We start from the raw sequence: 72,089 nt of genomic DNA, 5'->3' as shown, positions 1-72,089 counted from the left end.
GAAGGAAAGGTCCTGTTTTGTGCCGATGTTTTCCTCTACAACTTTTATTTGAAACATTTTGTCATATTAATACCGAGTTATATTTAAAAAAAAGCGTTTTTCCAGCCCTTTTTTTAATTTTTTCATCCTTTTCCCGTTGACTTAAATCACAATGTGTTTCTGAATATTATTATATTATTTTGGCACCAAAACCGGTCACATCATGGTTTATATCAAAATTTTCTTGGACTATAGATTAATTTGAATAGTTCATGTTAGGGATAGCGTATCTTTTGCGTCTAATAGCACATCTTTTAGATTAATTTGATATGTTAACCAAATATCCATTACTTCTTCTTCTTCGTTTCAACGGCAACCAAATACATATATTTAAATATATTTTCCCCAGAACGCCGCGACGACCCTTGCACACTCCATCGCATCCCTTTGGTCCCCCTTTGTGCAGGATGCTAGGCACAAAGGACCGCAGTTACAAGCCTCCCTTGAAGCGGCACCCCACTTTACCAAGTGCTACCTGCAGCGGCCCATCTGGGTTCGTAGTCTGTTGAGCGATTTCCAAATGGGGCATTGCAGGTCGCTACCTGGGGGCAGGCTGGTTCAATAAAGTCCAAATGAGCAGGATGATTTAACTTCCATAAGTCTACTTTGGCTTTATGAGGGTCGTTGGTCAAAGCACTTGTCCTTCTTAAAAAACTCTTCCTGCTTTTTAAGCGGACATCGGGAATAGAGTGGTTATGAAGTGGGTGGCGGGTCGGTCTCTTGTCTCCTTTACTATTATCCATTACTGAAGAAGGTACACACTGATACAAAGTTTTTGGTTACCGGCCAGATTGCAAATCATAAACTGTGGACGATATTTGGAACGAAATAAACGAACGATGATTATGTAAATACCTATACCAATTTCGAGAACCAGAATGATTATTGTTAAAGTGTTGGCCATCGTAAATTACAACGAAATTATATGTTCACAATTAAATGACTATTATTTTTATTAATACTAATCATTATAATGCCATCCGCTTGTTGCAGAATATAATGATATCTAGATAAACATTTGTATTTAATTTTGACTGTTTTGAAATGACTTGCATATCCTATTAGGCACATTGATTTAAATAGAAAAAGTATAATCCATCACATTTAAAATAAGTATTGTTGCTAAGTAACAGTTTGTATGCCACCGGCGCCCTCGGGCGCCCCTCCGATCGATCCCCCGTCCAATTCAAACGGGGATCGAAATTACGACGGCCTGAGCCGAGGTTCGAACCCCTAGTGGTGCCCTCAGACTAAAGTCGTATCCGTCGGGCAGGAGTTGGCCTTCAGCCGCTCCATAAGTCCTTCCGCGGGTTTGGAGTGCCATCTGCACTCGCCCCATAACGTCCGGTGAAGCTGTAAATGCCAGCTACGGCCAACAGCATTAGAGTAGTTCGAAAAAAAATCAAAAGTTTGTATGTAACGTGCAGCTGTGATCGGAACGAGAGTAAATTATATTTACTGCTATATATGTAATCCACTGAATATCTCCATCATAACCATTGTCTTGTATCTTATTTATAAAAACTGCTCATGCATCTATTTTGTAGAATAAAATAGCTTAAACCAAACCTGTTATAGTAGATACCAAGAAAGTATTACGACACATCCTCAATGGCGATCGGATTGGACCACCAAGCATGACGCAAGAAGGTGCGCTACCGAGAAAACCACCTGCGTGGAGTCAAGATTTCAATTCCCGCAGCAATGATACGCATTTCCCTCGTTTTTTACTTTATATAACTTCATTTACGGTTCACACATCGATCTGAAGACACCTTTAATATTGTAATAATTAATTTTAGTGTTAAATTTAGTTTTACTTATAAAATTGTTTTTACTTTCGAGTCTTCCGCCAGTGACTTCAATAACTCAGCCTTAAACAAACCTACACCTACATAAATACAATTTTAATATTAAAAGTGTTTTTATTTTATTGGAATGGTATAGAAAGTGACAAGCCCACTTGTTGGTAATGGTACTATATATACATTATCATCTGATGGCCATGATATCAGTAAAACGCTGCTATTCCAGAGAGCAAAGATGTCAGACTCTTATCTTATGATATAATTCACCCTCCAACTGAAACACAGCATACAAAGAAACAACTTTGTGTCTGGCTGTGTTTGTATTTGGAAATGGATGATATAGGAGAACAAGGGGAAAGGGGATTTCAAGTCAGTATAGTGCAACATGACATGGTATACTGCTAGTAATGGAGTCACCATTACTAGCAGTATACCATGTCATGTTGACCTCCATGAGGGAACCACCTGAACTGAACCATCATGATAAATTTGTGGCATGCTTATACACATATTAATACTTAATAATATAGTATTAAACATACATATATATGTTACACTACATAAAATACTTTTAATAGCAATAATACATTTTATAGCATAGCTCTCTAGCGCATTGCATTGCGCTGGAGTCCCGCCGGCCGAGGCAGATTAATGTAAACAAATCGAATTTCAAATGTAAACAATAGGAGCGCAGCGACTAGTAAGTTAGTCTGTTTCAAAGGTTACGAGAAGCTCACGTCTTTCCATAATAAGCTCCTTGTTCTCTACATCTGCTTACGTGCCTGTGTTTAAATCATTCTGGACTTTTCATTTTTCCATATTGTTCACCTCCATCTGTTAATTAATAAATAAGTGTATTGTGCCTAAACACCAGGCGCACCCCACAAATTCATGCTGAATTTACCACGATGAGCTGACTGACCCGACCTCATGCTCATCTTATCGTCCTTCACTGGTGTTAGCGCAGGCGGGTACACCATTCCATTATCATCTATAAGATATAGGGGTACATACGCAAACAACGTTGTACAAAATATAATAACAAAGTTACTATACTAAAGTACATTCTCTTTTTCTTAATCGTTCCCTCGCTGCTGAGGATCGTGATTCTATACTATCTTGTCGACCAGCTGTCGCCATCTGCTGCTTATTGCGGCGCTGACAGTAATATTCAGTTAACCATCGGCCTCGAGGTCTTTTACCTTCTATCTTCTTTGTTACCATCAGTCTCTCCATATTGTCTACATCCTTCCGCGCATCGTGTCCGAAGTATCGCACAATGTGCTGCAGCCAAGTATAAGACAGGCACTGAGAATCTTCCAATTTGAGCTATATTAGTACAGAGACGTTTGTACGGTGGGCTGTCCACGGTATCCTCAATAGTCGACGCCAGCATCACATTTCAAAGGCATCAACTCTTTGCCTATCAGCGTCCATGTCTCTGCAGCATATAGCGCGATGGAGAAAACCACTAATCGTACCAGGTGTACTTTGGTTTTGTTGGTGATGTTTCTGTTTCTTCATACTTTGCTCAACTGGGTCATTACTGTCTTAGCCATGGCGATTCGCAGGCAGTTTCGCAACTGGCTCAGTTTGTAATAAAGTATCATGGTTTATCACGGTTTTTTTCGGACTATTATAATGCTGCTCACCGCAACTGGCATTAACTGTTTCATCGGATGATAGAGGGTGAGTGCTGATGGCACTCCAAAACCGTGGATGGACTTATGGAGCGTCTGAAGGCCAACTCTTTTGTTGACTGAGAGCAACGATTTGAACCTTGGTTCAAGCCTTCATATTTTGGATCTATTGGACGGGAGACAGATCGATGGAGAAGAAATAAATACCATTTACACATACCTACATAATTCCATTTCTCCTGTTTCACCTTTTAAATATGAGTTTCCCTAAGCTTGCCCTGAAAAGACTCCATTCAAAACCGCCTTATTGTATTTGTACATGTGTTCTTTAACATCGTTTGTGTTTAATTTACTGTATGTTATAAATAAAGTATATTATATCTGCCTATCTATATATCTATCTATATTTCAATTACATCACGTCTCATTTTAGACATAACTAATGTCCAGAAACATTTTTTTAAAAGTCCGATTACATCAAATATTTCATCCGTTTAGGTAACAATTGGATATATGTAATCGATCGGGTTAGTAACATCTGTTTGTATTGTTTGAATTGTTTAAATATGATATGACTTTGTGATATATATTCGGGTGCATAACCAATATATGCACAGTTTACAGCAGTATTTTACTGCGTATAGAGGGTTAGTTATAAATGATCAGGTCAAGATCCAGTTTTTTTTTTAAATAATAATGAGTAATAAATTTCGGTCCAAGTAATGGTAAGTGGTTATATCACTTGCATACATGAATTATTTTATTATTATTTTTTTTTTATATATATTATATTATATAATATAATATGTAAAAATGTTATATTATATTACATATATCACGCTATCATATGACACCGTTAACACTCTTATACTGTTTCACTACCTTATATGAGCGTTCAATTAAAAAAAGTCATACAAAAAAAATTGTTATTACGAGTTAAGGAGGACTACGATATCGTGCCTCTTATCCTGTATTTTCACTGCCTTATTTAATAATACTTAATAGATTATTATTTAATAATAAATTACTTTTTCAGTTGAAGGATTACGTTCAACTGAATAAAGTCGAACAAAACAAATTGACAGCTATAATAAGTTAGAAGAATTTACACATATAAATAATATAAATAATATAATATCGGTATAAAGGTACCTTTATACTGAAAAATACCTACCGAAAAATAAAGTGAAATATAATGAAATTCAAAATTTTGAATGTTAAGTAATACTAAATTTAACAAGACACTGAAATTTGTATGAAAAGTTTATATTTTTTATTCATCATTACATAGTATAAAACAAAATCGCGGTCGCTGTCTGTCCGTCCCTATGTATGCTTAAATCTTTAAAACTACGCAACGGATTTTGAAGCGGTTCTTTTTAATAGACAGAGTGATTCAAGAGGAAGGTTTATATGTATAATACGTGTAGACCCGGGCGACGGCGGGACAAGTAGTTAGTTAATAATAAATTTGATTAATTTCGTGAATACCATTACTGGATTCTGACTTGGCATTTATAACCAAACCTGTATTGTGCAAGTACACAGAGCATCAAAAAAGTCAAGAGTGGATACAAATTTATACTTCAAAAGTGAAGCCGTTTTCTGTACCTAAGTTTTTGTGTTATGAAATTGAAATTCATACTGAAATTATAAATACGAATCTATGTATGTACTTTTTCATAACTAAACTACTGAACGGATCATAATGAATATTAACATGAAGATAGTTCGCGGAATAAGGTTGTGTTTTTTTCTCAATAAATAATCTGAAAGGTACAGAGGTTGACATAATATAAATATATTGTCACACTGAATAAAGTTTAAAAAAAGAATGACATTAATAAAATCGGACCGGAAGACGTAGCGTGGGAAGGCCTCCAGCAAGGTGGACCGACGATCTGGTCAAGATCGCTGGAAGGCATTGGATGCGAGCAGCGCAGGACCGATCGTCGTGGAGATCTTTGGGGGAGGCCTATGTCCAGCAGTGGACGTCTTCCGGGCTGTGATGATGATGATGATGAATAAAATGCGTATTTTCTGTTTTTTTTTTTTAATTAATTACATATATATTTTACAGTATTTACATTAAAATTGATAAATATTTGCATTGCCTATCAAATTATTAAAACGTACGCGATTTTTTTAATACAAATATGATAGAAATAGAAATAGAAATAATCTTTATTCAAATAAACTCATTACAAGCACTTTTGAATAGTCATATTTTGATTCTACCACTCATTCGGAATGCAGATTCATCACAAGAAGAATGAGCAAGAAACTTGTGTGTTGCTCTTTTTAATAGATGTTTTTTTATATAAATAATTACAGTATAACTAGTAAGAGGCATGCGATAATCAACATAGAAATCGCTACGCAATCATTATTAGTGATGTTCGGATACACTTTATTCTCCCTCTTGACTTTTCTATTGGTCTGCGATTAATATTAAATATCTCTATTTATGCTTTATATATGTCTTTTTAGAAAAATGTCGCCCAAATTACTGTTTATATTGTTTGCTGGTTGGCTGTATGTTTTAACAATTCACGTGAGTCCATTACGTTACTTTATATTTTAGATTCTTTATCTTAATGATTTTGACGATAATTTATATGCGAAGTGGTAAGGAGAAGTATATCAGTGAAACGACATTTACCCAGATAATATTATTTCTCTCAGGACAGCTGATGGAAATTTTCTGTTATATGTATAAAAATATATATATTTTTATACCACGGTGGTGGTAAACAATTAAACAGCCTATTTAATGGCAAGCGGTTAATGTAATCTATGGACGCCTGAAACACCAAGGGTGTCATTTACACATTATACCGACCCTTGTACGGATAGTGATAAAAAATTTAAAGTGGCCGAAATTTCCTGCATGAATAAATGATGTTGAGTTCTAGTTTCAGTTTATACTCTTATTGAAAAACCTTATACTGCTATGCACGCATGCATATATTATAAGAAATTTATATTACAACTTTAATAAATAATCACGTTTTGTTCACATAATTTATTTGTAATTAACTATTGTTGTTATCGTATAAAAAATCGCCTTTTCATTATAAATATTACAACTAATTAAATATTCCGTTAATGTAATGTTCACAATTTATTGGTATTTTTTTTTTGGTGCAATAAAATTCGTTATTTTACTTGCTGACGTTATTTTATTCGTTACTAGCTTTTGCCCGCTGCTTCGCTAGCGTTAATTTATAGATGCCTACGTCATGGTAGCTTTATGCGTGCAAAGTCTCAGCCCGATCAGTTTAAAAAGGACGAAGTTTCATAAAACTTTCATCACCTATTTTATCCCCTTAGGGGTGGAATTTATCAAAATTCTTTCTTAGGGGATGCCTACATCATAGTAGCTTTATGCATGCAAAGTCTCAGCCCGATGGGTTTAAAATTGACAGTTTCATACCAACTTTCATCCCCTATTTTAGCGTCTTAGGGGTGAAATTTATCAAAATTCTTTCTTAGGGGATGCCTACGTCATAGTAGCTTTATGCATGCAAAGTCTCAGCCCGATCGGTTTAAAATTGACAAAGTTTCATTCCCTATTTAATCCCCATGGGGGTAAAATTAATCAAAATCGTCATAACATCTACCTGCATGCCAAATTTCAGCCCGATCCGTCCAGCGGTTTGGGCTGTGCGTTGATAGATCACTATGTCAGTCACCTTTGAGTTTTATATATTTAGATTTTATTGTACTTGATGCAGGCATTGCAGATAATACCTGAAAGGGGCCTGGTGGAATACTTTAACCCTGATTACATTGAGCGAGGGTATCTGAAAGTGAGGAGGAAGTACCGAGGAGGGCCATATGTTGTCCATTTATTTGGAGTGACAAAACAGGCATGGGGCAACAACGTTACGGTATACTATAAATTAATAAATCTTTTTCTTTTCAATAACTGAGGACAATTCACACAGCGCCATCTAGTCACAAGTTTAGAGCTTGTGTTAGTGGTACTAGACGATTGACAGAAATACTTAAATATAGATTTAATTTTGTAAATATGTATGTATTATGAATAGAGATGAAAAATGAAAATGGCTAACAGACTTTCTGGTAATGGAAACACCGATACCAGAAAGTCTGTTAGCAATAGATATTTATAGACAAAACATTTGTTGTTATCATACCTCTTGGATGTCCGTCTGTAATATTAGAATAGAAGAAGAAAAGAAGAATTAACAGGCTCTGTGGTCTAGGGGTTTAGGACATTACTTAACTTCGGTCGCGAGTTCAATTTCTCGCAAGGTACAAACATTTGTATTCATGAGATTGTTCGTATCGTTCTGGGTATTTTCTATTCACATTACATACTAGCTGTACACACGACTTCGTCCACGTGGAATTTGACTTTATTTTTCTAAAATAAAAGTAGCCTAAGTTATTCCTTATCAGCATCAGCTACCTGCCAAAAAAAGTCCCGTCAAAATCGACAGCATTTTATATATTAGACGGAACAAACAGACAGACAGACAGACAAAAATTGTAAATAATGTTATTTTAGTGTGTATACCGATTTATATTCATATGCATGTATTAAAAAACGATTACTTCAATATTACAAACAGACACTCCAATTTTATTTAAATGTACAGATGTGTTTACAACAAATATATATTTAATTATTTCTATCAGTTGTTTAGGTACTAAACACAAGCTCTTCTTCTTAGTACTAGATAGTGCTGTGTGAATTGCCTTATACACTTTTTTTTTAGTTAACTCGCGCAACTTTGTCTGCATTACAATTACTTGGCATTTATCATTATATTTCGCCCAATTAACATAATTTCTATAGCGTATATGTTATTTCAATATATAATCTATATTACTGTAAAGTTTCATCAAAATCTGTTTAGTAGTTTTCGCGTGAAAAAGTAATTATCCATACATACTCACAAACTTTGGCATTTATAATTTTACTAGCTACTCGCGGCACGCCCGGGTGTACATGCATTCTATATATATAAGCGTACTTAGGTACAGACAGTAACAGTGACTTTGTTTTATACTATGTAATTGACGACCTCGGTGGTATAGCGGTCTAGCACACCGCTTTACGTCCGATGGTCGCGGGTTCGATTCCTCGCACGGCACAAACATTTGTATTCATGAGTATGATTGTTTGTATCGGTCTGGGTGTTTTCCATGTATAATATGTATGTATTTACGAAAAAAAAAATATCTATGCACTTGTATCAGTTATCTAGTACCCATAACACAAGCTTTAGGTAGCTTAACGTGGGACTAGATGGCGCTGTGTGAATTGTCCTGAGATAAAAAAAAAAAATCTCTTACAAGATGTAAAATGTAATATGTAATGATTACGATTAAGATAGAGTCTCTATTCTATACTTTCTTCTTCCTTCTATATAATTAAATGTCAATATTAATAAAGTAATAATAAAATTATTTAAAAGAGCAACACGCAAGTTTCTTGCTCGTTCTTCTTGTGATGAGACAGCTTTCCGAACGAGCGGTAGATTAAAAAAAAAAATGTAATGACTATTCAAAAGTGCTTCAATGTAAGTTTATTTGAATAAATGATTTTCTATTCTATTCTATTCTATTCTATTGTTTCAGTTCGATATTATACTATTCGAGTATTTGCACAATGAATACAAGCGTACCTTTGTCGAGTTCCATTTCCGAGTTTGCGACTTTATAAATAACGATCCATATATTGGTAAAGTCATTACCGATGCAGGTGTAACATGTCCCATTAAAGCGGTAAGTGTTTTTTTCTTTTTTGGGGTTAAAACTGGGATATCTCAAGTTAATAATAAACGAGAAGCAATGAATCACTGACAGGAAATTATTGGTACATTCAAAAGCCCTAATATCGGGCTACTCGAACAAATACTCCGATAGACTACTGCTATTGAGTAAAAACAACATATGCATGATGACTAGACCCTCACAGGACACTGCAAATTAAACAAACATATGGCAAAACTAGGCTCAACAAAAATCTGCAGATTCTGCCATTTAGTTAAAATTGAGCCTAAATAAATTAGTGCTGGTTGGTAGTTTGTATTCACACGTTTCGACTTGTAAAATGTGAACTTACAAGGATTGTTTAAAAGAGCAACACACAAGTTTCTTGCTTATTCTTCTGAACATAGAATAACGATAAAAGGCATGACATAATAAATTTGTATAATCTATACATCTATACATATAAATAAAATTGTAGTGTATGTTTGCAATATTGAAATAACCTTGTTTTACTATATGCATATGAATATAAATACCAAAATAACATTTTTTACAATTTTTGTCTGTCTGTCTGTTTGTTCCGGCTAATCTCTGAAATGGCTGGACCGATTTTGACGGGACTTTTATTGGCAGGTAGCTGATGTAATAAGGAGTAATTTAGGCTACTTTTATTTTAGAAAAATAATGTTAAATTCCACGTGAACGAAGTCTCGGGAACAGCTAGTGATTAGTAAATCTGCTGTCTTATTTCAGGGACTGTACAATCTTACCAATCTGGGGATTCCAGCTGATGATTTTCCCTACGTATGGCCTTTCGAACGTGCCAGAGCCTTTGGAGAAATAAAACAACATTCAACAGGAAATGTAATAGCCAACGGCAGTATCTATATTCATTTTATACAAAAGCCAATACAAAGGGTGAATAAAAATAAAAATTAAATATCTGGTTACGTATTTGAAAGAGTTGTTTTTTTTATAAGAATATTGAATTTTTTTTTTTTTCAAATTTCAACAACCAAGGCATATATTGAACTCGGCTATCATTTCACATTTATGTTTTTGATGGGATGTTTTATCTCTATATATGTGCGAAATTTTATAGTCCTTCTGCGTAATTTTCATAAAAACAAAGGGTACAAAACATAAGGTAAGGTACAAAAGGTTTTGCTTCACGAATTAATATATAGATATATATTGCCATCTAACCATTTCATGTTGTACAATACAGACATATATTGTCCAAAATTATGGCTATATATGTAAAAAAATGTGTTCTTACTAATGTTTTCTACGTATGTATGTATCTGTATGTATATATGTATGTGTGTGTGTATGCGTACATATATATATGTAAAATGTACCTGTGTCAAATATGTAAATGTATGTTTATATCAATGATGGTTGTTAATAAATGTTTTTATTTATTTCTTTCTTTCAAATCGCCATTTTCACCTAACGCCATCTATCAGTGCAGACATGACTTAAAACTATCAATGAGGGCTGCGATGATGATAATTGTTGTAGTAATAAGAAAAGGGACTAGGTAAACGGAGAAAATATATTAATATAGACTACTGACAATTAGGAATAGAATGAAGGAATTGAAGTATCAAAAACAAGAATGTAATGTAAAAGAACTATAAATTCAAATACAAATTTAGAATATAAAACATTTCTTCATTAGCCAGTTACAACAATAAGGGGCTGTTCAAGTATTACGTAAGCAGATTTATCACAATTATTTACCCCCCAACCCCCTTGTCAGCAAAACTAAGCAAAGCTCTTACCCCCTCCCCCCATGCTTACGTAAACATTTCTAAATTAATGTATTGTTTTTTTAGCAAAGACAATGTGAGGGTTGCCATTCCTGTAAAAAAGTAAATTACGACCGATGACGTAATCATCATACAGACTCCCCCACCCCCATGTCATCCAAAATAAGCAAAGAAAAGAGCCCCCGCCCCCCTATAGTGCTTACGTAATACTTGAACGGCCCCTAATGATGATGAAGGCTAACAGTTCCACATCAGGTTGAATAGAATCGATCGTAGAGACAGCGTAGAGTATGTCTCTTAGATTAATTTGGTATGTTAAACAAATTCCCACTGCTGAAGATGGTGCAAACTGATACAAAGCTTCCGAGTACCGGCCAGTTTCGAAATCATTAACTTTGGACGAAATAAATGAACCATTATGTAAATACCTAAACCAATTTCGAGAACCAAAACGATTTTTAATAAAATTTTGGTCATAGTTGAATTCGTAAATTACAACGAAATTGCACGATCACAATTAAATAACTATTATTTTTATCAATACCAATCATTATAATGTCATCCGATTGTTGCGTAATAATATGATATCTTGATCAAACATTTGTTTTTAATTTTCAAATAACTTGTATACCTATTGTCTCGCATTTTATTTACTCTCGCTCTTCATCTTCGTGCATCTCTTTAGTAGAAGAAAATATCTTAATAGTAAAAGTGAGATACCGTTAACCTGTCAACCAGGGACTTCCTTTTCTAATTACGCAGCATATAACGGGCACTGTCTCTCTCTAACGTGTCAGTACGTCAGCACAATATAATTTAATGTCTCATTGCTAGCAATGTATCATGTCAGGTCGACCTCCACGCGGTTCCCCCTGGAAACCATCGTGATAAATTCCTGGTGAATTTGTCACGTTGGGCTAACTGATCTGACTTCATGTTCATCTTATCATCCTCCACTGGTGCCCCGCCAGCGTAAACCGTTAGCGCAGGCGATTCATTAAAAAAAAATCCATTATCATTCATTAAAAAAAATATATAATTTAATGTATATAATTTTGATATGAAATATTCCACCCTCTCCAGGTTCCAAGGCGCAGCAAAATTTAAAAAATGTAGATATACATATGTCCTACACGTATACAAAAGTTTGACGTTTGACGTATATATACGTCTGCTCGGTTAACAGGTTCAGTAAAACACCACCTAAATTATATGTACTTATTAAAGGTGTTTACAAAATTAAACGTACTGTTTTCTTGTAATGACATACAAACTGACAGCCCACCTGGTGGTACTGGTAATCGTCGCCTATACGCATAAATAACACTAGGAATATCACATTAACATATGACAATATCAAAAGTATACTGTAATTACCTTTAAATGAATTTAAAACATCTGTTAAATCTTACTTAATGAGGAAAGCCTATAACTCACTAAACGATTACTTAATTGACAAACGTGTATGGCAATAGTTGTTCATACACGGGATTTTCGTTTAATGTTACACATAGACATCTATATAAGCAAACAATGCAAATATATTTGACAACCTCGGTGGTCTAGCGGTCTAGCACACCGCTTTACGACAGATGGTAGCGGGTTCGATTCCTCGCATGACACAAACATGTGTATTCATGAGTATGATTGTTTGTGTCGGTCTGGGTGTTTTCTATGTATAATATGTATGTATTTACAAAAAAAATATCTATGTATATGTATCAGTTATCTAGTACCCATAACACAAGCTTTAGCTAGCTTAACTTGGTTCTAGATGGCGCTGTGTGCATTGTCGTGAATTATTATTATTATTGTTCTTTATTTATTTATTATTATTATTAAACTGGGTTTAAAAACAATCTATTGAGTTCTGTTGCTAGTGCTTCTATATTTAAAGTCTATATTGAACTGGACGGTAGAGAAAAATGTGTATGTTTTCCCTTAATACAAAATACTTAATTCAAAATACGTTCATAATCAGCTAAAATGTCCTACGATAAATGTTTTTTGATTTGTTTTGATGTACCTGACACCATTCGTGTGTAGCCATTTCAAGGGATTAAGGTATCAAGAAGGTAAATAACTGCCTTACAGATATGACTTTAGTCTGAGAGCACCGCTAGGGGTTGGAACCTCGGCTCAGGCCGTCGTAATTTAGATCCTTATTTGAATATGACGGGGGATCGATCAGAGGAGAAAGAAAATAAGTACTCATGTTATACCTTTTACATATTTAAAACCGTTACCTTAAGGTTGCCTTAAACAGATTGTTTTTTTTTTATAACACAGGGGACAAACGAGCATGCGGCTCACCTGATGGTAAGTGATTACCGCCGCCCATGAGGGAATGGCAAGTACGTTGTCGACCTTTTAAAAAGGAATAAGCTCTTTTCTTGAAGGTTTCAATATCGTATCGGTTCGGAAATACCATTGCTGGAAGGTGATTCCACAATGTGGTTGTGCGAGGCAAAAAGTTTCTAGAAAACCGCACTGTGAAAGACCGCCATTCATCCAGATGATCAGGATGGTATTTCAGTTTCTGGCGGGTAGTACGGTGGTGAAACTCAGCAGCTGGTATTAATCCGAACAATTCCTCAGAACACTACCCGTGATATATGCGGTAGAAAATGCACAGAGATGCAATATCTCGTCGCAAAGCCAATGGGTCGAGTCTGTCACATAGACGTTGATTACCAATGATTCTGGCTGCTCGGTTCTGAATGCGGTCAAATGGAAGTAGCTGGTATTGTGGTGCTCCCGCCCAGAGATGAGAACAGTATTCCATATGCGGCCGGATCTGCGCCTTATATAATTGCAAGCGATGGGCACTGATACTGAGCACACCGAGCTTTTTTGAGGCTATTTTAGCCTTGTCCTCCAAATGACCGCAAAACTAAACGTCACTGGACATATAACGCCAAGGACCTCGAGATTTGGCTTCACATCAAGGAGAGTTTTCAGTAATAAGGCCGCCTTATTGTATCTGTACATATGATCATTAATGTTGTTTGTGTTTTATTCACTGTATGGTAATATTATGTTATCTGTGCTGTATGTTACAAATAAATTATATTATATCTCTCTATCTATATATGTACAATTTTTTAAACATTATTGATGTCCTGAATTTTTTTTTATAGTCCGATAGATTAAATAAAATGGTTCTACTGTTTATGGTAACAATTATATGTAATCAATCGGGTTAATGTCATCCGTTAGTATATTGCTCCTATTATTTAGTTTCGACATGACTTTGCATATATATTTGAATGCATATACCCAATATATGTACAGTTCACAGTAGTACATTACTGCGTATACAGGGTTAGTTATAAAATATCAAGTCAAAAGCCAGTTTTTTTTTAAATAATAATTACAAACAAATTTCGACTCACCTGGTGGTAAGTGGTTTTTTTTATTAAGGGTGATAATGGAATGGAGCACCCGCCTGCGCTAATGGTTTACGCTGGCGGGGCACCAGTGGAAGATGACAAGATGAGCATGAAGTCAGATCAGTTAGCGCATCGTGACAAATTCACCAGGAATTTATCACGACGGTTTCCAAGGGGAACCGCGTGGAGGTCAACCTGGCATGGTACATTGCTAGCAATATGGTCATAAGTCCCTATTACTAACAATACCCTTCCCTCCGGTGGTAAGTGGTATCGCCTATATACTTGAACAGCACTACGGACATCACGTTTTCATCTGACGCCATTAGACCAGTACGTTCCCATTCCACAGGCTTAAGACAACATGCCTCTTATCCTGTAATTTCACTGCCTTTTTTTTTCTACTACTACTCTAATGCTTGGCCGCAGCTGGCCTACAGCTTCACCGGCCGATAGGGGGCGAGTGCAGATGGCACTCCAAACCCGCGGAAGGACTTATGGAGCGGCTGAAGGCCAACTCCTGCCTGACGGATGCGACTTTAGTCTGCGAGCACCGCTAGGGGTTCGAACCTCGGCTCAGGCCGTCGTAATATCGATCCCCGTTTGAATTGAACGGGGGATAGATTGGAGGGGGTTTCACTGCCTTTTGATTTATTTATTTTCAATACCTCTTATAAAGTAAATTGACGGCTGAAATACCCGAGAATAAGGTACCCAGATAACACAAAGTCTACCTTATTACCTTGTTTTATTAATGAAAAATTTATCACTTTCACCAAAGTATAAATTGAAAATCTAAAATTGAATTTTGTACTTCAACTCGTACAAAATTTTTATTCTTCCATATTCTTTCTTACATATTTTTTATTAATTTCGTGACGACTATTACTGGCTTCTGACTTGATACTTTAGAACTAAACCTGTATGCGTAAATACACAGAGCATGAAAAAAGTCAAGAGTGGATACAAAATTTCTAAGTCAAAAGTGAAGCCGAGGTTCTATATCGAAATGTGTAAATTAACAGTGCGAAATCTATAGTAATATTATAAATATGAAATCATGTGACTGTCTGTTCGCAACTTTTCATGATTAAATGACTGAAAGGATTGTATTTAAACTTAACATGAAGATAAATTTTGAACTAGTTAGTCTAAATGCTGTAATAGTTTATATAAATTAAAATAATTTATTATTCATACACTCCAATTAATTTTCAATGAATCGAAAGAATGAAAAGAATCGCAAAGTCCAGTGTCTTTAAACTAATTACAGAATTATTTTTATAGGTACAAAATTCTTAACGTTTCTATTAAAATTGGTTTGATTTTAATTATCTAATGTTGAAAATGGCATTTGAAATCGTAAATTTGTGTGTACATGCTTTGAAATATGAAAATGGTTCCCATCGGCTTCGCTTTCTTCCCCCTCTTGTCTTTTCTATTGGTCTGTGACTGGTATTAAATATCTTTATTATGTACTGTGCTTTATTAAAAATCTATTTTTAAAGATTATACAAAAATGACTGCTAAATTACTATTGATATTATTTGCTGGTTGGCTGTGTGCTGTAACAATTCAAGTAAGTCCATTACGTTACTTTATATTTTACATAAGATATTTCATATTAACGATTTTAAAGTTAATTTATATGTCGCCGAAGTGGTACCGAGAGGTATACCAGCGAAATCTCTCTACAACCTTCTAAAAGATCTTGTAGAATCGCAGTGAATTCTATACTAGAACGAGTATAGAATTTACTGCGATTCAAAGCTGCATTAACAGGCTGCCATTTGGCTGGAAAGGAAGAGAAATATGAGCGGTGAAGGTAAAAAGAGCCACGTAAAACTACACCAGGGTCACAAGTCCCAGGAACTGCTTGGAGTTTCCCACTCTGCCACACGATGGATCTGGCACTCGCACGGTGAATCTATGGAATGCTAAGTGGTTGGTCTTATTTGTGAAAGTGTATCAAGTCTGAGTTTTAATTATTAAACTATAGTTATATTTATTTCATAATTAATTTAATTTATATTTACAACCGTCTAAGAATGCAAAATAAATAAAATTAATTATTCGTATTGGTTCTAAACATTTTTTAAAGGCCGATAAATATTTAAGTTAGGTTTATCTTAATTAACAATGAAATTTAACTTTATTTATTTATAAATTGTTATAATGCAATGTTTTTAAATTTATTTTCATGTAAATACGGGATACAGAACACAACAATATAAATATTTTTGGGGTATATATGTATATACAATAATATAATTATTTTGAATATTTTTCCTGTTTTTGGGAGATCAAAATCTATAAGAAAATGTAAAAAAGTCCTATGCAGTTTTTTAGTTGTTAGTTTTAGACCTGTGTTATATATGAATTCTCAGGACTGTCAATGGAGAATTTTCTGTTTGACATATATATATTTTTATACAGCAGTGGTGGTAAACAATTACACGCCCCATCTAATGGTATACGGTTACCGTAATCTACGAACACCAAGGGTGTCACCCACGCATTGCTGACCTTTGTAAGGGTAGTGATAAAAAATTTAACATGGCCGAAATTTCCTAAATAAATGTATTCTTTAGGAAATTCCGTAAATAAGTTATTTAGAATTCTAGTTCGAGTTTATATTCTTATTGATAAACCCTATGTATGCACGATGTATAGAATACCTCGGCTGGTAGGACATTCCTGAATATATTTGAACCTTAAATAAATTAATGTTACAACGTTAAAAATCCCGTTTTTGTATTGCACATATACTTATAGCAGTGCTTCGTCAGCTTGTTATGGTAATATTGACCAATTACTTAATTTAATTGAAATATATTCAGTAATCTAACCGAATTAATTCAAAGAAAAAGTTTCATCGTCCTAGCTTATTACATAACAATTTTCCATACAAACTCTCATCCCATATTTTTTTTATCCATTAAACTTTGAATGTTATACTTAGTTACATTTACAATTATAATTAACAACCTACAAGGTTTAACTTTTATTTTAAACTTTCAAGTCCCCTTTCAACCCCTTACAACCCTTTTATCGCATTAAAAAGTATTCTATGTTCTTTCTCAGGTTCTAGACTATCTGTGTCCTGAGTACCGAATTTCATTTAAATCGGTCCAGTAGTTTTGGCGGAAAGAGATACAGACAGAGGCAGAGTTACTTTCTCATTTATAATATTTATTTTATATTTATTTATAGGCTTTGTGTCTCAAGACACAAAGGCCTCCTCCAAAAGACTCCAGGCTCCTCTGTCCAACGCCTTTCTTCTCCATGTTGGTCCCGCCCTCTTATCATCCTCCTACCTTTTTTCCCCTGTTTTCTTTTTTGTTCTCTTGGATAAATTGATAAATTTCAATCCATCCATTTATAATATTAATAAGCATTAAATATTGTTATTTTCATACAAGAAAGTCGCCTAGTCATTATTTTATATGCTTCAGGCGTTGCAATTAGTACCTGAAAGAGGCTCGGTTGAATACTTCAACCCTGATTTTATTGAGCCGGTGTATCTGAAAGTGAGGAGAAAGTACCGAGGAGGGCCATATGTGGTCCATATATTTGGAGTGACAAAGCATCTATGGAACAACAACGTTACGGTATACAAATTTTTCTTTTTAATAACCCTGGACAATTGCGATAAATGTAGCTAAGGAGAAAAAGATAGACTGCGCGCTGTCTGTTCACGTATTTCTGCTTCCTTCAATCATACCTGCTTTAGTGTCTTATTGTAATAATTAAGAATCATCATAAATTAACTTACATCTGACTATGGAGCAATGACATTATTGAGTTTATTGAGTTATTGGTAATTTACAAATCTGATATATGTGTTAGGAAAACAAAATCTGTGAAATTAAAAATATAATTTTAAAAGAAAATGAAATGACATAATACATACGTACAATCACGTGCGATAGAGTGAAATAAAAAAATACTTAAATTAATCATTCACGAATGTACGACCTTGTTTCCAAAAACACACGCTCCTGGTTGCAATTGAAAGAACGTGTAAAGACTGTCTTTACACTTTTTTCTCTATCTACTCTAATACTTTTGGCCACAGCTGGCATTTACAGATTCATCGGACGATAGGAGACGAGAGGAGATGGCACTCCAAACCCGCGGAAGGACTTATGGAGCGGCTAAAGGCCAACTCCCGCCTGACGGATACGACTTTAGTCTGAGGGCACCGCTAGGAGTTCAAACCTCAACTCAGGCCATCGTAATTTCGATTACGATTGATCATCATGGGATCAATTGGAGAACTATGCCTTTATGACCCACACAGACGATTTCAAGCAAAGTCTACCTTATTCTTGACATTAAAAACAGTGTTAATTATAGAAATGTTGTTTCAGTTTGACATTGTATTCTTCGAGTATTTGCACAATGAATACAAGCGTACCTTCGTCGAGTTTCATTTCCGAGTTTGCGACCTTCTAAAGAACGACCCATATGTAGGTAAAGCTGTAGCCAAAGCAGGAGTGTCATGTCCTATGAAACCGGTAATATTTTCATTATATAATATATACATATATATTTGATGGCCTCGGTGGTAAAACTACGCAACGGATTTTGTAGTGATTTTTTTAATAGATAGAGTAATTCTAGAGGAAGGTTTATGTACATTATTGACGACCTCGGTGGTATAGCGGTTTAGCACACCGCTTTACGACCGATGGTCGCGGGTTCGATTCCACTGCACAAGCATTTGTATTCGTGAATATGATTGTTTGTATCGGTCTGGGTGTTTTCTATGTATATTATGGATGTATTTACGAAAAAAAAAAATATCTATGTACTTGTATCAATTATCTAGTACTTGTAACACAAGCTTTAGATAGCTTAACTTGGGTATAGATGGCGCTGTGTGAATTGTCCTGAGATTATTATTAATTTTTTTTTCCCAAAAATTCTCATCTCCCCTCTTAAGGAGATTATTATTATTATTATTATTATTATTTCCACCGTTTCACAATATAAATATCGGTTATTTTATAATGATCACAAGGACATTATTATTTTTATTTAATTTATTTTTTATATAATTAATATAATATATTTAAATTATAAAATAACACAATTATTATTATTATTATATATATTTATATAATTGGAATGAAAAAATCTAAAATATATAATAAATAACAAAGTTTATAAATGATAATAATATTTTTGTAGAAAAAAAAACTAACTTCAAATTCGTAGTGCTGAATATTATCTGATTGCAAAAAGACAGAGTGCGTAACAATTTCTATGTTGAGCTTTACTTTTGTGAAGCTTCCCATTTTCTAGTTTTTTTTATTCCAATCGGTTTACTAATAATTAAATTATAAATTATTATTTTAAGCTTATTCAATATCATTATTTAAATTATCAACCGGGTCTTAACACGAATAATTTTATGGCAAATAAAGGTATTTACCTCTCTCGACGTTTCATTTATTTGCCATAAAATTATTCGTGTTAAGACCCGGTTAATAATTTAAATAATTTAATATTAAACACGAAAGTTTAAAAGTAATTATTTAATATCAGTTCGACTTGATATTTTTACAAATGGGACACGAAATACCTATTACTAACAATCACTTTCCCTCTTTTTAAGCTACTATATACACTAACTAGTTACTACATCATTACATAGTATAAAACAAAGTCACTGTCGCTATCTATCTGTCCCTATGTATGCTTAAATCTTTAAAACTACGCAACGGATTTTGAAGCGGTTTTTTTAACAGATAGAGTGATTCAAGAGGAAGGTTTATATATATATGACACATGTACACCCGTGAAAAGCCGGGCCGAGTAGCTAGTGATAATAAAGCTGCTGTCTTATTTCAGGGACTGTACAATCTTACCAATTGAGTTTGATTTTATCTCTAAATTCGATGCTTCTTTGCATGTTATTTTTGCATACATTTATTTTGCTCACATTTTTTGTTGCGCTACCTCATGTGTAGTAGTCATATGTTAGACAGAGAAGAATACAGGAGTCATATATGTTTTTCTAATATTTTATAGGGATTTTCTTGTTTTTCATTACATCTTTCATGGACCAGTAGTGTAGTGTATGTGGAAACACTAGCAGTTTATTATCTATCGTCTCGAGGCGAGCGTACACGGACCGCCGTGCGCAAGAGGGAAGGGATTCCCTGCGCAAGCGCCGCGGAGTAAAGACGTGGAGCTATGGCTAACGAGCCGATATTATGTCGATAACAACTTACATACAAGAAGACATAAATAACAAATAAGTGAACACTATAAGTAGTTTTTTAACTAGTTGCTACAGGAGGTGTTTTATTTCAGGGACAATACAATCTTACCAATCTAAGTATTCCAGCTGATGATTTTCCCTACGTATGGCCTTTCGAACGTGCAAGAGCCTTTGGAGAACTAAAACAGCATTCAACAGGAATTGTAATAGTCAACGGCAGTATCTACATTCATTTTATACAAAAACCAACACAAAAAGTTAATAAAAATAATAATTAAATGTCTGGTTATGTGTTTGAAAGATTTGTTTTTTTTATACATGTTGATAGAATGATTCACCCGTCTGTGCTAACGGTATACGCTGCCGGGGCACCAGTGGAGGATGATAAGATGAGCATGATGTCAGGTCAGTTAGCCTACAGTGACAAATTCACCAGGAATCAACTGTGGAAACAGTGTGAACTACGTAGATGTTTTACATGTCTGAGTAGCATTTTGTTTTAGATCCCAATAGCCGTGAGTTCAAATTTTTTGAGGTAAAATTCTGGAAATACCAACGTTCATTGATAGTAACAATGTCAATATTATATAGTAACGCCATCTTACCATTTCATGTTGTACAATACAGACATATATTGTAGAATAGGATGGTTAAATGTAAACCGCCATCTATCAGAGCTGACATAACTTAAAAAGTACCGACTCGTACATGAACCTTTGCTGAATCAAACATGGGGTATGTTTGAGTTAAGTTTGTCGACTGCTTTAAATGACATGAAGTTACAATACACCAGTGCTCAAATGTCAATAAATAAATGCAAAGGTTATATTTATAAATAATTTATAAATATTAGATGATATTTATAACTAATTTATAAATATTTATAAATAATTAAACGACAGTCGAAAATAATACTTTATTTACAAAATAGTACTCAGTTAATTAGCAAATAATATTTATAAATATTTTTAATGTAATTGAAACGAGGACCTTCGGAATGCGAAGTCAGTTATGGTACTATACTACTAAGAGCGTTGACTAGTTTAATACATGTTTTATTATCAGGAGCGACCACGTGACACATCAGATGGGCCGTATGCTTAATTACCGCTATTATAATACAATAAACATAATTTAGAGATGAAACGAATAGCAATTTAGCCGGATAACGGTTACCGGATATTCGGCCAACCATGTGACCGAGTAGCCGAACATCCGGCCGCCGGATATCCGGCGGAACTTAGCTAATTAATAAATTCATTTTCTTTCTATAATAGTCGTTTACTATTGAGTGTAACTAATTTTATTCCTTAAGTAATACTAAGACTAACTAAATAAAGCAAATTATTACTTAAAACAATATTTTTTTTTAAATCGACCTCGATACCTATCCGGCCGAATAGTAGTTATCCGGATTTCAGCTGGATAGTATTAAGGCTGCCGGATAGTTACCGGATATCCGTTTCATCTCTAAAATATATATTATAAGTGTATATATAGTATGAAGACGAATTTTTTTAGTTTTAGTTAATATTTTTTTAAATGTACTTATATAAAACATTTTTTATATATTTCGGCAATGTACTTATATAAAACATATACGTACAATTGGGTAAAATTTTAAATACTTGATACCAATATTAATATATGCTATACAGATTTAGAGAATTGCGGTTTAGTGGTTTACTACTACGACTTAAACCCCGAAGGTCATGAATTCAAAACTGTCCGAAAGCAAAAGTCATTTGTTGACAATGTATATTTCTTAATGACTCTCTGATGATAGAAACTTCTAGAAGAAACCACAATGTGGTTCTAAACCCAACTACATGTAAGCATGTCAAGTATAGCAGTTACTATGATGTAGACAATTGACAATATCTCTGTATACCCTATTTGGGTTAACAAGTTCAATAATAATACTCGAGCTGTACATTACATTATATAACTCTTGACCAACAAAAAAAAAATTGTTTGTTCCCTCGATTTTTTCTCCATTTCGAATTAACGCGCATTCTTTGAATATATAATTTTTTACAACAATTTTTCTCTCACAGCTTTTGTTTTTGAGCTACAGTTAACTTCCCTCATTTACTATGTTCAACATAGATTTGCGTTTTTTATTGTACACTGAAATATATTTCAAATTCAAATTCAAAATATCTTTACTCATGTAGTTCTATTACAGACTCTTATGATATTTCAAATCTACCGTCAGTTCGGAATGATTTCTAGATGAGAAGAACTGACAAGAAACTGAGCTCGTATTCTTTTCAAATAAATGATTATATTAAGTTTATTTGAATAAGGATTATTTCAATTTCTATTTCTATAAAAAAAATAAGCTATTAGCAATCTCCCAGTATGTTCTTCATACAGCCATAAAAATACTCAAAAACAGAAGAAAAGTTAAGAAAACAAAACACTGTATTGACCAGTGTAATCACACTCTATAAATTATTACGTATTAGAGACAAAAATAAATTTACAACAATTTATTTACATTTCATACTTATTTTTATAAATAAACATATTTATTATTTATTGTACAAATATACAATAAAAATTATATATTTTTTAATTTACATTAAACAATTAAATTTAATATATTCAATAACAATATGACTTAGACATTCCCTGTATTCAAAAAAGCTGAAAATGACCTCATTTAAATTATACAAAACAATATACTGTATATATGTAATAATATATATTATATTATTAAAATTAAAATTAAATTTACTTTAAAATTAAATAAATTCATTCGCTCGTATAATTTTTTTATCTATAAACTATATATTTATACACACTATAATACACTAACGACCAGTCCCGGCTTCGCACGGCATACATATATTAGAATTTCTCGGTTTGTTCAATACTATAATACGCATGTATTGTACATATAAACCTTCTTGAATCACTATTACTGAGAAATACATTAAAAATCGTTGCGTAAATTTAAATATATATGCCAAAAGACAGCGCCGGCGACTTTTTTTATACTATGTAACTAGTTACTCGCCCCGGCTTCGCACGGGTGTACATGCAAACATTCCTCTTAAATCACTATATCTATTGCTGAAAACTGTATTAAAATTCGTTGTGTAATGTAGAAGATATAGGCGAACAGATAGCGACGGTGACTTTTTTTATACTACATATGTAAAGATTAACTATTATAACTTAGGTCGGATTACACCAATCCTAGTATAAACAGGTTCAAGGAAACGGAGTTCAGCGTGAACTCGAAAAAAAGGACGACGTTGATCTCGTTTTATTTTAAATGGAATTCACCAGCGTTATACAGATCGCGTTTACCAAAATGAAGTTTAGATTTTCATTCGTTCAGTGTTACACGCTCATAAAATTATATTTGATGCAATGGGTAATTTAAATAAAATAATTCTAAGAAATATTTGTAATTCAATCATGTAATAATTAGGATAAGTTTTTTAATTTTTAATTTAATAAGTACAGTCGACTACAAAATATAAAACAACAACCTTCACTTACAAACTAGTAGAACATTATTTTATTGAAGATTTGTTTACACTACTGGTAATTAACTTTTTGATCTTGATATTATATTGTCAAAAATTTGACAGTCATCAATGTTTGACAACTGACAGCTGCTTTAAATACGTTTAAAGAATTAAGTGTAGGAAATCAGACGTTCATAATTTATAAACGTGTTTAGCGAAATTTGTAGTGGTGAAATGCAAAATGAAGCTTTGAACACGTTTAAACGTTTTAATAGCGTTCAGTTCGAACTAAACGCGATCAGTTTCTTTAGTGAAATCCGACCATAGAAATGATGTCATAAAAATTTGATAAAATATTTAAAGTTTTATTACATAATTTAAACATTAAAATTATGTAATAAAACTTTAAATTTATTATTATTCTTAAAATATTAATCATATATTACAATGACTAGATATTTATTTTATTTTTTTCCATATAGCGTTATTTTTACTTTATTTATTTAATGCTAGTATAAATATATGTACAGTAAATACAACAATATTATTTACATACAAAACATATGGAATTATTATTATTATTTATACAAAAGCAATGCACGCGTTATACAGTGAAGATTTAAAAATAAATTATACTAAAGATTCACTTATTTATATTATCAACTAAATAAGGAATTAAAAATTATACTATTTATAATTATTCTAATTGAAAAACAGATTAAATTAAATTCATGTACATGTAATAATGTATTATTTATTTTTATATAAAATACCAGTGCTTGTAATAATATTAATATTTTTTTTAATTTATTTAACTTAATGCACAAAAAAAATGTGTAGGTACATATATCGGACTTAGCACTTTGCGACCATGAGTGGTGCAGAGAATGATTGAATTTAATTAATTTTGTTTAAAGTTTTATAAAAGGTTTTTTTATACTTTATTAAATATAAGTACATATGACGCGCAGACCTGATATCTGTCAGGGTCTAATTATATATAGAATGAATACATTAGAGGAAGTATGAAAGTGGCACCGGTGTCAGAGAGGTTGAAGAGTAATCGTCTACCGTGGTCTGGACATGTAATGCGTAGGAATGAGGATAATATTTTAAGAGAGGTGTTACATATGAATGTGGATGGTTATAAGGACAGAGGAAGGCCGAAAAAGAGATGGATGGACTGTGTGAAAGATGATATGGTAAGAAAGGAAGTAAAAAACACGATGACTGCGAACAGGGATGAATGGAAGCGAAAAACATATTACGCCGATCACAAATAAATGGGATAAGGAAGAAGCAGATGATGATGATGAGGATGATGATAACTATGGTCATTACTAAATAATTTCTAGCATTACAGAAAAATACATAGAGGCTTAAAGTCTTAGTCAATAGATTCACTTGCAGGTACTTATCGAAATAGCCTGTCAATGTTTTCCCAACCTAACACCGTTTTTTCATTTTTTTGTTAGATACATCGCTGAAATAATTTTTGGCCTCATTAGAAGGGCAAAGTGATGGATGGACTGTGTGAAAGATGACATGGTAAGAAAGGGAGTAAATAACGAGATGACTGCGAACAGATATGAATGGAAGAGAAAAAACATATTACGACGACCACGAATAAATGGGATAAGGAAGAAGAAGAAGCAGATGATGACGTGAGGAGGAAGAGTTTTATCCCTAGGATTTATGACTCTTAGGCTATGATTATAATTAGTAAATAACGGGATCCTACCATGTTTTATTTTTATTGAGTTCCTGATATTTCGGCAGTGTTTCAACCACCACGATCATGGCGTTTGAAACACTGAATACTGGAAGACATGAGTTGAAACACTAAATGATCACGTTTGATCATGAATCTGAGTTTATCTGTGATCATGGCGTTTGAAACACTGAATACTGAGTTTATCTGTGATCATGGCGGTTGAAACACTGAAAACTGAGTTTATCTGTGATCATGGCGTTTGAAACACTGAATACTGAGTTTATCTGTGATCATGGCGGTTGAAACACTGAATACTGAGTTTACCTGTGATCATGGCGGATGAAACACTGAAAACTGAGTTTATCTGTGATTATGGCGGTTGAAACACTGTCGAATTATCGGGAACTCAATAAAACGTAGTAAGATCCCGTGATTTACTTACTATACCTATAAATAATGACCGCGTCAAACTTAAAACTCTTAGGCTATGGTCTATGAGCTCCTCCAGCATTTGCCAAAATATATCTTTTACAAGAACTGAGGAGTCATCGTATGCCGATCTTTCCAGCTGTTCTCCCGTACGGAGTTCCTCTGGACTCTGCCGTACTGGATGCTTGGTGCACACGTGGTCCTGCCGAGCTGGTTATTGCTGCTCCTAAACGTCACTGTTGTACACGTCCTCATACTAGACATGTTGGATTTTTGACGTAAACCTTGCATCTGGAAACAAGTTGGCATTAAAAGTGCATTAAAAGATTTACCACCATCAACCGGGAGATATTGTGCAAAGTTATTTCTGTGACCTCTGTTTTTAGTTCCACTGCCAAGCAGCTTGCTTTAAATGTTCAGATTTGAAGAAGGAGATATGACACTAAAATTACAATGCATAAGGTATTGGTCCTTAGGAATATCGATGAATGAGTCAGTCAGAGAGAGAGAGAGAGAGGGAAAGAGTAGAGTAAGAACTCAAAAACCTAAAAAATAATTTAAGGTACTAATAATAATAATTCCGGAAAATTTACACAACGTTACTTACTTTCAAGTTAAGTAGAGCTTGTGTTAGAGGTACTAGATAGCTGATGTTTAAACATATTTTTTAAATATGTACATAATATACATAAAAAACACCCAGACCACTAAAAACAATAATAATTATGGCTATAAATGTTCGCATCGTGCGAGGAATCGAACCTGCTCGTAAGGCGGTATGCTATACCACTAGATCACCGAAGCCGTCACTTACGTGTTAGATACTTAAAAGTTATTGTCGGTATTAGCAAATTCAAATTAAGCAAAATCATATCGTTATCACACAATGTAATAGATTAAAATTGTTAAAATGTATGTTTGAATATAGGTACAGACATGATGACGATGTAACAGTACTTTCTTTTATTACTTTTAAAAACTCTACGAAAATTCACAATATTTACAAATAACTATGTTACAACTAATAAAGAGAGCAATTTTCTTTCCACCAAGCTCAAGGAATTGAATGGAATATAACGTCTGGCAGTTCAGATTTAATATAACAGATTGTATCATTAAGACGAAGGCTGTTATTAAAAAAAAAAAGCATACGAATCTACGGGAACCGTTAGTATAATACAAAATTTCAATAAAGTACAAGTGAGTATATTATACATTATTAATAGCTGAATTTGCATTTCGAACTATATAACCTCATAAAAAAATTACTATTCAAAAGTACTTAAATAAAATATAATATTTGAATAAAGAATACATCTATTCCATTTTTAATTTAAATAAAAAGGAAGTTACATGACTAGAAATACAAACTCATTTCTAAGAATAATTGCCGTCGCTTTAAATTTAAATATCGAACTCTATTATAAATAGGTATCTTTTTAAACGACGTGGGCAAACAAGCTGACATAGTATATATATGATAAAGAAAACATCTATTCCATTTTTAATTTAAACAAAAATAAATTGACTTCAAAAATAAAAACACAGTTGGAAAAAGAATTGCCCATCGCTTTAATAATTCTCCTTAAATTCAAATATCGAATTCTATTATATTTTTTTAAACTACGACGTTGGCAAACAATCCAAAGTCGTATATATAATAAATAATATTCCATTTTTAAATTAAATCAATAAATAGAAAACATATCTACAAAAATACAAACTCAGTCGGAAGAAAATTGCCCACCACTTTAATAATTCTCTTCAAATTTAAATATCGAATTCTATTATATTTTTTTACATGACGACGTTAGCAAAGAAGCCAACGGCATGAATAAAATAAAAAATATTCCATTTTTAAATTAAATAAATATATATAATACATGACTACTGAAATACAAACTCAATCGGAAGAAAAATTGCCCACCACTTTAATAATTCTCTTCAAATTTAAATATCGAATTCTATTATATTTTTTTTTATATGACGACGTTGGCAAACAAGCCACAGAGTATATATATTTTTTAAGAAAAAGTATTGCAACATCGTCGGCTGCGTGTACATGTGTGAACTTACATGGAAGTGAGTACTAGAGTGTATGTTACCGGTGTCGTGGCAGATCAGCTTGCGTAATGACCGCCGGAAGTTGCGTGTCATCAGGCAGTACACTATAGGATTGATCGCTGAGTTCGCGTGCCCTGGAATACAGTAAAACAGACAATATACCCACTTCATTTATCTATACATATAAATAAAATTGGAGTATCTGTTTGGAATATTGAAATAACCGTTTTTTACTGTATGCATATGAATATAAATACGGTACATATACCAAAATAACATTTTTTACTATTTTTGTCTGCTCTGTTTGGTTTGGTTAATCTCTGAAATGGCTGGATAGATTTTGATGGGACATTTTTGGCAGGTAGCTGATGTAATAAGGAGTAACTTAGGCTACTTTTATTTTAGATATATAAAGTTAAATTCCACGCGGACGAATTCGCGGGAACAGCTAGTTTATAATAATAATATTCTCATAATCTCATAATCTCAGGACAATTCACTCAGCGCCATCTAGACCCAAGTTAAGCTAGTTAAAAGTTTGTGTTATGGGTACTAGACAACTGAGACAAATACATAGATATTTTTTTTTTCGTAAATACATACATATTATACATAGAAAACACCCAGACCGACACAAACAATTATACTCATGAATACAAATGTTTGTGCCGTGCGAGGAATCGAACCCGCGACCATCGGACGTAAAGTGGTGTGCTAAACCACTAGACCACCGAGGTCTGACCTTAACCTGACAAACTATACATTAAGTAATATATCTCAGGACAATCAGCGAATGATTTCAGCGTCATCTAGTCCCACTGACTTTGCGGCGAGATATTGTATCTCTGTGTATTTTCTACCGCATATATCACTGTGTTCTGAGATACTGTTATGATTAATACCAGCTATTGGGAGGAAGGGAATTGTGGATTAATGTGGATTGATAACCCCATTGCTAGCAATGTACCATGTCAGGTCGACCTCCACGCAGTTTCCCCTGGAAACCATCGTGATAAATTCCCAGTGAATTCATCACGATAGACTAACTGACCTGACCTCATGCTCATCTCATCATCCTCCACTGGTGCCCCGCCAGCGTAAACCGTTAGCGCAGGCGAGTGCACCATTCCATTATCATCCACAAAAAAAAACTACCAGCTATTGAATTTCACTATCACACCCGCCAGAAACTAAAATACCATCCTGATCAACAGAATGGAAGGCGGTCCTCCGTCATGCGTGTTATAGAAACTTTCTACAATGCATTACCACATTATGGAATCACATTTCAGCAATGGTATTTCTGACCCTATGCGATATTAATACCTTCAAGAAACGTACTTATTTACTTTACTTTTAAAAATCCGTCAATACGCTTGAAATGATGTATTAGAGACAAAATTAGCCTAGTTTAGACACCACTACACTGAACTTTGTGTTAAATAGTTTTTAATACCCACTTGCATTATATATGGAAATAGATACAGAAACTTAGTTAAGTCTATTTTATAACAGTTTTATTACAATAATTTAATTTAATAATTATTAATTACCATGCTGTTGCGAATGTTATTCGAATTAAAATAAAATAATAATAATAATTACAGTCAGAATATTAAATACACAATCAACTAAATTAGATTAAAACTTAGTGATTACAGCAGATCGTTGCTGAGTAGAAATTCTTGTTTAAAAATATACATAAAACCTTTCAATTATAGCCGTGTGAAGCCGAGGCGTTTTCCTAGTATCAATTGTAGAATTTTGTGAGAAAATATCAAAGATTTATAGGTATAGATGTATACTGTAAATTTTACCCGAATTTTCCAATATACCTGTGTTTAAATAGAATAGAAAATATTATGTATACATTTATTTAAATAAAGACTGTAATTTACGCAATAAAAATAAGCTAATTTTACCTAAATGCCGTCTACACAAAGTAGTAATTCATTTTATGGTAATTGCGTAAGATAAACTGCCAGAGTCTACGCTAAATCTTACAGAGAGGCAATTCAAATCTTATCAAATGTTATGTAAAAAAGCCTAATAAGATTTATAGATGATAGCAATATATAGCAAGAATAAGTTTATTTGCGGACAACGTTATAATTTTAATTTTCATACTGCTTTCTTGATATATGATAGCGTAGCGGCTTTTGTATTGATTGCCGCATGCATCCTTATGTAAAGTGCGAATACTGTAACTACCATATAGTAAATCGTCGTGTGGAATGAGTAGTCATGCTCACTAAAATGTCCAGACATGTGGCGGCGTGGTGGGCCGGGTCAATGGGCTCCCTAAAATATGGTCGAGCGCAGTGATGGCTGGCTCATCCGTCATACTCGTGAACGAGTGCTACTTGTAGGGACTGGTCTGTTCTTATCACTACGACTGATTTAATCTTATTGCATATTTATATTTGACCCAAAAATTAGTGCTTGTTGGTAGTTTGTATTCACACGTTTCGACTTGTAAATGTAAACTTACAAGGATTATTTAAAAGAGCAACACACAAGTTTCTTGCTCGTTCTTCTTGTGATGAGACATTGCTTAAATTAAGTTTATTTGAATAAATGATTTTCTATTCTATTCTATTCTATTCTATTCAACATTTTTTTAAATCTACCGCTTATTCGGAAAGCTGTCTCATCACAAGAAGAATAAGCAAGAAACTTGTGTGTTGCTCTTTTAAACAATCCTTGTAAGTTCACATTTTACAAGTCGAAACGTGTGAATACAAACTACCAACCAGCACTAATTTATTTAGGCTCAAATATAAAAACACAATAAGATTAAATCAGTCGTAGTGATAAGAGCAGACCAGTCCCTACAAGCAGCACCGTTCACGAGTATGACGGATGAGCCAGCCATCACTGCGCTCGACCTACATATATTTACCAAAGCTTTCCTATATATAAATTGTTTAATTTTAACAAAATGTAATATAAATGTTAATGGACATCGGTAATCAAATCCAAAATTCAAATCAAAAATCATTTATTCATGTAAAACATTTTAGCCGCTTATGAACGTCAAATTTTTTACATTATAATTTTAATTTTTTCCGTACCGTACAGTTACTGTCAGTTACCGTGAGTTTATCAACAAGTGAGCTGGCTCGTTTGCCTCCTGTGATGTAAAAAAAAAACTCACCAAGGAGTAATGTATATGGCAACACTGAAGACACAGATTCCACCTCCACAGCATTCACATCGATCAGCAGCTGCAGGATGTTGTATGGCAACCAGCACAGCGCGAAGAGGACAGCGAGCAGCAGAAGAATCCACGCTACTCGCTTCCTCTCGCGGACTAGTCGTAATCGCTAGAAAGAGATAACAATAATAATATATCAGTAACCCTATGGTATAGTTATAAATGTTAATAAAAGTCTACGATTCGCTTCTCAATATCAGATATGAAACAGTTCAGTGAGTGCAGTACGTTTTTGTTGTAATTATAACCCAGGACAATTTACAATTCATATCTAGTACCAAGCTAAGCTGTGCTTCTATTAGATTATATATTTATATATATACATATAATATATATATATATATATATATATAATATATATATATATATATATATATATATATATATATATATATTATATATATATATATATATATAATATATATATATATATATATATATATATATATTATGCAGTAATTGTCATATGAAAACAGCCGTTTCAAATTTAAAAACAATTTATTTATGTAGGACATTTTAGCCGCTTCATCATCATCATCATCATCATCATCTGCTTCTTCCTTATCCCATTTATTTGTGGTCGTCGTAATATGTTTTTCGCTTCCATTCATCTCTGTTCGCAGTCATCGCGTTATTTACTCCTTTTCTTACCATATCATCTTTCAGACAGTCCATCCATCTCTTTTTCGGCCTTCCTCTGCCCTTATAACCATCCACATTCATATGTAACACCTTTCTTAAAATATTATCCGTTTATGAACGTAAAATTTTTTAACCGTCAAAATTTCTGAGGATTTTCGTAACAAACACCGCGACATGAGAATCATCATCATCATTACATAGTATAAAACAAAGTCGCTGTCTGTCCTTATGTATGCTTAAATCTTTAAAACTACGCAACGGATCTTGAAGCTGTTTTTTTTAATAGACAGTGATTCAAGAAGAAGGTTTATATATATAATACATGTACACCCGTGCGAAGCCGGGGCGACTAGCTAGTTTACTATATAACAAACATTTATTTGGAGTTTTAAGTTAAGTGATTGATTTTATACTAAAAATATTAAATTATTGGGTATTCAACCATAAAGGTATAATTATGTAGCGACTTAACGCTCTTGAAGTGTAATAAATCAAGATTTCCACACACGAAGCGTTGAAATAAAGTTCGTATAAACAATCAAACTCATGAATATAAATATTTATACAGCAAGGAATCGAACCCCCGACGATCAGTTTTAGGTTAAGCGATTGATTTTATACTAAAAATATTAAATTATTGGGTATTCAACCATAAAGGTATAATTATGTACCGACTTAACACTCTTAAAGTGTAATAAATCAAGATTTCCACACACGAGGCGTTGAAATAAAGTTTGTATAAACAATCAAACTTATGAATATAAATATTTATACAGCAAGGAATCGAACCCACGACCGTCAGTTTTAGGTTAAGCGATTGATTTTATACTAAAAATATTAAATTATTGGGTGTTCAAGCATAAAAGTATAATTATGTACCGACTTAACGCTCTTAAAGTGTTATAAATCAAGATTTCCACACACGAGGCGTGTAAATAATTTCGTATGCTCATTATCAAATTATTAACGTATAGAGAATGTTTATATTTACCGAATTTTATCATGAAATTAAGATCATTATTTTATGTCTCAATATTAAATTAGAACAGACGTATTGCGTTGTTTCAAAGATATTTTCGAAGTATAACCATATATTACAAATCTATACGTATAAATAAAATTGGAGTGTCTGTTTGTAATATTGTAATAACAGTTTTTTACTACACGCATATGAATATAAATACGATATAATTCCAAAGTGATTTTTACGATATTCTGTAATATAGATGTAAAAATAGACGTATAAATAATATATAGATACGAATAAATCTATACATATAAATGAAATTGGAGTATCTGTTTGTAATATTAAAATAACCATTTTTTACTACATGAATATGAGTATAAATACGGTACGTACACCAAAATATTTTTTTTTACAATTTTTGTCTGTCTGTCTGTCTATCTGTTTGTTCCGGCTAATCTCTGGAATGGAATCTCCGATTTTGACGATACTTTTTTTGGCAGATACTTTGTTTTATTACCACCGTCATAAAGGTTTTATCATATTGTCTGTGACTTAAGTGAAGTAACATTCTTTTACATCTCGCTAAGAAATATTATTGTAAAAATGGAAATATACGTTCTATTCAAGATAATATACTTTATTTATATCAATAAATACAAAACCTAACATTTTAATTATTTATGACATTTTCATTAAATTAATATTTGCACATTTTGACCCACTCAACACTTCCTATGCCACGCTCTATTGGGTTGACTGGAAGAGATCTCTTTTAGAGATAAGTCCTCCTTTGTTAACATTAGTTGTAATTAATATACTTACAAATGTATATTAAGTGCAATAAAGAATATTTAATTAAACAAAATAATACAATTTATTAAGTAGAGTAACAAATATCAATTCATCTAAGTTATGGTTTATAACATTAAGAAATTCAAATTCAAAAATCATTTATTCATGTAGGACATTTTAGCCGCTTATGAACGTTAAATTTTTACATTCTAATTTTATTTTTTTCCCTACCGTCCAGTTCGGTATATAGATCCAATTGAGAAGAACTGGCAAGAAACTCAATTGAATTACTTTTTTTTTAAAGCCAGTTTATTTACAATGTATATTTATATAGGTGTCTATGTCTAACATTAAATGAAAATTCAGTGCATGAACAACTATTGCCATGCACACTCGTCATTCAAGTAATCGTTTAGTGAATAATAGGCTTTGCTCAGTAAATATGATTTAGCAGATGTTTTGAATTTATTTAAAGGTAATTCCAACATATCCTTTGGTATCTTATTGTAAAATTTTATACCTATTCCCATAAAAGAACTATTGACTTTTTCTAAACGATACTTGGGGACAGCAAGTTTGTCTTTAAATCTAGTATTAACATTATGAATGTTGCTGTTTTTTGGAAATAAGTCAAGAAGATATTATAGCTTACCTGTTGACTGTTGACACTGCCTTCAGTTTGGTCGAAGGGAGGCAGTACAGAACAAAGCCGTCTGCCCATTAATGAGTACGAAACCACTACTATACAACCTGAAACGAGAAATTATTAAAATAAAAAAATAGAAATATAAAAAAAAAACAGGAAAATTCCAACTGTAAATAAGGAAAAAAACATCGATTTACAAAATTGTGGAGTAAAAAATATAATCCATCACATTTAAGACTAGCTGTACCAGCGACTTCGTCCGGGTGAAATATATGACGAAAAACGAATTTACATACAAAGTTTCATCCCCTATTCTAATTTACCCCTTAAGGGTATTAAAATAAAAAAATAGAAATATAAAAACAAACAGGAAAATTCGAACTGTAATTATTTACATCTTGATTCCTTAAGGAATATAATAAAAAAAAAACATCGATTTACAAAATTGTGGAGTAAAAAATATAATCCATCACATTTAAGACTAGCTGTACCGGCGACTTCGTCCGGGTGAAATATATGACGAAAAACGAATTTACATACAAAGTTTCATCCCCTATTCCAATTTACCCCTTAAGGGTATTAAAATAAAAAAATAGAAATATAAAAACAAACAGGTAAATTCGAACTGTAATTATTTACATCTTGATTCCTTATGGAATCAAGATTGACGAAATATTAAAAAAAAACATCGATTTACAAAATTGTGGAGTAAAAAATATAATCCATCACATTTAAGACTAGCTGTACCAGCGACTTCGGCCGCGTGAACGACGAATGACGAATTTCCACACAAACTTTCATCCCCTATTCCAATTTACCCCTTAAGGGTAAAATTTTTACAAACTTTGAATGTCATATTTATTTAATTTTATCAACAGTCGTAAAAAGTTAGCGCAGGCGGATGTACCAATACATTGTCATATATTAAAATATATAAAATTCTTGTGTGTGACACATTTACCGAAACGGCTTGACCGATTTTGATGAAATTTTATATGTATATGGGCATGTTATGCGGAGGAATGAGGACCATGTCTTATGGAAAGTGTATAATATGAATGTGGATGGATGTAAAGGGAGGCGACGCCCTTAGAAAAGATGGATGGATTGTGTGAAAGATGATATGAATAAAAGAAGGGTATGTTTAGATATGACGACCGATAGAGAGCAGTAGAAGAGAATGACATACTGCGCCGACCCCAAATAATGGGATAAAGGCAAGGCAATGATGATTCAGTAGATCTGAGAATAGGTTTATAACTAATTTTTATACCCCTGAGTGTTAAGGGTAGCTCACCCCAAAGAAAATAATTTTATTTTTTCGACATAATATTTATTTTTATTTTTTTATAATGTGGCATTAAAAAATACATACAGCTTTAAATTTTCACCCTTTGTTTAAGATAGTTCCAAATGTATTATATTAGTTCACCCGTTCTATCACCAAACTATTTTTTACCACAGGTAAATGTAGATGGCGCTATTATATATATATAATTTTTGTTGTTTAATATATGATATTAAACGTATATTTTTTTAATAATCAAAAAGAAAAAAAGAAAACTAAAAACTAATAATCCCATCATCCCTATTGAATGGTAGCCGCAGCGTATTCAATTTTCAGTGGACCCTCAAAAATAGTTGCTTTTTATAATAAATTACGGTACCTATATTTCACCCTTCTAATAAAGTGAAGAGTTTGTTTGTTTGAACGCGCTAATCTCAGAAACTAGTAGAAAAGGTTGCAGAAATGCATTTTTAAAAAATGTACAACTTTAAATATATATATATACTACTACTAGTATATATACTAGTATATATATATATATATATATATATATATATATATATATATACTAGCTGTCCCGGCAACGTTGTTTTGCCTTAAAATAAAATAAAAATTGATGTGGACTACCCCTAACATTTAGGGGGATGAAAAATAAATGCAGGCCGATTCTCAAATGAAACTCAGTCGAAATTGCGCGGGTCATCGAAAACTAGACACTTTTTATATATATATAATACATGTATGTATATATATATATTAAGAACATATTACGAGAGAGATAAATTAGAATTATATATATTTAGTTTCTGGGGACTGTAATAGAATTATTCTTATATGCCCGCCTATAATAAACATAATATATAAATAAAACATTGTAAGAAACATTTTTTATTCTATGCAATTGAAATTAGAAAGAGATAGTTTTTCTTCTATTCTTGGCTACTTCTTTGTATCTTCTTTCATGACTGACCTTAAATTTTACTTGTTACTAGCTGTTCCCGCAACATCGTCCGCGTGGAATTAAACTTTATTTTTCTAAAATAAAAGTAACCTAAGTTACTCCTTAGTACATCAGCTACCTGCCAAAAAGTCCCATCAAAATCGGCCCAGCCATTTCAGAGATTAGCCGGAACAAACAGACAGACAGAAAAATTATAAAAAATGATATTTTGGTTTATGTACCGTATTTACATTTATATGCATGTAGTAGGAAACGGTTATTTCAATATTACAAACAGACACTCCAATTTTATTTATATGTATAGATTTGTAACAAAATTTCGATTACGTTATCAATATACATCGAAATTTAGTCAATATAGGCACAGATAACATAATATTACAGTGAAGGTAATACGAGTATAATACCCTCGTGAGTTATTAATGTACGCCAGGTAAGAGGTAATAATTTTGATTAACTGAATTTGCCATCTCAATACATAAACCTAATCAATATTCAAAGGAAAGGATTAAATTTGATTACCTACTTACATGCTTCAATGAACGCTATAATAAAATCTCTTATTAATCTGAACGTAGCAGTTTTATCAATAAGGAAAATGTTGGCTATTTTCTTACGCAACTGGAATAGTAAGCCAATTATAATCAGAATAAAAATAAGAATAATAAAAGAATAGAATAGAAAATCATTTATTCAAATAAACTTACATTGAAGCACTTTTGAATAGTCATCACATTTTTTTTAATCTACCGCTCATTCGGAAAGCTGTCTCATCACAAGAAGAACGAGCAAGAAACTTGCGTGTTGCTCTTTTAAATAATTTTATTCTTACTTAATAATTTAAGTTTAAGTGTGTGAATACAAACCACCAATTAGCACTAATTTAATTAAATACTCAAATAGAAAAAATATTGCATACATAACCAACTGGTTAAACAATTAATACGAGGAAATCAGACATAGTGATTAGAGCAGACCAGTCCCTACAAGCAGCACCCGTTCACGAGTATGACGTATGAGCCAGCCATCACTGCGCTAGACCATATTTTAGGGAGCCCAATGACCCGGCCCACCACGCCGCCGCCACAAGTCTGGACATTTTAGTGAGCATGACTACTCAAAACACCAGACCACGTAAAAGCTACTTACAATTGTTATCTGATAGTTATAGTATTCACATTTTATATAAGAATGCATGCGGCAATCAATACAAAAACCGCTACGCTTTCATATTTCTAAAATAATTAAATAAAGAAAGCAATGAGAAAATTAAATTATAACGTTGTATGCTAATAAACTAATTATTTACTTGATATGTTGTCATCTATGAATTCGTCTATCCTGTAATACGCTTTCTTACATAAAAAATATTTAATATAAGATTTGAATTGCCTCTCTGTCAGATTTAATGCAGATTCTGGCAGTTTATTATAAAATCTTACGCAATTACCATAGAATAAATTACTGACTTTGTGCAGACGGCATTTAGGTAAAATTAGCTTATTTATATTGCGTAAATTTCTACTTGTACAGTCTTTGAGTTTTTTAAAACTCTCTAAGTTCTTCCGTATATACATGATATTTTCATAAATGTATTGTGAAGTACATATGAATATAAATACGGTATATACACCAAAAAAAAAACACATTTTACAATTTTAATCTGTCTGCCTGTCGGTCTGTTTGTTCTCGCTAATCTCTGAAACGGCTGGACCGATTTTAACGAGACTCTTTTTGGCAGGTAGTTGATGTAATAAGAAGGAACTTAGGCTACGTTTATTTTGAAAAAATCTTTTATTTTAGAAAAATTAAGTTAAATTCCACGCGGACGAAGTCGCGGGAACGGCTAGTTTTACATAAAAAACACCCAGACAGACTCATGTTTGTACACATGAGTATGATTGTATGAACCCACGACCATTGGAAGTGAGGCGGTGTGCTAAACCTCTAGACCACTGTGGCCGTCATTATATAATTCAATTCAAGTAATCGTAGACATTACATGAAACAGTTGGTCGTTTTGAAGGAATGTCGCTTCAAATTGCAGATAAGCAAGGCGAAAATACATAAAATGAAAACATAACGATAAATGGAATGGCGGAAGGGACATTATACCTTGCTACTAAACATTTAGAGTACATTATAGAGATATCAAAAAGTAGTCTAACATGCAATAAATATTGTGCTCATTAACCTAGAAGGCAGAGTGGTATTATATACAGTTTTAAGTTTGACGCGATTTTTATTTATAAATATAATTAGTAAATCACGGGATCTTACAACGTTTTATTTTTGTTGAGTTCCCCATATTTCGGCAGTGTTTCAACCGCCATGATCACGGGTAAACTGAAGAGCAGCGGGTAGATGGTAAACAAATCTTTTATGGGCAGACATATTCGTCTACCATCACACGTCTTCGTTTGTTGCTTTTGGTAGTATTACTATTACATATTTGTATGATTCACTCATCCGTCATACTCGTGAATGAGTGCTTGGTTTTAGTGACTGGTCTGCCCAAATAACTACGATTGATTTAATCTTATTTAGTTACTCAGCTTGATTGTGTAATTAATTTTTGACTCTATTGTATTAGTGCTAGTTGGTAGTTTGTATTCACACATTTCAACATAAAAATGTAAAGTTACAATGATTATTTAAAAGAGCAACACTCAAGTTTCTTACTCGTTCTTTTTGTGATGAGACAGCTTTCCGAATGAGCCATAGATTAAAAATAAAGTATGACTATTCAAAAGTGCTTAAATTTATGTTTATTGAAATAAAGAACTTTCTATTGTATTTAAAAGAGCAACACTCAAGTTTCTATCTTGTTCTTCTTGTGATGTGACATCTTCCGAATGAGCGGTAGATAAAAAAAATGTTATGACTATTCAAAAGTAATAATTTTAATTGAATGAGATACTTTCTATTGTTATCATACTTAACCTTCTTTATTTTATCGTGTGGTAAGAAATAAAAAAAAACGCCCTATCGTCAGAGGGGTGACGAAGAGGTGTGTGGGATTCTTACCTAATATAATAAAAATATAATAATATCTCCGGATAATTCACACAGCGCCATCAAGTGCCAAGCTAAGCAGAGCTTGTGTTATGGGTACTAGACAACTGATATAAATACTTGCATGCATTTTATTTGTAAATAAATACATATTATACATAGAAAATACCCAGACCGATACAAACAATCATACTCATGAATACAAATGTTTGTAACGTGCGAGGAATCGAACCCACGACCATCGGATAGTAAAGCGGTATGCTAACCACTACACCACCGAGGCTGTCAATATAATCCACAAGGTAAGAGCGCCATATGTACACATTGTTTTTGTGCATTAAAGTTAAATAAATAAATTACCAGAGTCGAAAGGTCGCGTTAGTATTCTACAACGACAAGCAATTTCATAATTAATGGTTTAGTGTTTTTTTATCTAACTTATGTCAAGCTGATGATCTATCTGATGGTAGATGTTCATCGTTGCCTATATATCTACATGAACATCACAGACATCAAATCAAATGAAACAATGATTCATTCATGTAAGATATTTTAGTGGCTTGTGCGCGTTAAGTTTTTTATACTAATACTAGCTACTCGCCCCGGCTTCGCACGGGTGTACATGTATTATCCATTCTTGAATCACTGTATTTATAAAAAAAACGCTTCAAATTCCGTTGCGTAGTTGTATAGATTAAAGTATACATAGGGACGGACAGACAGCGACAGCGACTTTGTTTTATACTATGTAGTGATGATATATGATCATTTATATTTATACTGCGTTATACTCGGTCTTCGACAAGGGCTCACCCCTTGAGAAGACCGAGTATAGGACTACTGGCCGAAGGGGGTGGTCTATCGGCGCTACCGTGACAGATTGCCGTCGTCAGTGCCGTGACCATAGAGACAATTTTATTATGTATGTTAGTCTATAAGGTATTTATAATATGGGCCATGTAGCCTGAATTAAATAAATAAATAAATAAAAAGTATCTAACTGTTTATAGTGCACCACCTACCTTTCCAAGGGGGGAGACAGTTCTAAACGTCTGGTGAGGTAATTTGGATTGAGGTTCAGAATACAGATTTAAATGAGAAAAAATTGGCTACAAACTTAACTAAATTTCTTTTATAAAGCCAGTTTGAGTACATTTTTTAATTCATCACATTATCATATCACATCGTGATACTACTTACGCATTGCAGTTCCGGACATTAAGTTACGATTATGTATCTTATAATTTCACTGCCTGATTACACTTCTTATAAAGTACTAACTACTCGCCCCAGCTTCACCCGGGTGTACATGTATTATACATATAAACCTTCCTTTAGAATCTCTGTATCTATTAAAAAAACCTCTTCAAAATCCGTTGCATAGTTTTAAAGATTTAAGCATACATAGGGACGGACAGACAGCGACAGCGACTTTGTTTTATACTATGTTGAAGCTGCTAAGTCTCTAAACTAAGGGAGATAGAGGTACCCACTTAGATGACTTTCTACAAAGTACCTCTGGTTTTTGATCTTCAGGTCATTGAACCTCAATCAAGGATGCCACCAATTGCTCCAGGGTTCTCTTTAACACTCTATTATTAAGATGTGAGTTAATTAATTTGTTGATTAAAGGAAGATACTCGTACAATAGAATTGACTATTAAATACTATTATGAAGTAAAATTTAATTGGTACTCTGCAACTTGAAATTAGAGTGATTACAGAATGCTTTTCAAATAGTTACTATTAATATTATATATAGTAAGAAAAAAGTCAAAATCGAGTTCTGATTTTTTGTACTATTATGGTCGCAAATAAGCATACGGCCATCTGATGGTAAATGGTTACCGTAGCCTATGGACGCCTGAGACACCAGAGGTGTTACGTGCGCGTTGCTAACTTAAGAAACCTTAATGTACCCTTCTTAAAAAACCCCATGCTGTAGTCTCGTGAGAAAACCTCGGCAGGCAGTTCATTCCACAATCTAAGTGTACGCGGGAGGAAGCTCCTCTGAAACTGCACTGTCTGAGGCACTGTGCTACGTAACTCAAGCGACCTCTTTTTTTTTTGAGGGTTTTGGGCAATTGTCAGGTGTTTAGACCTGTGCACTGCGATATATAGATCTATTGTGTTCTCCCATTTTATAATGAAAAGAAATTAAAGCAGATTGTTAGCTTTGGTATGTAATATTTTAGTATCTTAAGCCGAAAAACCGATAAAAAAAACAATAATATAAAAACCTTTTGAGTTCTGCCAGTTCTGAGGTCCGATATATCTTTTCGTCCAAATTTCCGCAGTGTCTCAAGACGAAGGTCATTGGTTTAGGATGTGATGTCAGTGATGACTGGTAACTCACATTGGTCCTAAACCAATGTGTGTTGCCAGTGATGACTTACGGCACAGAGACATGGTCGCTGACTATGGGTCTCATGAACTCAGAGTGAGTGACTGAGAGGGCAATGGAGAGGGCTATGCTCGAATTTCTCTGCGTGATCGAATCAGAAATGAGGAGATCCGTAGAAAAATCAGAGTGATCGACATAGCCCGAAGAATTGCGACACTGAAGTGGCAATGGGCGGGGCACGTAGAACAGATGGCCGTTGGGGCAATAAAGTCCTCGAGTGGCGACCACGGACCGGAAGACGCAACGTGGGAAGGCCTCCTGCAAGGTGGACCGACGATCTGGTCAAGATCGCTGGAAGGCATTAGATGGGAGCAGCGCAGGACCGATCGTCGTGGAGATCTTTGGAGGAGACCTATGTCCAGCAGTTCTGAGTTAGCTAGCCTGGATGGTAGAGATAGTTAAGACTTAAGTAGCCTCAAACATGGGGTGTTTAAGGTTATGTTATTTTTAAGAGTATGTTAAAGTTACTTAAGGGTCGGCAACACGCATATAACATCCCTGGTATTTCAGGCGTCCATAGGCTATGTTAACCGTTTACCATCAGATGGGCTGTATGGTTGATTTCTACCATCATGGTATAAAAAAATCTATTCTATTAGTGATTTAGAAGTAAGCCAAAGAACATATTTACCATCAGATGGGCCGTATGGTTGATTTCTACCATCATGGTATAAAAAAATCTATTCTATTAGTGATTTAGAAGTAAGCCAAAGAACATGTTTACCATCAGATGGGCCGTATGGTTGATTTCTACCATCATGGTATAAAAAAATCTATTATATTAGTGATTTAGAAGTAAGCCAAAGAATATAAATACGACAACAGTGAGCTTGTTATATAACGATACAGATATTTAAAACCAATTATGAACCCTAATGCCACGTAGAGATAATAAAATTTCCTTTGTCAAATTACATTTTAATTATAATCCGACAAAACGCTGACTTGCAGCGTAATGAGCATCACTTATTGAAGATATCTTCAGCTGGATCTAGCTTTACATACCATTTTAATTAGACAGAAACATAAATAAAATGTAAACTGTAGCACCGTTTTACTGCCGATGATTGCAGGTTCGATTATTCGCACGGTAAAAACATTCATGAGTATGATTGTCTGTATCGGTCTGGTGATTTCAATATAGATAGATAGATAATTGATTTATTGCCAACATAACACAAATAATACAATTTACAATAAGACATAAAACAAGAAATAAGTAATAACATAGAAGTTGGCAATAGGACCTGCCTCAGCTGTTGCTGATATAAGCACAACCTTAGTGAGGTGCACCTATACAGCGCTGGTTTTCAGGCAGCCCCCATTACTCATAAAAAAAAACTAAGATGCGGGTTTTTTACTACATACAGATACATATAATTTAAACACAAAAAAATATATTAAATAAGATCTAGGATACACAAATATAAATATATATAGAATGAATTACAATATTCATTGCTCACAAAAACCGAAATCAGTTACAATAACAGTATCAAAAGGAAAAAAAAAATTACAAGATAAAAAGAAAAGAAAAGCCGTGTCACCGTTCATAATCACAGTATGTAATAGTATATACGAGTACAGGCCCATGGCACCCATGAGACTATGATACACGTATATTAAAATATATATAAAATTTGTTTTTCCAGTAAAGCTCTTTTCAATTTACATATGAAACTAAATTGGGACATATATGTATTGAAGGGAAATTGAAGGGGAATTGGGAATATATATCATGTATGTATTGAAGTATTCATTGTCGCATGCCTCTTACTTGTTACACTGTAATTATTTATATAAAAAAAAAACATCTATTAAAAAGAGCAACACACAAGTTTCTTGCTCATTCTTCTTGTGATGAATCTGCATTCCGAATGAGTGGTAGAATCAAAATGTGACTATTCAAAAGTGCTTGTAATGAGTTTATTTGAATAAAGATTATTTCTATTTCTATTTCTATTTCTATTTCTATTTCTATTTCTATTTCTATTTCTATTTCTATTTCTATTTCTATTTCTATTTCTATTTCTATTTCTATTTCTATTTCTATTTCTATTTCTATTTCTATTTCTATTTCTATTTCTAGAGATCTATTTCTATTTCTATTTCTATTTCTATTTCTATTTCTATTTCTATTTCTATTTCTATTTCTATTTCTATTTCTATTTCTATTTCTATTTCTATTTCTATTTCTATTTCTATTTCTATTTCTATTTCTATTTCTATTTCTATTTCTATTTCTATTTCTATTTCTATTTCTATTTCTATTTCTATTTCTATTTCTATTTCTATTTCTATTTCTATTTCTATTTCTATTTCTATTTCTATTTCTATTTCTATTTCTATTTCTATTTCTATTTCTATTTCTATTTCTATTTCTATTTCTATTTCTATTTCTATTTCTATTTCTATTTCTATTTCTATTTCTATTTCTATTTCTATTTCTATTTCTATTTCTATTTCTATTTCTATTTATATTTCTATTTCTATTTCTATTTCTATTTCTATTTCTATTTCTATTTCTATTTCTATTTCTATTTCTATTTCTATTTCTATTTCTATTATATATTTCTATTTCTATTTCTATTTCTATTTCTATTTCTATATATTTCTATTTCTATTTCTATTTCTATTTCTATTTCTATTTCTATTTCTATTTCTATTTCTATTTCTATTTCTATTTCTATTTCTATTTCTATTTCTATTTCTATTTCTATTTCTATTTCTATTTCTATTTCTATTTCTATTTCTATTTCTATTTCTATTTCTATTTATATCAGTTGTTTAATACCAATAACAAAAGCTCTGCTTAGCTTGGGACTAGATGGCGCTGTGTGAATTGTCCTAGAACATATCTAAATATTTATATCAGTTATCTAGTACCCATAACACAAGCTCTGCTTAGTTTAGGATTAGATGGCGGAAGGTGATCCATAATGTCCAAAATTCTTCAATAATGAAGTCTACATTGAAATAATGAAGTCTACAATGAATTAAGTATACATTGAAGTCCACATAGGCCAATGAGAACTGTAATGCTAGTACTTGCTGGTGTAGTCGGTTAGTACACTGCTTTATTTCTAGTGGCCGCAGGTTAGATTCCTCGCACGATACAATCATTTGTCTTCATGTATATGATTGTTTATACCGTTCTGTTTCTATATACAGTATGTATTTACAAACAAAATGTACATAAGTACATATTTCGCTAGGTTATTTAATTAAGATTCTATCAGTTGTCTAGTACCCATAACATAGGCTCTGCTCAGTCTGGGTGACTCTGTTTTGTCCTGAATTATTATTATTACACAAACGGCCCCAGTGGTCTAGCGGTTTACAATATCGCCTTACATCAGATGGTCGCGGGTTCGATTCCAAATTCCGAAGCTGCAAGTAGTGAAGGTGAGTGTTAATGCATTCTAAAAAGGCCTTTTAAACCTACACCCGTGTCACGGGCGCTACTTGGGGTTTCCCTTGCGGTAGCCTGCTTCAAAGCCTAATTCGTCACCATAATTGGTACTTCTCACATGTACGTTTTTATTACGTTATTTAATTAAGATTACATCACTTGACTAGTGCTCATAACACAGGCTCTGCTTAGCTTTGGACTGGATGACGCTATGTAGTTCTGAATTATTATTATTACATAAACACATTATTATTAAATACATTTCGCGGGATCGTACCAGCAACCATTAGAAGATGATATATATTTTTTTATAACATAGGGGACAAACGAGCATGCGGCTCACCAGATGGTAAGTGATTACCGCCGCCCATGAGCACCCGCAACACCAGGGGAATTGCAAGTACGTTGTCGGCCTTTTAAAAAGGAATAAGCTCTTTTCTTGAAGGTTTCAATATCGTATCGGTTCGGAAATACCATTGCTGGAAGGTGATTCCACAATGTGGTTTTGCGGGGCAAAAAATTTCTAGAAAACCGTACTGTGGAAGACCGCCATTCATCCAGATGATCAGGATGGTATTTCAGTTTCTGGCGGGTGGTACGGTGTTGAAACTCAGCAGCTGGTATTAATCCGAACAATTCCTCAGAACACTCCCCGTGATATATGCGGTAGAAAATGCACAGACAGATAGACACAGATAAAGACAGATAGATATAGATAAAGAAGTAAAAAATAAAACCGCAGCCCAATTTTTTTCGGTATTTCGTCGCGTGCCACGCAACACTAAACCTTAACTTGTACCGTTTGATTTCCCCTCGAGGTTCATTAGATAAATCGACATTTTAAAAAATATTCCTATTTTAGACCGAAATATCAATAATTCTCTAATTAGTTAAAAAAAATTACATGTTTAAGATCAGATTAGTTTGGGTTTTATATTGTTACTAGCTTTTGCTCGCGGCTTCGCTCGCGTTAGTTTATCTCCTTGGGGTGGAATTTATCAAAATCCTTTCTTAGGGGATGCCTACGTCATAGTAGCTTTATGCATGCAAAGTCTCAGCCCGATCGATTTAAAATTGACAAAGTTTCAAACAAACACTGATCCCTTATTTTATCCCCTTAGGGATAGAATTAATCAAAATCATTTCTTAGGGGATGCCTACGTCATAGTAGCTTTATGCATGCAAAGTCTCAGCCCGATCGGTTTAAAATTGACAAAGTTTCAGACAAACTTTCATCCCCTATTTTATCCCCTTGGGGGTAGAATTAATCAAAATCCTTTCTTAGCGGATGCCTACATCACAACATCTACCTGCATACCAAATTTCAGCCCGATACATCCAGTGGTTTGGGCTGTGCGATGATAGATCTCTATGTCAGTCACCTTTGAGTTGTATATATATATTAGGTATTATTAATGAAAATGATCTACTTTTTACTGCGGTTAATCACGACCGAAGTCGAGAATAGAAGTAAGGTAGAAACATCTTCAAGAGTGCGTTATCGTTTTAGATTCTACGCATAAATGCTGCTGTAAATGGGATTATCAAAACGAATCCTGAATATTCAGTTCCTTGCGATTGTCTTGCGTCGTTCAGCCCCCGGAGATTTCCTTTAATTGGTTCCCTGCCTACGTATATCACAGTTTACTTTGTACCTCGCACAATAAATACTATAATTAATATGTTTGAATACGCCTAGCCGTATATACAGTTATGCCAAGATTGGATAATTGTATGCAAATACACAAAACTATAATATGATTGAGCAGGAGTTCTATTTATAAAAAGATATCGACGACCTCGGTGGTCTAGTGGTCTAGCACACCGCTTTACGACCGATGGTCGCGGGTTCGATTCCTCGCACGGCACAAACATTTGTATTCATCAGTATGATTGTTTGTATCGGTCTGGGTGTTTTCTATGTATAATATTATGTATGTATTTACAAAAAAAATATCTATGTATCAGTTATCTAGTACCCATAACACAAGCTTTAGCTAGCTTAACTTGAGTCTAGATGACACTGTGTGAATTGTCCTGAGATGATTATTATTATTATTATATTCAAATTCAAATTCAAATTCAAAAATCATTTATTCATGTAGGACATTTTAGCCGCTTATGAACGTCAAATTTTTACATTATAATTTTATTTTATATATAACATAACATATAGGTAGTACAAATATTGGATCTAAACTAATCCAGCGGCTAGGCTAAAACTGATTAAAAAACATCAAGCAAAGTTCGCAAGTAGATTCCAGCAAGACGATACAAGTCCTGTTATCTCGCAGTTTATAAAAGTTGCACGATGTGAAACTAACGAGGGGTGACAACCGTGATACGAACTGATCCAAATTACCTCACCAGACGTTTAGAATAGCCTCCTCTCTTGTCGAAGAACTGCAGTATAACACAGTATAAATATAAATTATCATATATCATCATTACATAGTATAAAACAAAGTCGCTGTCGCTGTCTGTCCGTCCCTATGTATGCTTAAATCTTTAAAACTACGCAACGGATTTTGAAGCGGTCTTTTTTAATAGAAAAGTGATTCTAGAGGAAGGTTTATATGTATAATACATGTACACTAACAATTTTTATTTTCATTATTTTATATACCTTACTATGGACTCGCCCCGGCTTCGTCCTGGTGTACATATTTTATACATATAAACCTTCCTTTTGAATCACTTTATCTATTAAAAAACCCGCTTCAAAATCCTTTGCGTTATAAACGTATTTTTTTTTGTATTAATATTTTTTCCCTACCTTCTTTCCTTCTTTTAAAACATCGATAAATGACTGTGTCATATATTTGACATATCCTAAGAGTCTGATATCTACATGAATAAAAATATTTTGATTTTTGCCATCCAAATGTAAAAGAGCAACACGCAAGTTTCTTGCTCGTTCTTCTTGTGATGAGATAGCTTTCCGAATGAGCGGTAGATTAAAAAATGTAATGAATGGTTCAGGGTCGGCAACGCGTATGTGACACCCCTGGTGTTTCAGGCGTCCATAGGCTACGGTAACCGTTTACCATCAGATGGGCCGTATGCTTGGTTGCCACCTAAGTGGTATAAAAAAAATGACTATTCAAAAGTGCTTCAATGTAAGTTTATTTGAATAAATGATTTTCTATTCTATTCTATTCCAGTAACCCTGAAACGAACTGAATCTCAAGGGTGAGGTTATAAGGTTCAAACTTAAGTAGTACATACTGACATAGGATTGATATGTGGAAAGACAAAAAGCTCCGGAGAGCAAAGACTGAACTTGTACATAAAGTTTACTGTATCTTGTACTTATTTATTGTATACCTGTACCCACAGATTCTCAAGCGCGAAATTTATTTCGGCTTTTCTACACATCCTTACTTCCTTACTAATATTATAAATGCGAAAGTAACTCTGTCTGTCTGTCTGTCTCGCTTTCACGCTAAAACTACTGAACCGATTTAAACGAAATTTAGTACGCAGATAGTCTAGACGCAGATGAAGGACATAGGCTACTTTTTAATGCGTAAAAAGGGTTGTAAGGGGTTCAAAATGGAAATACAAGGTTATCTTTATGCGGTTGAATACTTATTTGTCATCTTTTCATTTCACTAGCTAACAACCAATCAACACATCGCGTGCGTTTGCGCCAATAAGGTATCCATCACAGAGAACAATACCACAGATAACATAATGTAAAACGAAAGATCTTGCCGGAAACATGACGTTGACGTTTAGTGAAAATATTTTTAAATATGAATGCATGCTCGTAATTATAGACTATTAAATATTTAGTACTCATTGTAGAGAATGTACAGGCTCTGTTTAGTTCTAAGTTAGATGTCCCTCTATCAGTTATCCAGCGCTATACATTATTTATATTATTAACCGGGTCTTAACACTTTATTTGCGATAAAATTATTTGTATTGGAGCCCCGGTTATCTATACATATAAATAAAATTGGAGTGTCTGTTTGTAATATTGATATAACCATTTTTACTACATGCTTATGAATAAAAATGCGGAACATACACCAAAAAACCACTTTTTAAAATTTTTGTCTGTACATGCACATGAATATAAATATGGTACGTACACCAAAATAACATTTTTTACATTTTTTGTCTGTCTGTCTGTCGGTCTGTTTGTTCCGGCTAATCTCTGAAATGGCTGGACCGATTTTAACGGGGCTTTTTTTGGCAGGTAGTTGATGTAATAGGGAGTAACTCAGGCTACTTTTATTTTAGAAAAATAAAGTCAAATTCCACGCGGACGAAAACAGCTAGTAATATATATAATGTATATTAAACACGAAAGTTTATAAATATCAAGCGCCTAAAAATCCTATTATTTCTCTCTAATATTGCAGAAGACTTTGTAGCAGTGCCCTAAATCCGTCTTTTAATAAATAATCGGCCCCCAGTGGATGGTAAATCATGAATTATCATGACACTTAAAGTATGTGATTATATAAAAAAACATTAAGATATAACTCATAAAATACACTTCCAACTTATAACTTTTTGTACTCTCATACGTATAAAAAATAAACTTTGATCATTAGTAAGTTTGGTTTTAAATTCTTTGAAAACTTCTTTCTTTCTTACAAAATTTGTGGCCCTTGTGGTTTCTTAGGTATAAATTATTACAGTCATTTATATAGCGCATATCGTTTCGTTAAAAAAATCCAGTATAATTACAATAATATAAAAATTTCAAGACAATTCACACAGCGCCATCTAGACCCAAGTTAAGCTAGCTAAAGCTTGTGTTATGGGTACTAGATAACTGATACATATACATAGATATATATTTTTTATAAATACATACATATTATACATAGAGAACACCCCGACAGATACAAACAATCATACTCATGAATACAAATGTTGTGCCGTGCAAGGAATCAAACCCGCGACTATCGGTCGTAAAGCGGTGTGCTAGACTGCTAGACCATAGAGGTCGTCAAATGGTCGTTTAATTGGGAAACTTTAGGTCACGTTCATAATTTTTCCATAAATTAATGTCGTATTATTAATTTTTTATTTATTAATCCTTGGAAACTAGATTTTTGTCAACGTGCAAAGCATTCCTGTGTTTATCCAGTTTTATATATATTCCAGTTTTATATATATATATTAAAAACATCTATTACAAAGAGCAACACACAAGTTTCTTGCTCATTCTTCTTGTGATGAATCTGCATTCCGAATGAGTGGTAGAATCAAAATATGACTATTCAAAAGTGCTTGTAATGAGTTTATTTGAATAAAGATTATTTCTATTTCTATTTCTATTTCTATTTCTATTTCTATCATCCATTAAAAAAAATATCTACACATAATAACAGCTAACAGCGATTTATTAATATGTAATTTATTATTTGTTTACAATAACTTCAAGTGTTATAAAGTACATTTGAAACTTTCCTGCGTACATATTATTAAGCAATCCACAACCTAATATATTTATGAAGCAGACTAGACCCACGCAAATAACTTGGTACGAAGTTCAAATTTACGAATAACCAAACAGTTTTCTATCAATATCGAAATCTATAGATATCTATATGGTATGGGCATGTAGATCATATCCTAAGGACGGTGTTACATATGAATGTGGATGGTTATAAGGGTAGAGGAAGACTGAAAAAGAGATGGATGGACTGTGTGAAAGATGATATGGTGAGAAAGGAAGTAAATAACGGGATGACTGCGAACAGAGATGAATGGAAGAGAAAAACATATTACGCCGACCACAAATAAATGGGATAAGGAAGACGGAGATGATGACACGGTATCTATATATTACAAATAAAAAAAATTATTTTATACCTGTACGAGGGGGGAAGTGTACTATTAATAATGTGGACTAATGATCCCATTGCTAGCAATGTACCATATCAGATCGACCTCCACGCGGTTCCCCCTGGAAACCATAGTGTTTTTTTTTTTACTGGATTGTTTGGGCTATTGTCAGATGTGTAGCACCTGTTGCACTGCGACCTATATAGATCTATTGTGCTCGCCCTTTTCAGAGTTCGCTACCTAGACCCGTCAGGGACAAGAATTGAAGGATATTCTCAGGAGCGATCGTTTTTATCTCCTCGGGAAAGAGTGTAAACTTTCCAAAGGAGATATTTCGTTGATGCATGAGTGGGTAACCATAGTGATACATTCCTGGTGTATTTGCCACGTTGGGCTAACTGATCAGACTTCATGTTCATCCTATCATCCTTCACTGGTGCCCCGCCAGCGTAAACCGTTAGCGCTGGCCATTACATTATCAATAAAACAAAAAAAATACCTGCACGAAGCCTTGGCAGGTCGCTATAAGGTATAAAACAAATCACTTCCCATTGTCTGTCTGTATCTATGTATGTATGTTTTGATCTTAAAATACTATGCACATTTTGAAGCGTTTTTTTTTAATAAACAGAATAGATAGAGGAATGTTTAAGCTATGTAAGATCCCATTACTACTGAGCACGGATCTTTAATCGGTCGATAACCTATAGTCCACGCGGACGAAGTCGCGGGCGAAAAGCTATTATATTAATACGTGAAGCAGAAACTTTGTATCCCTTTACACGAACATTGAGGATTAAATTTTGCACACTTATATCACACGTTTATTAGCTAGGCTATATGTTATTCTGATATATAAGCTATATTACTGTAAAGTTTCATGAAAATCCGTTCAGTAGTTTTTGCGTGAAAGAGTAACAAACATCCATCTGTACTCACAAACTATAGCGTTTATAATATTAATAAGATATGGAGAAGGCCTGCAGAAAATTAATTAAAAAAAATACATTAAATGGTTAGACAAAAAGTAATGTTTTTCTCTATTTATTTAATGTACTTTTTGTGTACTCACACACTAAAAGCATTACACAAACTACGATGTCTTCGACATACAAACACATACATAATAACAATAATCTCAGGACAATTCACACAGCGCCATCTAGTCCCAAGTTAAGCTAGCTAAAGCTTGTGTTACGGGTACTAGATAAGGTAATAGATTGTGCCGTGCGAGGAATCGAACCCGCGATCATTGTCCGTAAAGCGGTGTGCTAGACCGCTCGACCACCGAGGTCGTCATAGCTAACTAACTAGCTTTTTAACTTACAACAAGTTTGTTGTAAGTATAGAAAAACATAAAATATAAAAACAGAAAACAAGGTAAATTTTCTTACCTGGTACAGCGTACACGAGAATAAAACTAAACGTGCCAAATAGCTCTTTCCTGATGGAATCCGGCCATTTTTCAGTACAAAACTCAATTGTACCCTCTGCCCAGACGCCCTGCAAATAAATTAAATGCCATTATATATAATTCCAAACTAAACTAAATTTATAGTATAACTTTTGTATTTCATATTTTTTTATTATATGATTCATTTACATGTATATGTATATTTACATTACATGTATATCATAAACTGTATAGTAAATATTGTAAAGTAAATATTGTTGACGACCTCAGTGGTATAGCGGTCTAACACCCCGCTTTACGTCCGATGGTCGCGGGTTCGATTCCTCGCACGGCAGAAACATTTGTATTCATGAGTATGATTGTTTGTATCGGTCTGGGTGTTTTCTATATATAATATGTATGTATTTACAAAAAAAAATATCTATGTATATGTATCAGTTATCTACTACCCATAACACAAGCTTTAGCTAGCTTAACTTGGGTCTAGATGGCGCTGTGTGAAATATATATATAGTAAAGATTTAATCTAATTATAATTATGACATAAAATGTGTGGTCCAGAAGAATGATATAATCATGTTTATTATTGAGTACAGAATATAAGTTCTGATTTGACCATAACAATCCCACCGACCTACTGACTTTAAACAGAACCACCATATTGTGTGCACAGACCAGGTCGGTTTAGATGCTCGAAGTAAAAAATATTTATAAGTTAAGGAAGAAATTAATAGTCTTTTATTGTTGCTGCCGCCCCGTAATAATAGATACAGGTGTGGAGAAATGGAAGTACTTTCATCTTGCTATTTAAAAAAGAATAGAATCTAAACTTGGATGTTTACGAGTGTGGATAAATGGATGTTCATAACTCCTAAATGGAAAAACTGAATGGATTTCAATTATACTCTTATTTGACTCTACATGGTAGGGATCAAAACTACTTCCATTTTTCGGAGGTAACGTAACAATCTTATTAATATTCTAAACGTGAAGGTTCGGGTGTATGTATTTTTTTTTATATCACAAGGGACAAACGATCATGCGGCTCACCTGATGGTAAGTGATTACCGCCGCCCATGAGCACCCGCAACACCAGGGGAATTGCAAGTACGTTGTCGGCCTTTTAAAAAGGAATAAGCTCATTTCTTGAAGGTTCCAATATCGTATCGGTTCGGAAATACCATTGCTGGAAAGTGATTTCACAATGCATTTGCAATGTATGGGTGCTTGTTACTCTTTCACGCAAAAACTACTGAACTAATTTTGATGAAACTTTACACTAATATATTATATCTTATCCATCAGAATAACACATGAGCTATAAATTTCAATCTGGTGAACCTCCAGTGTTTTCATATTTTCATTATGCTTCTTGAGAAAAATTATTCAGTTTCATAAACATAGTAAAAGCTTAGGGTTAGATTATCTTACTCGTATATATAAAATTCTCGTGTCACAGTTTTCGTTCCCATACTCCTCCGAAACGGCTTGACCGATTCTCATGAAATTTTGTGAGCGTATTGAGTAAGTCTGAGAATCTGCTAACATCTATTTTTCATCCTCGTAAATGTTAGGGGTAGTCCACCCCTAAATTTTTTTTTTAAGGCAAAACAACGTTTGCAGGGACAGCTAGTTATATACATATTTCTATTTTAAAAGTAAGTACAAATTAATCAGACGAAGATCAGTAATAATCCAGTACAACATATTATAGGTAATGAGCCTTTCTCATACAAGTTTAGAACATTGTTAATAGTTGAGTTATTGACATATTGCCTTCCAATATTAACTTTGAGTTATTGAACTATGCAAACACTGGCGAGAATGATGATACTGTAAAACTATGGTAACACCGAAATAGTAACTTTACAGATAACAATCATAATTCACTGTCATACTCGTGAACGGGTGCAGCTTATGGGGACTGGTCTGTTCAGGTTACGAACACTGATTAGACTTTTTGCTTTTGCAATAGCATATGCGGGTGGTCACTCTATTCTCCCGAATTTGATTTTAAACTGAATCTGTATTATTGAAAACATGTATAACATTTATTTGAAAAGAATACGAGCTGAGTTTCTTGTCAGTTCTTCTCATATCGAAATCATTCCGAACTGACGGTAGATTTGACATATCATAAGAGTCTGTAATAGACCTACATGAATAAAGATGTTTAGAATTTAAATTTGAACTGTTATTAACTCTTCTTCTTTAGGTGCCATCTACCTATCGGAGGCGATCATTATGGCGATCTTTACTTTGTCCGCGGCGGTCCTGAAAAGAGACCTGCTGCTCATCCCAAACCACTGCCTGAGGTTGTTTAACCAGGAAGTACGGCGTCTGCCTGGTCTTCGGTAACCCTGGATTCTTCCTTGTATTATTAATTGCTGAAGACTGTATTTTTCATTCCGCATTATGTGACCCAGGTATAGCTATGTTATTACTAGCTATAGTAGAAATAACATATTATATATTTTTTATTGATTAACTAATAATGAAATAAACAAATTAAAACCTTACTATTCATTACATAGTATAAAACGTAAAATAAAATATGTATGCTTAAATCTTTAAAACTACGCAACGGATTTTGAAGCGGTTTTATTAAACAGATAGAGTGATTTAAGAGGATGTTTTATATATATAAGACATGTACACCCTTGCGAAGCCGGGGCGAGTAGGCAGTTACGTAACATAAAACAAAGTCGCTGTCGCTGTCCGTCCGTTCGTATGTATGTTTAAATCTTTAAAACTACGCAACGGATTTTGAAGCAATTTTTTTTAATAAATAGAATGATTCTACAGGAAGGTTTATATATATAATACATACGGCGAAGCCTGGGCGAGTAGCTAGTCTACTATACAATTCAAATTCAAAATCAAAATATCTCTATTCATGTAGGTCTATTACAGACTCTTATGATATGTCAAATCTACCGTCATTTCGGAGCGATTTCGATATGAGAAGAACTGACAAGAAACTCAGCTCGTATTGTTTTCAAATAAATTTTATAATTTTACAATAATACATGTATATAATACATGTACATAATACATGTATATAATACATGTATATAATAAATTACTTGATATATAAATTACTAGTTGTCATTCACAAATGACAATACACATACAAACTTATATCACCTGATATAGTACTAATTGAATTGTTACTCCATGTTATGCTAATGAGAAATTATTAAACAGCCGGTGGTATATTACTCTACGTTTGCTTTTACGTACTGCGAGACGGGGTTGAAGGAGGGATGAAATATTGGGGAACAAATAACTTATATAACGATAGAGATGCCTTAATTGTGTCTCATAACAGGAATACAACTGAGATTGCTGTCCCAATAAACGTATCACTTTTCCATTTATTATATAAATATCTTTTGCCTGCGTTAATTTATCGCCTTAGGGGTGGAATTTATAAAAATTCTTTCTCAGGGGATGCCTACGTCATAGTAGATTTATGCATGCAAAGTCAGCCCGATCGGTTGAATATTGACAAAGTTACATACAAATTTCATCCCCTATTTTATTCCTTTGGGGGTAGAATTAATCAAAATCCTTTCTTAGCGAATGCCTACGTCATAACATCTATCTGCATGCCAAATTTCATCCCGATCCGTCCAGTGGTTTGGGCTGTGCGTTGATAAATCATTATGTCAGTCGCCTTTGAGTTATATATATATTACTGTTTTAATAAGTTCTAATAATCTCAGGACAATTGACACAGCGCCATCTAGACCCAAGTTAAGCTAGATAAAGCTTGTGTTATGGGTACTAGATAACTAATACATATACGCAGATAATTTTTTTTTCGTTAATACATACATAATATAAATAGAAAATACCCAGACCGATACAAACAATCATACTCATGAATAAAAATGTTTGTGCCGTCCGAGGAATCGAACCCGCGACCATCGGATGTAAAGCGGTGTGTTACACCGCTAGATCACCGAGGTCGTCAAATCTGTAATGAAAGACTTGGACGCTGACATAGTCCTGGTTTACAAAGTAAATGTCGCACAGGGAACGATTGAGAGAGCTACACTCGGAGTTTCTATAAGGGACATTTGTTTTTTCGAACTACTCTAATGCTGTTGGCCGCAACTGGGCTTTACAGCTTCACCAGACCATAGGGGGCGAGTGCTGATGGCACTCCAAACCCGTGGAAGGACTTATGGAGCCGTAGGCCAACTCCCACTTGACGAATACGACTTTAGTCTGAGGGCACCGCTAGGGGTTCGAACCTCGGCTCAGGCGCCATAACATCGGTCCCCGTTTGAATTGGATGAGGGTTCGATCGGAATATAAGGGACATGAACCCATGATGATTTCTATACTACTATGGTGGCAAACAAGCATACGGCCCATCTGATGGTAAATGGTTACCGTAGTCAATTGACGCTTGAGACAAGGGTGTCTCGTGCGCGTTGCCGACACTAAAGAAACCTTAACATTATATATTCAAACCTGAATCTAACTAAAACCCTAATCCAAAAACAAAAACAAAGAGATTGTTGTTATTCAAAATTATTTTCTGTTTGTTTGTTGTTTTAAAAAATCTGTTTATTTCATTTTCATCAAAATTATTATCCTTAAATTAAATCCTTCAATGAAAACAAAACCCTTTACTTAAAAATTATCTGATGGTTTACATTCAACGGTGAATTTTTCGCGTAATAACCCGACAAAAAAATACCCTCGAATCGAGATTTTCTGCTGTAATCGGATATAACAATAAATAACTGCCGGATATAGAAACATTCATATTTCAACATTATTATTACCTTCAGATCACTGGGTATGTACTTAAGCAAAGTGTGTATTTATGTACTATATTTTATAACTATCCATATATGGGTTACTTATGTTACCAAAAATAAGAACACGTTTATACCACAGTAACAAGTTATAGCTGCTGCATAAATATCTATAATAAATCATCTACTATAATTACAATTGTCTTATTATAATGGTTCAAAGACAAACTATTGAAATGGCTGAGAAATAAGTGTTTTTCTTCTTGAAAGATTATTTTACATGCAAAATGATGACATAATATAAATTGTTATTGTTGTTAATATCATAAAAAATAAGCCGATATTAAATAATACACAGTACAGTATACAGTTTTAAAAAACACCACAAAGAATACTTATTAAAAAAACAAATTTTAGGCATTCCACATAAATTTCTTAGCTAGCGGTTGCAATCTCACGCAAAGATTATTAAATTTTGTTTTTTTTTCTTTTTAATATTTTCTTTTTCTCGATTAATCATTACTACTTAATTAAAATTATATCAAATTATACTCTGAACTATTTATATTATTTTTATTATACACACACCGCACACGTCACCAAAAATGTTCCTCTTTTTATTTTATATTTATTTTAATTATTATTTTCACCCGCAAATGGGTTAAAGATGAAAATCAGTGTTTTGTTCCTTGAACAATGTTCCACGTTCAGCTTCGATCTTTTTTTATCGCTACAGATCACACATAATAACACAATTTTATAATTCTTATGTCGTATTATATATTGTCTATTCTTATGAACATGTTGTGTGTGATCAGTAATAAATAAATAAACGATATATCTATCTATCTATCTATCTAATATACATATGAAAAAGATATTATATAAGCTGACTTTAATAATATAAATACTAAAAAGATTTTTTCACATGTCGGATATACTAAATGTCAGGACTACCATCAAATATATCTCCAACAGTATAATTACCAGATTCATTGTGATAATGCATTTCATTTCATATTATAGGTTGTACAGAGAGTAATTTCGTTTTCCTTTGTAAATATATCGAGCTCCTGGGTTAAACCCAAGTCTTTCAAATGATCATAAATAGTTGAATTTGATTTTACTCTCTCACAGAGATCTGTTACTGGCCGATTTGCATCAACTAATGCCTTTATCTTGTATTCAACCGACGTTCCAGAACATAGTGCATGTTCGACATAAAAATTGTCGATAATGTTACAAACTAGTTCTAGCATTAGTGTACTGCGTACTCATCTTCTCATCATCATCTGCTTCTTCCTTATCCCATTTATTTGGGGTCGGCGTAATATGTTTTTCGCTTCCATTCATCCCTGTTCGCAGTCATCTCGTTATTTACTTCCTTTCTTACCATATCATCTTTCACACAGTCCATCCATCTCTTTTTTGGCCTTCCTCTGCCCTTACAACCATCCACATTCATTTGTAATATCTTTCTTAAAATATTATCCTCGTTCCTACGCATTACATGTCCATACCATGATAGACGATTACTCTTCAACCTCTCTGACACCGGTGCCACTTTCATACTTCCTCTAATGTATTCATTCTGTACTGCGTACTCATCTTCTACGGACAGATATGTAATGTAATGTAATGTAAGTTGAATTCCATTTTTCACAATTGGCCTCTCATAATGTATGCCGGAGATTTCCATACACTGGATAATGCAACGAAAACCTGAGCACACTAATCTACATTTCAATTTTCATTTTTAATTACCTCGGTATAATAATCTCTAGGAGTTCGTATTCCAATTTTGGACGTGAAATTTATTAAACCTCTCGCGTAATCCCTGTTTTCTGATTTTCTCCCTCTACGGTACCCTCTGCATTTTTTTATGTTTCACCTTCCTGAAACTTGGTGGTTCAATTCAATTCAATTTTTTACTAGAACGTGTACGTGGTCTTAAAACTATTGTGCTGGCTTGCTTTCCTTAGAAATATAAATAGAAATAGAAATAATCTTTATTCAAATAAACTCATTACAAGCACTTTTGAATAGTCATATTTTGATTCTACCAGTCATTCGGAATGCAGATTCATGACAAGAAGAATGAGCAAGAAACTTGTGTGTTGCTCTTTTTAATAGATGTTTTTTTTATATAAATAATTACAGTATAACAAGTAAGAGGCATGCGATAATCATCATAGAAGTCGCTACGCACTCATTATTAGTGTAATCAGATAATATTGTCGGTGCTATGGATTTAAAGTTTTTCTATAAAAACATTATTATCGTTAACGAATTCTTCAATTTTATAGTAAGCTTCTTTGCGAAGGGACTGTTTTATTTGACATTTAAATCTTTTTTCTGGCAGATTTATAACAGATATTATTCCCAAATATCCTAATTTCAAACTAGCGGTGCCATCTGTGCGCCGATACAAGAAACTTTTTATCCCTCATCGACTCACAGCGGCTCTATACGACACAGGCGCTTTCATTTTTTTTTTCGGATTACACTAATGCTGTTGGCCGTAGCTGGCCTTTACAGCTTCACCGGACGTTATGGGGCGAGTGCAGATGGCACTCCAAACCCGCGGAAGGACTTATGAAGCGGCTGAAGGCCAACTCCTGCCCGACGGATACGACTTTAGTCTGAGGGCACCACTAGGGGTTCGAACCTCGGCTCAGGCCGTCGTAATTTCGATCCCCGTTTGAATTGGACGGGGGATCGATCGGAGGGGCGCCCGGGGGCGCCGGTGTGGAGCGCCCGGGCGCGCGCAGGCGCCCGGTTGAATGCGCGATATTGTGTGTTTGAGGTCGTCGTCTTCGCCAGCGAGGACGGTGTCGTGTGCGTGTGTAAAAGTGTGGTCGGGGTGGAACGGGTAGGCCCGTGGGGAGGTTACCTGCTGTTATGGGGTCGTCGGGGTCAATGAGAACGTGCCTCGGGCGACGTTGTCGCGTATGTCGGATGTCTTTCAATACGCAATAAAACTTTTTTCCATCGAGATGCGGTAATGACGGCAGTGTTTCAATTCAAATAACAATGTACTAATTTAAATAGCTAATAACAGGTTGTGCTGGGCTAGCCCTTAGGCTGTGAAAAGAGTAGTCAAGCTTTGGAAGACAAGTTTCTGCATCAGTTCCAGTGAAATCAAGCCTTCAAGAGATCGCCCCAGCCATCAACTGTGAGTCTTTCCTTATTTCTACCTTATGCAAGCTAGCCATTGTACGCATCCCTACTTAACCTCATCTTTAAAAACTGAGCTATCTTCTTTTACCCCCCCTGGTCGGGTTCCAGGTTCTGAACGGAGGCAATCCTTTCCAGGCCCGACCAACTATGATTGTGCCAAACATGATCTGCCGTTTCCGGCATGTAAGTCTATACATATAAATAAAATTGGAGTGTCTGTTTGTAATATTGAAATAACTGTTTTTTACTACACGCATATGAATATAAATACGGTACATACATTAAAATAACAGGTTTTACAAATTTTGTCTGTCTGTCTGTCTCTGATAATATGTAATAAGATACAAAAGGCGGTCTTCTAATTATTCAGCGATTTCTTATTCTCTCGTTTCAATATTTTTAATATTAAGTAATTTCAAATTTCTCTAAAGTATTGCAGGACTATATTTAACCAAGTTATTGTTGATTTAATTTAAAAATATGTTACAAATTTTAATCTTTAACATTTCCCAACATTAAAGCACGAATAGAAATTTAAATGCAACGAGCAATAAATTAAAGTGTCTAATCGTGAAGGCTGTACTACGACGAATAATTTCTGGAACGTGAAAAACATTTACGGTATCGGAAAATGTGACTAAATTAATGTTTATGCATTGAAACTGCCGCAAATTTATTTATCTCGCCTGACAGCTTACGTAGCTTACGTCAGCAAATCGATTATATATTTTATTTTCCTTATTTCTGGCTCAAAGTCTGCTATAGTGTATATATAGCCAAATATGTAGATAACATGTGATTTGGAGGTATGCTTTAAAGTATAAAACTTTATACTAAATTCCTTGCAGCGTAGGCAGGTAGAACCGAACGATAAAAATATATATATGTATAATTTTATTAACCATTAATTAATGAATACATTAAACCGACTTTTTCATTTTCTATACAACTGTTAGCGTAATAACATTTTTATCGGCACAATATATCTTTTTATCTTTTAAGATTTTTATTTATAATAAATATATATATTAAACAAATATATATATGATAGCGCAAACTCAATACAATGACTATTTTCATTGTTAATTGATTAATTTAATTATATTCGACCTGTATTGATCAAATCACTGTTATTTAATATTTAACATAATGAAGTATTAAAGTTAAGGATTATTATAAATATTGTAAATAGCGCCATCTAGTACTTATAGACCGAACTAAGTTGTTTGTCATAAGATAATCGTTACGCCTGCTTCTCTCCCTACTACACTGAATTCGGTCTATAAATACGGAGGTCGGTAATTGAATAACTCTCTTTCTGTGTGTAACCGTTGCACCGAATACATCTCTGGAATTTGATAAAAGTGTTTATTATTTAATTATCGTAACGATGAGTTATCTGGTATCAATCCCCGCTCTAACATCAGAAGAGAGGGATGATCATCACGCCCAAGAAACTAATAACAATCTAATAAACCATCGTGTCATTCCCTGACATTGAGAATAACAAATCATTTATTTAAATAAACCTACATTGAAGCACTATCTACCGCCTATTCGGAAATTTGTCTTATGAAAAATGAGCAGAAAACTTGCATGTTACTCTTTTGAATAATTTAGTTGTAATTTTACATTTTTAAGCTGGACGATAAGAATACAAACTACCACCAGCACCAATTCAATAGACTCACAATAAGAAATACACAACTGGTTGAGTGACTGATTTACTTTTATTTAGTTAAAAGTAAATCAGTCGTAGTGGTTAGAGCAGACTAATGTCTACTCAACCATAATTTAGAGAGCCCAATGATTCGTCTCACCATTCCGCCACGTGTCTCGACATGTTAGTGAGCATGACTATGACGCTCAACCACGTCATAACTATTTAGAATTATTATGTGATAGTTATTCATAACATTAAGGATAAGAACATCTTCTTTAAAGTATTGACCGCGTCACTGCCAAAATAATTAGCAACAACGAATTTAATATTCTACAAAAACAAATAGAACTATACAAACGGAAACTTAATGAAGTATATTTATCGGATTTCAATCCTGATAATCGTAGGCTTACAATAGTAAAATGGTGCCAGCAAGTAGATTCATTGATTGAATTGTGAGGTCGTTCTACAACCGAGTATAACTACTATGATGATAATAATTTAATTACTTTAGATAAAAAAAAAAGGGGTATGAATAATTAAATTTTATAAAATACAGCTTTCAATTTTGAATTACTAAATAAAATATAAAATTAATTATACAAAGTCCAAAATAACGGGCTACTCCCTTTTATAGCTATAATAACAATAAAAGGTTCTTCATTCTTCTACCATTGAAAAAATAAAATACAACCAAAAAAATATTTCAGTCAGAATAACCGAACAAGCTTCAAAAAATAAAAACAGATTTGACATTAGATATGGCAATGGTACCCCCTACAAACTTAACGATTTCGTTTTCCGTAAGGATACCCAACGATTACAAAAAAAAAATAATAATAAAAGACAAATATAAAGAAATTTAAACAATATTAGAAACCTGTTCACAACTCGTCTGGTCGGCTCGCGTGCTGCTCGTATAATGCCTTTTTTTAATCAGTCTGTGACGAAAGTGGCGGCGCCACTGTCAGTATAAACTTTACGCTCTGCTTAATAAATTACATTAACGTAATAAAATATTACAAAAATGTTTTTATGTTAAAAAATAAGTAACTAATATTATGTGCCAGTATTAGTGATAGTTTCTACAGATTGTGATAAATACGTTTTGTAAAAAATCCAAGGACTGATACTGTTTTGTGTTAAAATCGTATGTGTAATCAAGTTAAATTGAAATCACAACCGTACAATAGTTAAAACAAACAAAATAAATACTAGGCCATTATAATACATAATCTTCACTAACAGGCAAGACATTACGAACATTTAATTACAATAATCTCTTTAATGTGGGTGTGTGGATAATTGTTATCAATTGAATCAAATATCCACTATTGTAAGGTACTGACATAAACCGTTATAGCACTTGAAATGAATTCGTAAATTAGACCAAAATATTGCAGTAGATCTGGTTCAATGGCAACGAGTCTGAATTTAAATATAAATTCGCAGGATCTAATCCTAACAACTTATCTCACTTTTTGTGAAGCCAAAACAATTTATCTACAATATTGTGTGCATTGTTATTATTCTGTATAGTATTTGGGCTGCTTATTACAATATTATTAACATATTACGAAGCTAGATTCAGTGTAGTCTTACCTTCAAAGTTTAAAGAGCAAAACTGTAGACTAACTAAATTGACAACATTTTAAATAATTACCAAATGAAATTGCTCCACATGACTACAGTCCCAGCCTACAAGAAAGATATGAAGGGAAAATTAAAATATATACCGTCTTATGAAAAAAAAAAAAAATAAACCTGGTTTAGCACTAGTAATAAACCATTGACCAAAGTATTATTATTAATACATAAAGAAGTTTATCTCTAAACTGTGATTCGCCTATGGTCTAAAGTTAGACCTGCGATGCCCCTAGTTTAACTGTAGTACTGAGAAGTTCTCTGTTAGATCTGGATTCGTAATAATGTTACGTTTATTCCAAGTATTAACTTCAGGGATGGTTTAAACCAGGATTATTTAGACACGTTTCGTCAGAATTTTAACAGATTTTTTGTAATAAGACCGATAATGTCATTAAGAGGAATACTACTCTTAAAGCATAATTAGCGGAAATGTCTGGTTATTGTGAAAGAATTTGTTTAGAAAGGGATCGCTTACAAGAAATCTTCCACGCATATGACCAATGCTCAATAAAAAAAAAAAACGCAAATTTATTCAAGACACATGAAGTAAAATTAAAATCTATATCGCTCAAAATGAAATAAAAGAGTATTTATTAGCTATAGAACATTTAGTTGGGTTAAGCCCTAAATAACTTATATCGTATAATCATTACACATCTGCAAGTTGTAACAGTGTTAATGGGACTAGAGAGTCACAGTCTATGACATTTCCCTCTGTACAGGATACTTTAGCTGAGACTCAACCAATAGAAAATGTAATTGACAACTGTCAACTAACTAGTTCTTTTAAAACGTATATCATCTCAGATAGTTTGCGTATACATATGGGTAAAATATTACCAAAACCCAGAAAGTATTTAAAGTAAATGAAATGAAAGTACTGCTTCCCGGGTTTTTTATCTTTGGCACATAACTAACAAAATAATAAATGAAAAGAATTTTGACAGTAATAGTACTATTATACTTTGTTTTGGAATGTAAATAAACAGGATTATAGATTGTATACACGCACTCGCAAATATTATTGAGCAGGGTGTAGGTAGACTAATAATATCATCTTTGCTAATATTAATGCATTGCATCAGTAAAATGATAAAATATTGAAACTTAATTTGTGATGGCACAATTTGTCAGTGCATAGTGAAAAACTGTTATTTTTTTTTTATACAAATAAAATAGTTAATAATTGTTATGACAGGAGGTACAATACGCCTTTATTGTAAACAAAAGTTGGCCTATACTAAATTACTAGTATATAATTTATTTAATGATAAATTAAATGTAGTTTAACGAAGTACTGTAATAAAACGGCAATAAACATAGATTGTACTAAATAGTATACCAATAAATGAATGTATTGTATAAACTGTTTATTTTGGATAGATATAACTTTCTTCTAAAGATTGTATAGATAGAAATTATTTAATTTCTATTGACTAGAGTAGTACCTGTAAGGGCCTACTTATAAAAATAAATATTTCAATTTGTGTCACCGTTCATAGGCCGCCATCTTATGACAATACTTATCAACTACCCTCGAAGAAACAAAAGTGACAACATCAAAAACAATAAGAGTAGTGACTAGTGGCACATGAACACATGAAGTCGATCCTGAGTTCAAAACTTCACAGATCCATGATAACCGTGATAGCTGTACTGAAGAAAATTAGCAATGAATAATGAAGCCACTTGTCTGTACGGGTGTAAACACTTAGTCTGACAACTGGGCACAACTTTTTGCTATTATTATTACAAAAATATGAAAGCCACTTGTCTGTACGGGAGTTAAAACTCAGTCTGACAACTGGGCTCAACTTTTTGCAATTATTATTACAAAGATATGAAAGCCACTTATCTGTACGGGTGTAAACACTCAGTCTGACAACTGGGCTTAATTTTTTGCTATTATCATTACAATTATAAGCAAGCCACTTGTCTGGACGAGTGTAAACAACTGTCTGACAACTGGGCCAACATTTCTATTAAGTTTTTCTTTAATAATAGAATTATAACATTATTTCTGTTACAGATTAGGATATTCGCATGCTCAGAGCACGAGCAGCTCATCAGGATAGCCGTGATAGCGCAAACTCAATACAATGACTATTTTCATTGTTAATTGATTAATTTAATTATATTCGACCTGTATTGATCAAATCACTGTTATTTAATATTTAACATAATGAAGTATTAAAGTTAAGGATTATTATAAATATTGTAAATAGCGCCATCTAGTACTTATAGACCGAACTAAGTTGTTTGTCATAAGATAATCGTTACGCCTGCTTCTCTCCCTACTACACTGAATTCGGTCTATAAATACGGAGGTCGGTAATTGAATAACTCTCTTTCTGTGTGTAACCGTTGCACCGAATACATCTCTGGAATTTGATAAAAGTGTTTATTATTTAATTATCGTAACGATGAGTTATCTGGTATCAATCCCCGCTCTAACATATATATATATATATATATATATATATATATATATTATTTTTATATACATACTAGGTGACCCGACAAACGTTGTTTTGCCATAAAAATTTAAATTGCTATAATATAGCTGATGATAGTAGGTGAAATTTTATTGTATATTTTTAATGCCAAATAAAATATGTAAGTGTTAAGAGTGGCTCGGCTATTTTTTTTTTGCAATATATATATGTTTGAAAAAAAATAGCCGAGCCACTCTTAACACTTAAGGATATAAAAAATAGTTATAAATTCTCAGACCCATTAAATATACATATAAAATTTCATCAATCGGTCAAGCCGTTTCGGAGGAGTATAAACACGAAACTTGGGACACGAAAATTTTTTATAGTACTCGCTACTCGCCCCGGCGAGTAAGCCGAGGAACCTTCGAGGAAGCCGAACGGAGGTTGCAAGGTGCTCTCCAAAGTTTAGACAAATATTATGACGACAATTCTCTCAGACCCAATCCGTCTAAAACGCAGTCCTGCGCTTTCCATCTGCGGAACCGACAAGCGAACCGTAAGCTGAGCATCTCATGGCGAGGCATACCGATTGAACACTCTCCTAACCCTAGGTACCTGGGTGTTACCCTAGATAGGTCCCTCACCTACAAAGCTCATTGCCTCAACACAAAAAAAAAGATAGGAACACGGAACAATCTACTGCGGTGTTTAACATCCACGTCCTGGGGCGCGGCGCCGCATGTCCTACGTGTGTCTGGCCTGGCATTGGCTTTCTCCGTGGGTGAATATGCATGTCCAGTGTGGCATCGGTCCACCCACGCGAAAGAGGTCGACATTGCTCTCAATGAGACATGTCGTATTATAACGGGCTGCCTCAAACCAACACCCCTAAATATGCTGTATCCACTCACAGGAATTGCTCCACCAGATGTTCGACGACAGGTGTTGTGCGAGATGGAAAAAAGGAGACAAGAAACCGATTCCCGCCACCCACTTCATAACCACACTATTCCCGATGTCCGCTTAAAAAGCAGGAAGAGTTTTTTAAGAGGGACAAGTGCCTTGACCAACGATTCACATAAAGCCAAAGTAAACTTATGGAAGTTGAATCATCCTGCTCCTTTGGACTTTATTCAACCAATCGAACACCTGCCCCCAGGTAGCGACCTGCAATGGCCCATTTGGAAATCGCTCAACAGACTACGAACCCAGATGGGCCGCTGCAGGTACAACTTGGTAAAGTGGGGTGCCGCTTCAAGGGAGGCTTGTGACTGCGGAGCGCCATCCCAGACCATGGCACACCTGCTGGCTTGTCCTTTGTGCCCAGCAGTCTGCACAAGGGAGGACCTAAGGGATGCGACGGAGTGCGCAAGGGTTGTCGCGGCGTTCTGGGGAAAATATATTTAAATATATGTATTTGGTTGCCGTTAAAACGAAGAAGAAGAAGAAGACTCGCCCCGGCTTCGCACGGGTATACATATATTATATTGTTAGCTTCAATAGATAAAGAACACTCAGTTGACTAATTTGTTACTTACGTTTCAAATTTAAAACCATAGCGAGTCACGTGATGTTGGTGACGTCACGATTATGCCGCCACCAATAGTAATAGAGATAAAGAGGCCGGAAACAAGGAGGGAGCGGGCTGCTCTCACTCTGTTCGAGGCGACCGAGACGACCACACGTGAATGTACAGCGACGCAATTTATGTGGAGTGTAGAGTGAGTTTGAAAAAGGAATAAAATAAAAGTACTGCTACATCGACATATCATTTCTGAAACTTCCCAATAATATATATAAACCTTCCTCTTGAATCACTCTATCTATTAAAAAAATCGCTTCAAAATCCTTTGCGTAGTTTTAAAGATTTAAGCATACATAGTGACAGACAGCGACAGCGACTTTGTTTTATTCTATATATGTAATACTTAATGATGATGCTATATGTTCAAAAACCTCTTTTAAAAGTTACCGTAAACATTGTATTTAACATATCGGTACAGCTATATGTGAACCCATGAAAGCTTTTTAGTTCATGTACCTCGGAGCGATGTTCAGTTCAGCTTACTATTTTTCAGTTGAGTGCGCATCGCGCTTTCCACTTTGCTTATATTTATTTTATTATTACGCACATGTACGTTTGGTGGAATAAATATGTTACTATTTATACAAGAACCAGCTTTTGCCCGCGGCTCCACTCGCGTTAATTTATCGTCTTAGGGGTGGAATTTATCAAAATCCTTTCTTAGGATATGCCTACGTCATAGTAGCTTTATGCATGCAAAGTCTCAGCCCGATCGGTTTAAAATTGACAAAGTTTCATACAAACTTTCATCCCCTATTTTATCCCCTTGGGGGTAGAATTATTCAAAATCCTTTCTTAGCGGATGCCAACGTCATAACATCTACCTGCATGCCAAATTACAGCCCGATCCGTCCAGTGGTTTGGGCTGTGCGTTGATAGATCACTATGTCAGTCACCTTTGAGTTATATATTTAGATATATAACTTGATTATAAGTACCAACAACGTCATAAGTTACACACTTAAGTAATAGTATTTATGAAAGTACGGTGTTAAATATATTCCTTTTGCAATTACTGGTGTTATAAATAATAAATAACCCTGGACAATAAACACAGAGCCATCTAGTCCCAAGATAAGCAGAGCTTGTGTTGTGGGTACTAGACAGCTGATATGAAGACATATAAATCTGTTGTAATAGGATAAAACAATAAATAACAGCCGGATATAGAAATATTCATTTTTCATCATTACTATGTGCTTAGATCACTAGGTACAATGATGCAAACATACTTAAGCAAAGTACTTGTGCATTATAATAATAATAATAATCTCAAGACAATTCAGACAGCGCCATCTAGACCCGAGTTAAGCTACCTAAAGTTTGTGTTATGGGTACTACATAGACAACTGATAAAAATACATACCTAGATTTTTTTTGTAAATAAATATTATACATAGAAAACATCCAGACCGATACAAGCAATCATACTCATGAATACAAATGTTTGTACCGTGCGAGGAATCGAACCCGCTAGACCACCGAGGCCGTCAAAGTGTACATGAACATAAATTCTATTTTATCAAATTCGGTGTCATTTTGCAGAAACTTAATAGATTTATATTATTTTGTTTAATTCCACTACCATTGGCATGGGTGAGACCACAAATATTCAGGGCGGAAACCTAACCAGCGCTTCTGGAACCTTCTCTGTTGGTGATGAAATTGCAACCGTTTTATTAACCGAGCCATCATCGGCATTAAATAGAGCTCGAATATTTCATTCATTCATATTGTTCAAAATCTACCCTATACCATCGTAAGCACAGATATTATATTATATTAGAGTCCGTTAGTTTTCTGTTCCCGCGCGTTTCCTTCCCCTCCCTTACCTAGTACTGAACTGACCGTACAGCGGCCATGACGCGCGCGCATTGTGTTGTGAATTAAAATAAATTAGAACTGTGTTAACCTACTGTGAAACCTGTGAAGCTGGAAAGCTAGCGAAGATACCTTCGAGACCCTGAAGCCCAAGAAATCCGCAGAACCATAAAGGTAAATGACTGACGCTTCCCTAACATTTTGGTAGCAGAGTAGTTTCCCAAACACATATATATTTTGATTTTTTTTTTTTATTTTTATTTATTATTTTTTTGATTAAGTCGTTAATGTCCAGAAAACGTATTTCAATGTAACATGCAGGCGTCGAAACTACTTCCATTTCTCGAATATAATATAACAATACCAAAATAAATACTTTTTTAGTGCTACCTGGTGGCAAACAAGGATACGGCTCATCTGATAGTAAACGAATACAATCTACGGACGCCTGAAACACTAAGGTTCCTTAAGGTTTGGCAAGCGACTTGCGCTTGTCAATCCTTAAGAAACCTTAATATACCCTTCTTAAAAAAAGCTGTAATCTCTGTACATTTTTGGGTTATATATACCATAGTAAGTATGTATATCTTACCGATCCATTTCTAGTTCTGGACAGCAACGGTACCATCTCCCTCTCCACCGCTGCCACCCCCAGTAGTGGCGCGAATATCATCAGAGCCACTAGCCACAGTGCAGCGAGGAGGCTGCAGGCTCCTCGTCTGGATGGCATCCAGGGTTGCCTCAGAGACTGTGTGATAGCCAAGTATCGGTCTACCGACATGGCTGTGATGGTGAATACGCTGGAAGCTACTGCCACACCTGGAAGAAGAAGTTCAATCAATATATTTGTTACCGACATATTTTGATTTTAAGAGGACGTTATCCTTAGATCGATCCTCCGTCTAATTCAAATTGGGATCGAAATTACGACGACCTAAGCCGGGATTCAAACCCATAGCGGTGTTCTCAGACTATAGTTGCTGGCAGGAGTTGGCTATAAGTCCTTCCACGGATTTGGACCAGCATCTGTTGATTTTAAGACCTTATTGATCGATTCCATTTACGGTATGGGTTCCAGGGAGTCTTTGCATGAATGTTTTAAAGAATCAAATACCGTTGCTTCTCAATACATCTACGAAAATATTATGTATGCCAGGAAAAACATTAACTGTTTTAAAACAGTAGGTGATTACAATAATAAAAGCTTACGTAATTTCGAACGAAAATTTTACGAAAATTTTACGAAAATATCTAACTTAAAATTCATAGCGCTGACAATGTTATCTGATTGAACAGAGATTAAGTGCGTAGTGGTTTCTATGTTGCTTGTCGCATGCCTAATCCTTGTTGTTAATGAAATATAAGTAAATCAATATTTATTTAAAATAGCAACACACACGTTTCTTGACTATTCTCCTTGTGATGAATCTGCATTCCGAATAAACGGTAGAATAAAAAAACATGACTATTCAAAAGTGCTTATATTAAGTTTATTTGAATAAAGATTATTTCTATTTATAGATTCCCCGTCCAATTCAAATTGGGATCGAGATTACGAAGGCCTGAGCTGGGGTTCAAACCCCTAGCGGTGTCCTCAGACCATAATTGCCTGGCAGGAGTTGGCTATAAGTCCGTCCACGCATTTGGAGAGCAATTTGAACTCGCCCCTATAGTTCAGTAAAGCTGTAAAGGTCAACTGTGACCAAGAGCATTAGCATAGTTCAAAAAAAGGTCCGTTTACGATATGCAACCAAAAATTAGACGATTTGTATGGGAATTTCGATATTTTAAATATGTTTAATATGTATTCATGAGTATGATTGTATCGGTCTGGGTGTTTTCCATATAGATTATGTACTAGCTGTGCCGGCGACTTCAGCGTGGAATATAACTTTATATTTCTATTCTATTAATAAAAGTCGCCTAAGTAACTCCTTATTACATCAGTTACCTACCAAAAAAAGCCCCGTCAAAATCGGTCCAGAAGAACTGGCAAGAAACTCAATTAGATTACCTTTTTTTTTAAAAAGCCTGTTTATTTATTGGAAACTAGCTGCTGCCGCGACTTCGTCCGCGTGGAATTAA

At 33.8% G+C, this 72,089-nt stretch overlaps 1 protein-coding gene across 1 annotated transcript; it reads right to left on the bottom strand.

Annotated features, from left to right (window-relative positions):
- Nucleotides 1–26,361: 26,361 nt before the first annotated feature.
- LOC131842812 (pyroglutamylated RF-amide peptide receptor-like) lies at nt 26,362–70,823 on the bottom strand (the record flags this gene model as incomplete). The annotated part of the gene is made up of 6 exons (XM_059191378.1): nt 26,362–26,553; nt 28,339–28,460; nt 31,484–31,652; nt 34,597–34,694; nt 52,876–52,984; nt 70,597–70,823. Coding segments are annotated over 6 exons (917 nt in total), but the record flags the coding sequence as incomplete, so codon positions are not given.
- Between the last annotated feature and the right edge of the window lie 1,266 nt (nt 70,824–72,089).

This window comes from Achroia grisella, unplaced genomic scaffold, assembly GCF_030625045.1.
Source record: "Achroia grisella isolate CSIRO2021 unplaced genomic scaffold, CSIRO_AGI_Agris_v1 utg2506, whole genome shotgun sequence".
Taxonomy (NCBI): domain Eukaryota; kingdom Metazoa; phylum Arthropoda; class Insecta; order Lepidoptera; family Pyralidae; genus Achroia; species Achroia grisella.
Note: the sequence above shows the minus strand (reverse complement) of the source record. Positions and strands in the feature narration are given on the sequence as shown.